This window comes from Sphaeramia orbicularis, chromosome 19, assembly GCF_902148855.1.
Source record: "Sphaeramia orbicularis chromosome 19, fSphaOr1.1, whole genome shotgun sequence".
In the NCBI taxonomy this organism is placed as follows: Eukaryota; Metazoa; Chordata; class Actinopteri; order Kurtiformes; family Apogonidae; genus Sphaeramia; species Sphaeramia orbicularis.
In genome coordinates, this window is record NC_043975.1 from 37710792 (window position 1) to 37764307 (window position 53516).

At 37.3% G+C, this 53516-nt stretch overlaps 1 protein-coding gene across 1 annotated transcript; it reads left to right on the plus strand.

Moving 5' to 3' along the window:
- The first annotated feature begins 6351 nt into the window (after positions 1-6351).
- Positions 6352-36286, plus strand: LOC115410793 (heparan sulfate glucosamine 3-O-sulfotransferase 6-like). Its single transcript, XM_030122584.1, is given in 3 exon segments — positions 6352-7201; positions 34562-34698; positions 34701-36286. Coding segments are annotated over 3 exon segments (1098 nt in total). The 5' UTR covers positions 6352-6719; the 3' UTR covers positions 35180-36286.
- The last annotated feature ends 17230 nt before the right edge of the window (positions 36287-53516 follow it).

Sequence of the window (53516 nt, forward strand, 5' to 3'; positions counted from 1 at the left end):
TCATGTGGAGTTGAACCGTGGTTTCCTGGTGATTTACTAAGAGTGACTGCGTAAATGACAACAGGCGCAAATGTGTTGGAGACACGCCTATTTAAATGTGGGTTTTGTGTGTTTTTTGTTAGTTTGCAGCATGGCGAGTTTAAAGAGACAAAAGTGTCAAGATAAATTCAACGCAATAGAATTAGAGGTGTTGGTAGATGAAGCAAATAAACACTTAAATGAGCTACAGCAAAGAAGCCTTGTTTGGTCTCATTCAAGGTGTCCCAAGTGTGTGGAAACCTAATAAACCTGGCCATCCGGCGCAACATGGCATTTAGGACTTCAGACAGCACATGTGAAAACGGGACTGGGATATCCCAGCTGGAATAGCTACTGTGCGCTGGAGTGACCCAGATGCAAAAAATGTAAACCTGCCGGGAGTTTTGTCATTGCAGGTACTGCGTGACTCCCTCGCATGACTGGCTCCAAATCTGCTGTGACTTCCTCCAACAGCTCCAAAATGGCAAGGCTGGATAGGCTGTATGTTTTAATCAGTGTTTCCTCATTCATTTCAAAAATGTTCACACAAGGGTAAAAAATTAGTTCTCTGCATTTTATTTCATCATTTCGATGTGTCCTTCTTACGACAATAACCGCAGCCATGTGTGCACAATTATGCATACAAACCATTTGCACCTCCCTTTGAGACATGTTAAATATAGAAGCAGTTTCTATGAGCAAAACTGACAAATCACTTTGTGCGTGCTAAATTAATATACTTACATATTTATCAGTTTGTACATTTTTTTGCATGTACAGTGAGTTTGCACATGTTTTATATACGCAAACCTTTAGTAGATCCGTCCTGAAGTGTTTTTGCTGTTAAACAGAAAAGAGCTGCTAAACAGATTTTCATTGTTCCTGTAACAGTGACAATAAAGATCTATTCTATTCTATTCTATTCTATTCTATTCTAATATTCCACATTTGAACATAGACAAACAATATCATTTTCATTAGTTTTAACCCATAAAGACCCAAACATCCACTGTCGACCAAAAGCATCTACTGATCTAAACTGTTGATCCACTAATCCTATCAATACAAATAAATAATTGGTATAAAATGCAGTTTGTCACCTTTTCATGATCATCAGATATGACCCATATGGATGTTCAGAAGCTCCGTAGTGAATATGGAAATACCATCATCTTGTATAACATTGATTCTCCGGTAAAACCCATGGAGCTGGATCAATGACAGTGGATGGAGACACTGGGTTTATGTACAGTTAATGCTATATTTTGCTGAAAAAGTCACATTTTCTTCAGTTTTTTTCTGTTTTGATTCAATAACCTTTGACTTTACTCTGAGCTTTTATGAACATCTTCATAATCAGTCAATTAAACATAGGAAAATAGATGAATTTCACTGGAAAAAAAGGGTGGGTGAAGCAGCTGGAAGTGGAAGTCGGAGCTACAGTGGGCAATACCAGTGAGTTCAGCGGGGAGCTGGTGGGAATACTCCCCACCCGTCTGTGCAAGTCTGCTTTTCTACCATGGGACAGCCTTCCCCATGCAGTCAAGTCAAATTATGCGGCCGTGAAAGAGAAGATGGGATCGGCTTTTGAACAGAGATAGTTCATGGACCATTTTAGAGCTAACATGTCGGCTCGTTCACGAGTTCCAGGGCAGAGCCTGGAGGTGTACGCTGATGTGAGCCGGCTGGAGCTGGTACTGGTGTTTATGCCTCCGAGTTGCCCGCGCATCACTGTGGTTAGTAAACACTGAAACTCATCTATTGCCGCTTTTCTACCACGTGGAACTGGCTCGACTCGACTCGGGTAGCAGATACTATTCTTGGAGACCGTTTCCATTACAGGATACTACAGACTTTACAGTACCTGGACGTCATAGCGATGCGGTGCGTTACTTCTGTGTCGTCTGCTCAGAGTTGCCGATAAACTCAAGCTCATGCTGAATTTTTACGTCGGCCATCAAAGACTCAGTCTCCTGACTGAATGGTGTAGTTTTGCGGGCTGTCGTCATGTAGCTTAACCTACCGCTATATTTACTGTAAACCTCTGCATCTGTTTTTTGTAAAGCGGTGGGTCACAGAGACGACTCTCTGACCAATCAGTGGTCTGCAGTGTTTACATATCGCGTTTTAGTATCTGTTCCCCAGTCTTGGAACCTCGATGGAGGTGATACCAAAAAAATAGTACCGGGTACCAGATTCCAGGTCCTTTTTCGTAATGGAAACGCAAAAAGGCCGAGTCGAGTCGAACCTAGCCGGTATCACGTCGTGGAAACGCGGCCTTTATCACAAGCAGACATATCCGCAAATAACAAAACACGCAAACACGAGTCCAAAGAAATATACGATATAAAGCAACAGTTCTGACTTTCTGGATCCAGATAGCATGCCTACCAATATGGCGGTGTAAACAACAGTCACATGACCAGTGATGTCAGCTGCAAGTCCTCAATAGAAGGAGTGCGAGGTTAGGTCCAAGTATCAGGTCTGAGCTCTAATGTTCTTTCATCATTCCTCACAATGATGGAAGAGGTTAGTGACATGTTCGGGGAGTTTGGTTATTTTTAGCTTCAGTTTTGATGGTATGTAGAGGAAAAGAGATAAGAGAAAGTGTTGTGAGTTTGGTTCATGATTTAACTACATGACAGACTGTAGAGCTGCCTGGACACTGTCACAACACATCAAACTATGGATAGACTTTTGATAAGATGCTAAAAACCATAGCACTCCATTCAGACAGAACAGACACTGCCCCCCCCCCCCCCCCCCCCCCCCACACACACACACACACACACACACACACACACACACTTTGAGGATTCCAAAGCTCCAACATGTCTCCACTTAAAGACACAAAACTAACCTTTTGTCAGAATAACTTAGACAGTGCTGGATTCTGCTAACTAGTTCTAACAATGGTTTATATCTCAAAGCTGCAGATGTTAGCATTATCATGAAAGCAGTGGCTGTGAAAACAGTAACATCTTACTGTTTACTGACATATACACACAATGAACAAAGACAGACTAAAAGGTAGACTTGTTCTGTCAGTGTTCTTACTGTCACCACTGATGTTGTATGGTGTATTTTACATTTGACAAAACCCTTCAATTCCACAAAATGTCAAATAAATCTGAAGCAATTTTTTAAAAAGTGCTGAAAACCATAATTCATATGTTTTTCCATTTAACTGGTTTGGAGGAAATAATCTCTACATGATGCTTTAACTATTATGTAATGTCAGATTGACAAAGGTTTGCTTGTTTGTTCACACATATGAAAAACACTCTATTAACCCATAAAGACCCACTGTTAACTTTGTGGCAGTTCAAAAATAATATTTTTTTATATTTAACTATTCTTAAGTGATTTATCACCATGAAAATATGACAAACTGCATTTTACACCAATTATTTACATGTATTGATAGGTTTAGTGGTTCAGAAGTTATTGAACATTTTAGATCGGTACATGGTTTTGGTCATCGGTGACTGTTTGGGTCTTTATGGGTTAAGACACAAAATTGCTCTTCTAATTTTGTGTCTTAATAGAGTGTTTTCATTTGTATATTTGGTGTATATATATGGTTGCTTCTATGAAACCGGACCCTAAAAAACAGCACATGGTGGTTAAAAATTCAAACCAGATGTAGACTAATGTTATGAAGCAAGTTTGGAAACACTTTGGGTCTATTTTAAAAATAAATACTTACTGAGATAAAAGAGAAGCTATTTTTCAGATAAAACACATTTTAATATTATTTTACAATATATTTTATACAAAAATCTGAATGTAACACAGTCAAAAGGACCCGAAAATTACACACTACTATTTTTTTTTTTTAATATCTCTTTATTCTCTCACAGGTACATTTTGGGAATTGAACTAATGCAAGGCAGAGGGTTTCACAAAAATGGCCACTGTTGCAAAATCACTCGCAATTTATATATGTTTAAATGAGCAGGTTCTGCATGTAACACCAATGGACACGATGAGTTACATACAAAACCTGGAATGAGACTGCCGATTCATGAAAAACCTGCATGTCTGGATAAGAAAAATGACTAAGATCGTCAAATTTAACAGTGTCTTTATATTTATTTATTAGCGCTATATAAGACCATTTCAAGCCATGTTTTCAAAATAAAACACTTATACACCCAGGTAGCTTTTCATCTCCCAATTTTGGTCATATCTTTGGCCCCAATATTTTATTAAAAAATCATTAATTTTGGGATGGCTCAGAGCAAGAGTATAACTTTTTTTGCATTTATCTGAGAACATAGGTACATCCTGGCAAGAAAAATGTCTACATTTGTCTTTTATTATTGGGTCTAAAAAGCTGGTAAAGTACCAGGTACATCCCCAGTTTCATAGAAGCACCCATATATATGTACTCTTTATTATACTTCAATGGAACGACCGTAACGCCCAATAATTTCCCCCAGAGATTAATAAAGTATTCTGATTCTGATTGTTTGTTTGTTAAACTATTTTTGTTTCTATAAAAATTTTCCAGTTCAAAATTTCAATAGTCACATTAAATCTATATAAAAGGCTCTGCCACAACTTCACCTACTTCCAAAGTGCATGGAAAAGGAGAAAAACTAACCAAAAAAAATTAAATAAATAAAGTTTTCATTTTCACAAGGTACAAGACGGTTATAGAATAAAGTTCTCAAGTGCTCCTCTAATTAGGCTCCTTTGGCCATTAAATACTTCATTGGGAAAGGCCTAAAATGTTGTTGTTGTTTTTGTTGTTGTTGCTGCTTTTGTTAAACTATATTGTCAAAGTGACAGGAAAAAATAAGCTGAGTACCTGTTACGAGATTTAAGCACAGCAGCCTAGTCAAAAGTGAAAAAAGTGATTGAAAAGAGAGAATTTTTTTTTTTCTTTTAACCTTTTATTTTTCAGTGGAGCATTACAGCAGGAAAGAATTGACCCATTACATCTGCACTGTATGCTGACCTTTTTCTAAACAAGATTCAGACAAAAATATGTAAAATTACTGAAGGAATATAAAATATTTGGTACCATGAATTCTTTCTCTATCACTAGCCCAGTGGTTCCTAACTTTTTTTGGCTCATGACCCCAACATCACAAATTTCTGGCAACCCCAGACATTCAAAATGGAGATTTTTTTTTTTTTTTTTTTTGCTAAAATTAATTTGTTTTTGATCATGAAACAGCTTGCTATACTATGTATAAATAAACCTTGATTTTAGATGACATTTAGGCTATATAATGTATATTATTATGATCGGAGGCAGAAAAGCCAGGTGTAGATTACTGCAGAAAGTGAGAATTTTATTTTCCTTGGTCAGGATATGTACAGTCAGTCCAGCTTGAATTTACAAGGCTGACAATTAATACTGAACAAACAAGAACTCGAACTATGAATTATGAAAGAGCTGCAGCATCTGAAACTGACCACAATGAACATTTGACAGATAAACAGTACCACAGTGCTTCAGTTCCAGCTTCAGAGTTTGTCATGTCTTCTATGTATTGTGGCTGTCTCTATCAACTCACCATATATTTTTTTAGTAGAAAGTTGTTTTCTGTTTGTTTGTTTTTACTCTTTTTATTTACTTTTTTATTTCTAGAAATTTCAGGTGACCCCATTTGAATTCCAGGTGACCCCAATGTAGGGTCCCAACCCCAAGGTTAAAAAACACTGCACTAAGCACTTACTATCTTTCAAAACCATTTTTAGAGCTGAATGATGTCTGTGTTATTGTGAGTGACATGAAAAAGACATGGGAAAAGAAAAGTGATGGCGGTCTAAACTGCTGCAGACAGACTCACACAGAGAGGGAAGAATTAGAGAGAGAAGGAGAGCTGATGGCACCTGTCTGTCCCTGCTGGTCAGGAGGGTAAAGGTTAAATGTGTGTGTCTGTGGCTCCGTGGGGTGTGTGGTCAGGAGGACTATCAGAGAGCAGGTGGCCTCCATCCAGACATCACAGCCCACAGCCTGACCCACAGACAGCAACCTGGAGCTCGGATCCGTCAAAAATGCACACAGTTGCACAGTGGATGTGGTGATTTACAGGGGAAATGAAGGGAAATTACATCCTGAGTCGGCAATCAAATATTAATATCCCCTCTTCATTATGTTCAGAACATTTCCTGAATGCGGGAATAAAATTAAACTAACTACTATGTTTCTAAGCAATTACTTTCATAATGTTCTCCCAGTAATCTTGGGGTGGGTGCAAGGGCCTGTTAATTATTTTTGGTGTTATCTTACTGTCGCACGGGCTGAGGATGGAAGGGGCGTGTGTTTGATAAACAGGGCGTGGATTTGTCAGTCAGAAGGGAAGGGAAGGGGTGTTGAGGGTTTCCTACAGAGCCGCTGCCAAGAAGAAGCAACGGGTGCGCACAGAGGGAGAGGACCGCTGTGACACAAATCCACATATTTCAGCTATAGAGTGAAGCCTGTCTTCTGCTTCATCTACCACTGCTTCTGAAGCCTTGAACGAACTGACAAATCTCTTCTCAGGCGAAGAGCAAAGAGACAAGCGCAGGAACATGTGGAGCTTTTTGACGCGTAATGGCCAAGTTGCTGCGCCACTTGACGCTGTGGCAAAACGCAGCGGCGACTTTTTCGGCGTCATCGGATTGAATTAGTCTTTAAAACCAGCAGTGTGAAGTCTCTGATATGGCATGTTTCCTGCGTTGTGTCCTCAGGATTGCGACTCATGGGATGTAGTAAATGGAGATCTGGGTTCAACTTTGGACACCTGAAGGTGCAGTCCAAACTGTCCGTCTTCTTTACCATGATCATTCTCTTCACTTACCTCTTCTATTGCCTCAACGGATACTGTGACTCTCTACCCAGGCCTGTTTATGACCAACAAAGCAATTTCCAAAACAAAATTATCTTACATGATGGACAAGATGCGTCACAGGACCAGCTCGGTGCGTATAACGCGTCTCCGGTGTCGATCGTCCGGGGACAGCTGTCGGACTTGGGAAACAGCGCAAACGTTCAGTCAAATAACATATCTATAGCCAATAATTTCGGCAGCAAAAAGTTCCCTCAGGCCATCATCATCGGGGTGAAGAAAGGTGGCACTCGGGCTCTGCTGGAGTTCCTGCGCATCCATCCCGATGTGAGAGCCGTGGGCGCAGAGCCGCACTTCTTCGACCGCTTCTACGACAAGGGACTGGAGTGGTACAGGTAGGCTTGGATCTCACACACGACTCAATTCAAAGCTTTAAAAGTGAATGTACAACAGGGAACTGACCGGAATAGAAAGGGCCACAAGTTCAGGTCAAGAGTCATGGCCCCTGAGATTAGAAGTTGGTTGCGCCTGATCTCATTGGACAGACGGAAATGTTTCAACTCTAAGAATATAAGAGAGGTATAGAAAGGAACCAAAGCTTTTACAAAATATTTAACGTGTTACCCTTATTAAGTTGGATAATATTTTAAAGGGTTAATTCAAGAGAGGTAGGGTTATTGCCGTGTGCGTAATATAAACTGTATATACTGCCTGTTCCTCTAATTGAATCTACTCTGTATATAAGAACACTACAGAGGCCCCTGGACCACAGGAGCCCAATAGGATTTCTTCTATCATCTAGTTCAGTCTGTCATCTAGTTTACTGACGACTTTTTATGATGGGAGCCTAGTTCACAGTATCTCTGTAAAATATCCTCCTGAGACCCAGCAATGCATTTTTTTTTCCTTTGTAGGGGACAAAAGTTTGACAGTTTTACTTAACAAATGCTGTCCATTGCAAAGAACATTCCATTAAAAAAATAAATAAATAAATAATCATTTTTAAAATGTATCTGAAAATACTGTTGTGTTATGCAGTTTCCAATCAAGACATCTGTTTAATGTAAAAAAAGCTCAAATTTTCACTTTCCTGGGTCTGAGGAGGATATGGCAAAAGTAAACTTGGGCAAAAATGGGCTTTTTTTTTTTGTTTTGTTTTTTTGTTTACCCTGTCCTGTTCAGCAGGTAATATTAGGTAATATCCGTGCAGTAATAAAATATTTAAATCCAACCAATAGGGGGAATTGATCTAAGGTTCAAAACCCTCTTAGATCAAAACTGTTAAGCAACTCATGGCCCCAGTACACTACTATTGGAGGCCAAATTACTGAAATGGGTATATTTTACTCCCATTTCAGCAAAAGCTATAAATTATTTTTAACTTTTCCAGAAAACTTAGATTTTTGTATTGAACAGATGAAAATGAGGGGAAAATATATAGGCAGTTTGCAGTCTCTTGTTCTTTTTCTCTAATCGGTAAAACAGAATACCCTTTAACTCCAGATTAAATATTATAGATTTCAATAGTTTATAATTATTAGAACATTATACACCTCTGTAAGGTTTATAAAACTTGATATTCATTCAGCAGCTTGTCTGACAGGTCTGATGGGATGACATTTTAGACACCTGTTAGCACCGCTGACACCTTTTTCTAGTGTCCGTTGGGACTTTTTATCCTCCCTTTCTTATTCTCTCATTCAGTATAAATTATATTCCAGACTTACAACAGAGTGACTAAAGCACATCAAACCTGTTTTTCAACCCCCATCATAAAGTGTTCAGTCAGTTCCACACTGTTTTTTTTTCCCTCTCCTCCCCTTTGTCTTTGTTAATATCTCTCAGCACCAATAAGATGTTCTGCTGATAGCTTCCAAGGCTGGCAGCATATTCAGTCCCCTGCCAATAAATTGCTGTTTATTGAGCTGACACGCTGCTTCCCTAAGTGTCCATGCCGGTCCCCAGAGGGCCCTCGTCTCTAGCACGCTGATCACAGTGGGAGGATGGGTTGTTGTGGGCGGTGGTAGTGGTAGTGTCTGAGATTATTCCTCAGACGATCAGGCCTTTTGAAGGTTAACAGCTATAATTCTGTTCTCATTTTGCATACAGCGACACGCCTAAATCTTAAACAGAATTTGCCAAATGTTACGGAGGCTGAAAAAAGTGTGAATGGCAGTTTGATATAGAAATGTGTGGAAAAGAGAGGAGGGCTGTGGAGGTGTGGCAGAAAGACTGTGATAAGAGAGCAAGACACAGAGACACAGTGAGAGATCAATACAACCGGGTAATGATCACTTCACCGTGAGGCTCAGGTGTAACAGCAGAAAGAAGACACAACAGGACAAAGCAGGAGTGTTCAGAAGTGTGACCATCTATTCTTATTCTTAATTATGCTTTTCAGAACAATGTTACAGGAAAAGGAAGAGGTTCAGGGTTTTCCTGTCACCAAAAACATTCAACATGTGACCATCAGCTTTTTGAGTGTAGTCTTACTATACAAGTATGTAAGAAAGTGAGATGAGTTCAGTGTTCAATTTAAAGTAAATCCTCTGGATAGAGTGGGAGTGGATCGTTGGTTTTATTTCAGTGGGCACATTGCAGTCTAAAATCAACGTTTTGTTATCTGTTTTGTAGATGAGTAATTTGTTAAAAAGCATTCTGAAAGTATCTTGAGCTCTGAACGTAAAGGAGAACCTAAAAAAAACTCAACATTCATACAGTTCTTCTCGTCATAGTATGTTATGAACCTTAAAAATGAAGGTTAAGACTATAAATGTTAAAAGTTTAAGGTTAAAGATAACTCACTTTATTATATTCCTGTAAGCAAACTCCATCTCTGCATTTTACCCAAACTAATACACAGTGTCTAGCGTTAGCCATAGCGTTAGCAATTAGCATTAGCGCTGCCATTGAAGGCACTCAATGTCCAACGTGACTCTTTTGAGGATAAAGCACTTAACAAGATGAATAAATGCATGAATTTCCAATGTCGGAGTTTTACTGGAGTTGAGGCTCCTATCATCTTAATTTTTTTGTGTAAGGTGGTTAAAATAATTCATTCTTAAATTGTCTTTACTTGCTTTTGTCTATTTATGACGGTCCAATAAAGTCAAAACTATTTAATATTAGGCTATCAAGTTGTTAGCCTTTGTTCACAAATGGTCACATGCACATTGTCAGCATCCCATAGATGTGCTCTTTTTCCAGCACAGGACCAGTAGTTAGTAAACCATTAAATATCGTATCTTCCAAAAAAAATTACAATAGGACTTTCTGCAATGGTAACTTTAAAAATAGTGAATCAATCAAAATGCACGTTCAGGGCATGAAACTCTAACTTATTACCTACATCTTGCAGAAAACCCCATTCGATTTGCTTCAGTGGTCACGGAGAAATGGGGATCTTTGTAAAGCATGTCAGAAGTCCCTTCCTGCCAAGTTTTGAGAGGAGACGCGTTGTCCATTGTGTTCACACCTTATACGAAGTTGTTCATTGTGTCCTCGCACAAAAATATCTCTTTTGAAAAAGTGACTGCTTGTTTCTTTTCATTTTCTACTAACGAATGAATAATAAATTACATCAAAAAGGAAGCAGATTTCGGAGTTTTGCAAAAGTTGGTAAGGTGCGAAATGAATGATTAAAGAAAGATAAGAAATTATTATTAACACAATGAATGCTCTCTGAGCAGGAGTTAGTTGCTGACCAACTATAACAAATTTGCAGTTTGAGAATTGGATAGGTAAGAACCAAAGTGAAATGCTTGTCAACAGATGTTAGCTTCTTAGGGAACAAATGCTAATAGTAATTGAGAGATCAATACATCTTTGAACAACAAAACCTCACACGAGTACACACCATTAATTTAATGTTATGCACAGAATTTGAATTCATTTGTTAGTTGCCCTGTCAGTTGTGAGTGAAATATTTTCATTCATATGGATGCCAAGAGCATCCAAGTGCCAAACTTGGAAGAAACAAACCCATGACGTGCTTTACAAAGTTCTACATTTCCCCTAGGACCACTGAATCAAATTAAATGGGGTTTTCTTCAAGATGTAGGTAACAAGTTATAGTTTCGTACCCTGAAATAGCATTTAGATTGTTTAATTATTTTGAAAGTTATCAATGCAGAAAGTCTGATTGTAGTTGGGGTTTTTTTTGGGACATAGGGTACAACAATTAAATATCTGAGGTTCGATGCTGGTATTGCAAAATTTGCATTGGCTTTTTCAGTATATTGTAATTTAAGTGGTCTGAGAGGACATGTGACTTCTGCATCTACTCCTTCCCTCTGTTTTCAGGCTAGAGAAATTATACCTCATGACATCCCAGGTGTTTTCAGACAGGTATGAGGGCAAAATATGTGGTTAACTGTTGGCATTAAGAATCCCTGATCAGATTCAATCAGACGCACCCTGTACTTGTGCTTTACTCTGTGTCTCAACATGGAAATTTCCATACTGGTGTGGAATGACATCAGGTTTGTCTCTATTTAGATTCAGTTGTTTGATTTGGACTGAGAGGAGAGAGCTACAGTAGGAATGGCGTATTATGAAATACCTCTGCCCCCCCCCCCCCCCCCCCCCCCCCCCCGATTTCAGCTCCTTTGCCTTTAAGTAAAAATAAGAGTTTGATACGAGTTTTGTGATGGTGGTAGTTCACACTGATGATGAATAAATGTTACTCCACTCTGTCTGGGCTCTGGATTAGTCTATTTTTGTTTTTCTTCTAGGGTTAAATTATTTTAGTAGTTTTAGCACCCTCTCTTGGTACAACTGTTCGTCATTTAAATATTAATGACATATCCAATATTACTTTTCTTTTTTGGGTGTTGAGCCCAAATCTTAAATTAATATGGAACAAATTTCTCAAATCTCTCAATTTAACCTGATTCTTTGTGCTCTGTTTAAATGAAGCTTAACCCATAAAGACCCAAACAGCCACTGCCGACCAAAACCATCTACTGATCTAAAATGCTTAATACCTGTTGATCTACTATACCTATCAATGCATAAAAATAATTGGTGTAAAATGCAGTTTGTCGTCTTTTCATGGTCATCAGATATGACCCATTTGGACGTTCAGAGGCTCCGTAGTGAACGTGGAAATAATGTCATCTTCTACAATATTTATTCATCAGTAAAACCCATGGAGTTTGATAAATGACAGTGGATGGAGACACTTGTTTTTATGTTGAGTTATTTATATCTTTGCTGAAAAAGACACTTTTTCTTCAGTTTTCTGTGTCTCTGGTTTAACCTGGTTTTCTACATGATCAGTGAATTAAATATTGGAAAATGCATTATTTTCACTGAAAAATGCAAAATACAGGGGATAATATTATAGTAAATGGTGATAAATAATTTAAGAAAGGTTAAATCTACGAAAACTTTTCATTTGGGAACTGACATAAAAGTAGTATTGAGTGTTAATGGGTTAAACTCACATAAAACCAAAAACTACAAAACTAAAGAAACAACAAATTGAATACAATTTAAAATAAATCTAGTAGCAGTCTTGCTGTTAGCAACCTTGAAAAATCTTCTTTTCTGTGACTAACAACTCTGTAACTTATGACACTATGAGGGTGGTCAGGTATGAGGCTTCGAAAAGGTCTCCAGTGTGTGGTAGGTGTTACATGTACCTGGCCTTTTGTGAACACTTTTCATGCATTGTCATTGATTTTTATTTCATTTTCCTTCTCAACTGTATATACTGTTTATTGGTTTTCAGTAGGCACACATGTAAGTGTTGCTGTCGATACTTAGGTCCTTATTGTCTACCTGTAATGGAACATGATGGAAACTATTGTGTAGTTTCCAGATTAATATAGAAAAGGTTAAAGGTAAGAAGACCCACGAGCTTTTCATGACCCTTCTACTGCGTTCTCACCACAGGAAACTGACCATACCTCGTACTCTTTTAACACAGACATGAAGTCTTTTTCTTTCTCCTTTTCTTCTTTTTTGAAGGCATAATGAAACGTGTGTTTTCGCTGCGTCCTAATCCGCCGACAGCTCGTGTCAACAGTGTGTGAATTGGACCGGTGTAATGACAGGTCAGGTTTTAATACGGACAGCTCAGGGACGTGTAGAGGGGCTGGGGGGGGATTAGCCCCCTCCCGTTTGTAGTTAAACAAGGCCTTATGAAGCATTAGTCAACACTACCCCCACCCCCCAACCCCATCACCTCATAGCGCTAGTGCTTGATGAGCGCAGCACCTCAGCCTTCATGTCTGTAGGAAAAGCTAACTGTACCCAGGGGGGGTGTAGTTCACAGAGCTAAGGACAAGCAATAAGATTTACAGGGACTTTTTATTTTTATACGAGACAGATGTAAATGTTCTCTTTATTCCTTTCCATCCATATTTCTGTTTTTAATCTCTCCATATATAATAGTATAAACTCACTTGTCCTGAACATGCAGTTTGTATTGGATCATCAGTTGTCGATAGTAAAATACACAACAACAACACCGTATGTGAATTTAGTTTTCTAGCTCAAATAGAAGATTGTTTTCTGAAAGAGTTTAGAAATGTTGGCCTGACCCAAACCCAGTAAAATACAGAGGAAAGGCAAAAAAAAATAATACAGAATATTAGGGATGGTCCATCATATTGGTTAGATATTGAAACTGGCCAATACTTGTATTGACATAAAAGATGTCTTTTATCCAGTAGCAGTGGTAGATATTTATCTGTATATAAATATATATATATATATATATATATATATATATATATATATATATATATATATATATATATATATATATATATATATATATATATATATATATATATATTAGTTTTTTCTTTAACTTGTGTGTTTAATCATCTATGGTGATGGATTCAAAGTCCTTAAAATAGTAGCAATAATTATATCATCTATATAGTGAAGATTTCTTTGTTGAGGGAGATACACAGCAACAAAAATGGAATAAAGAAATGAAAAGTAACATCAGGATTTGCGTTGACTGTTAGCCAAAATGTCATTTTAAAGAATTTTGCAAATTTTTTGTCAAAAATAACATGAAAAACTCAACAAGGTGAACATAAAAACATGAAAGTAAATGAAATAAAAGTAACGTAATAAGAGAAAAACTGAATGGAAGGACAAAACAAAACAAAGTCCACATAAAACCCATGACAAGACAAAAGTGATTTAAAAGAAATGACAAGGTGAAAACAATTTGAAAAGACTTTCAGACACGTTTTGACAGTGGAAAGATGACTCACTCATGTCTGTGTGTGCGTTCACATTCTTGTTGTTTCTCAGTTGTTGGTTTTGTATGTTAGTTTCTATCATCACTTCCATTCATTGTACTTCATTTCTGAGATTCTAGTAAAGTGTGTTTAATTAAACTTTGTTTTGACAGATTTATGTCATATTTGGTCCAGAGGAAACGTATAGATTGGTGTGGTATTTCATGCTGAATAAGTTTGGAAATTACCGGTACAACCAAACACGAAAGTTTTGTTAATTCAGTGTAATTAAGTGTTAAGTATAGACGGACACATCTCATTTGCCTTCGTCTTTTCCTTCCCTCTTTCCTTCTGTACTCCTGCATATTCCATCCTTTCACATATTGTATGTTTAAATTTAGTGTAATTACATGTTAAGTACCCAGTGATATACATAATTTCAATCTGAAACAGAACCTTGCCATGTGAAGCCAATAAAATCATCTGAAAACTGGGGCTGGAAAGTATCACTTAAACATTTATTCTCTGACAGAGCTCCTCATTTCAAAGTGCTGTCTGTGTCTTTGACTCCAAAAGAGCCTTGGCCCCTGTCTTCAGCTGCTAACCAAGTAAAACACATGGACATCCTTAAAGGAAGCATTTGGCAAATTGTTTTAGAAAAAATGCTTATATGTGGAAAAGCCTTGGCTTTGCCATCTACTGGAAACGATTCTGTGGTTTAGTGGTGTAGAATGAGGGTTTAGACAGCAATGGTGGGCAAATGAGTATGTGTGTGAGCTTTTGTGGGTGTGTGTGTGTGTGTTCATTCGCACTGCTGTAGCTCTACCTGAAATCCATGGGCCTTTTTCACTGACACTGTAAATTACCTGCAGATATAAATGTCATTTCCCAATATTGATCACCTAAAATAGGTTCTTTCTATTGATCTCTGGCTCTCTGCCTTTATCATGCTGTTGCAGCAGAAATGAATTAACTTCTGAATATTCAATCTTGTTGACAAGGAGCTGTTACTCCTTGCCACTGCTGACATTTATGCCCCACAGGTCTGAGTGTTGCTGTAGTGGATTTATTGGCTTGTTCTGGTCACTCAAACTGTGTAATGTAAAGCTTCTGAATGACTTCTCTGTCTTGTTAGAGCAGCTTTCAGTCTCCTTTTCTTTCTTTCTTATTGACTAATTTTCTCTTTGTGTATTTCATCCTCATAATCTCTTCTTTCTTTTATGGTCTGTATGTCAGTGAAAGCATGCACTACCTAGACAGGAATGTCCACTTTTTATTTCCTATTGGACTTGTTCCTGCCAATCACAGGGGGATTCTTCACTTGAATTCCTCTCTGCGCAGTCTTGGAAGCTTCACGTGGCGGAAAGGGGTTTTACAGACTGACAAAGGGTTTTGGGGGAAAGACAGGCTTTCAGTGAAGAATTTGGAAAAATAGGAAACAGTTAAATGTATAGATCTGGCTGGAATAAAGAGGGGCTTTGTGCAGAAGACAAGGTCCAGTGCTTTGCCAGTATTTGAAGCTGTAGGAGGACGAAACTAGTCACTTAAGTCGGTGAACATGAGCAGCACTGGCAGCCATGTCTGTCTGAACTAATCAACATACCATGACATGTGTAGCTATTTACATGTAAAGAGACTCTTGTCAAGATTAATAAAATATGTAAATTAAGCAGGAAAACTATAAGGGCATAATCAAATATGACAACGAATTGGTGTGGGGTAGGTATGGATTTTTACTCTAGGGGAAAAAAGAGGCAGATACCCCTCTGTCATCAATATTTTGACAGCTCGTCATTGGTCGACCTTTCCCCTCACAGCATGCACTGTCTCATTCAGTCAAAAATAATGGGATCAGATTGTTGAGAGATGCAAGATGTGAGGATCACAGGGGAAACTATGAATCTCACCACACTTCGTTCACAATTACAGCACAGTGAAAGTTTGTGTCAAAACACACATCTTCTTTACATCACTGTGACTGATTTTTTAATTTCAGCCTGCCCAGTTGATTTCTGGGTTTTAATTTCACACTGCCAGACAAAGAGAGTGGATTTTAAAGAAAAAGACGTAAGCCTGTGTTACTTTTGGCCTGCTGAGTAGCATCATCGAAACCTTGCCTTTTCATTTTGAACGTGCAGAGCGGATGTGAGGCTGCTTCTGTGGGATCTGTATGACTGATGAGCTGCCATCTCTAATGGACCACAGCATAATCCTCTCTCTATTTTCTCCACCTTTGCTTCTCTTTATCATTTCCTTTTGTTTCTTGCAGTTGTGGTTAGTTATAGCAATGTTGCTCCTAAGATTAGTGTGCAAATCGTAAACGAGACAAGATAAAAGAAATGAGGAAGATGAGTCATAATTAAATTTCCTGTGAAGTAAAAAAAAAAAAAAAACAGGAAGTGAAAGATGAATGGTATCACTGGTCTACAAGTAAAATGCTTCCAGAATAAAAGTAGTTAAACTTTACCAAATTTAAGTCACTAATAAAGACAAATTAAGTCAAAAGTGCTAGTTGGTTGTAGTTTCTAAGATACAGTCTTGGGCCAAAATGTGCAATTCTGAGAATTTATGAGAGACAGGGTTTTATTCAAAAGAAATGTTTGTCTCAGAGCTACCAGATCTACCTCAAAACAACATCTGCACATTGCACTACACTGACTTTACAGGTTCTACCTAGTGGAACATTTATAAATCCATTGTCTAAATGTACACAAACTAACATATATGTGTAATAACAGCACTTTTGTAATTGTTTTCTGATTCATCTTATTAAAGTATGTAAGATTTTGTACATTTAATGTCTGAAGCAGATATCTTCTAAGAAACTGTAGAGCATTGTAATGCAACATTCATCAGGTTACTGCATACTCAGCTGAAGCATTTAAGGATACTATATATATCTATTTTATGCTTGGCCTAATGAGAATACGTTTTGTTTTCTTAGGTCATTTAATGTAGGGTTTCCCAAACCTTTTCAGAGTGACACCTAAATGAGCAGTTTGGTACTTAAGTCCCAAACTTAAAAAATATGTCTTACTGTCTAACCAAGCATTCAATTCAAAATGTCAACTGTAGTAAGCTTGAAAGAAAATATTTGACTACTATAGCAACACAGTAGTCACCAACAAAAGACAAACAATTGAAATGCTATTTTGACCGAAAGGAACAAATACAAGTAACTTTCTTTACAGTTAAAATGTTGCTCCTTGAAGGCTACTTCCTTACCCAAGAAAGATGCTCTTACCTTGTGCTTGATACTGAGAATGCATTATTGAGCAATTTGTACATTTTAAGCTTCATATATATATATATATATATATATATATATATATATATATATATATATATATATATATATATATATATATATATATGCAACACAGTAGTGCAGAGTGGATAGCACTCATGCCTCAATGCCTCACAGCAAGAAGGTCCTGGGTTTGATTCCAACACCAGTCGATGGGGGTGGAACCTTTCTGTGTGGAGTTTGCATGTTCTCCCCACATCTGCATGGGTTCTCTCCGGGCACTCTGGCTTCCTCCCACCATCCAAAGACATGCACTAGGTTAATTGGTTAATCTAAATTACCCAAAGGTGTGAATGTAAGAGTGATTGTTTGTCTCTATATGTCAGCCCTGCAATGAACTGGTGAAATGTCCTGGGTGAACCCCACCTTCACCTGTAAGTAGCAGGGATGGGCTCCAAGTGACCCCTGTGACCCATATATATATATATATATATATATATATATATATATATATATATATATATATATATATATATATATATATATATATATATGTATACTCAATTACTTTATATGTAGTGGCCAAATCTTGTTCCTTTTGCCCCATTGGACCTTATTTTGAAAATATGTTATTACAGTCAACGGTGTGACACAAGTAATTTTTTTTTCCTATTTGAATTATCCAATCACATATATTTACATGTACGATGATAGGAAGTTTCTAAGTTGTAAGTTTTTAACATTGGTACTATTCCTTTGAGCTGCTACACAATAAACTAGATGTTACTTACTATCTTTATCATATAGTGCAACTTTCTTATGAAATTATATTCTAAATATGTGTTAATGGATTCAATTTAAATGGATTTTAAAAATTGCACCATTGATGTTCATTCATGTATGCCATATAATAAGGAAAAGGAGCAGGACTTCTCTGTATTTGCAGGTGTTTCCATTTTAGTTTAGGATAATGATATGTGCTGTATGGTGACCCGATAAAAATGGATCTGTGATACCAAGTTGGTTAGCGGTGAACCTGTCATGTTTGTGGAAAATTTGTGGAAAATAAACATATATTAATATAATACATTAAAATGTATTTTTTGATTAGAATAAAACAAATAAATATATTAACAATAAATATATTTAAAAGAACATTTTAAACAAAAACAAAATAAAATCCAAAGGAAAAAGAAGTACACTTTAAAGTAGTCTCTGTATTCCTAGTTAGTGCTGTTTTGTTTTCAGAATAGATACTCTGTCCACACCCAGTTTACTGTCACCGGTCTGTCTGGAGAGGCAGGTAATTATTGACCTAGTATGTGTCTGTGTATATGGTTGTGGACCTCTCACTGGTGTCCATCTCTGTTTAATGTCTGACTGCCTGGCTAAGTGGGGGGTCATGAGAACTTGCAGCCACCCTGAGAATCCTACAGAGAAACACACCTTTCTTTGTCTGCTTGTAAAAACTTCCCATAAAAAAGAAACATCCTGATAGCTTTACTTAACCAGCTTACCAGAATTGGTTAATTGTCGGTGATGTCTGCTCATTTTGAGAGGAAATGAGATTAATTACGCCTGAAACTCTGGCAGGGAGCTGGAGCTGCATTTTGAGGACAAGCAAAACATCAAACACGAACTGGGTGACGGGAGGAAATCTGGAAACCAACACCAGCTCCCACTTCATGTCCATCCAAACTCTACTGTGTCCTGCATGTTTGATGTGTGTAAATGCAGCCAAAGCCTATGAGTCCACTCTGAAGAGCCTGATAGATGGCACTAATAGCAGACCGCAGAATGGCCTGTTTCCAGTTTTAAAAGCCTGACTTCTGCCAGCAGTGATTTCCTTTTTTCAGCTTAAGACACTGCTAACAATGAGCTGAGAAACCACAAGGAGTGGCAGGCTGAAACTGCTCGGAAGTGGGTTTTCGTGATTGGACAGTATCGAGTGTTCTTATTGGCTGGGACCTGGGGAGTTGCCAGACGAGCAAAAGTCCATATTGAGTCAATTACAATGTTTCAGAGGTGTGTGTGCGTGTGTGTGTGTGTGTGTGTGTGTAGGTGTGCGTGTGTGTGTGTGTGTGTATGTGTGTGCCACATGTGAGTGTACTCATTCAGAAAAGCTGTTTAATTAGTTTCCTCTGTCACCTGTGCAGAATCACACAGAAAAAGAGTAAATGTTACAGTATGTGCTTGTTGTGAAATCTCATGTTTAATCTTTAACTCGATTTGTTGAACTCTAGGCCTGAGAAAATTTACAGTCTATCTGTTTATTCAGCAAGCTAACAAGCTATGTAGCATACAGTAAGCAAATAAATAATATATATTTACTAGTATGTGGGGTTCTAGATGTGGTAGTTTTTAACTTTTGGGAAAAGATGTTAGTCTATATTCAATAAGTAGTGACATAAAAATTGTTTGGTAAATCATTTTTTAAAATGTAAGCGACAATTAATCTACAGTATTAATACCCAGGGTGAAACTGTGAGGTACACATGAAGTGCACGGACAGGGGTGGGGGGTGAATAGTTTGTAAGACCGGGGTGGTGGGAGTTCTCTGTAAGTAACAGGACGTACCTTACCTATGTCCCTTTCCTCCAGGATTTCTTGAACCCCCCCCCCCCCCCACACACACACACACACACACAAAAAAAAACAAAAAACAAAAACAAAACAAAAACTTATCACCACTTAAAATTTTCATAAATAAAGTATTCATTTTAGACATACCCTACCACTCAAAAGTTTGGACTCACTGTTTTTTTCTTGATTTTCATGACTATTTACATTGTTGATTCTCACTGAAGGCATCAAAACTATGAATGAACACATATGGAATTATGTTGTTTAAAAAAAAAGTGTGACATAACTCAAAGCATGTTTTATATTTTAGATTCTTCAAAATAGCCACATTTTGCTTTTATTACTGCTTTGCACATTCTTGGTATTCTCTCAGTGAACTTCATGAGGTAGTCACCTGAAATGTTTTCCAAAAGTCTTGAAGGAGTTTCCAGTGACGCTGAGCACTTGTTGGCCATCTGTGGCCCATCTCATGTCATTTAAATGAGAAGGTGAGTCCAAACTTTTGACTGGTAGTGTAAGTAATGTATTCTTATCTAATGGCCCAGTTTGCAGCCAGGCTTGGGTCCCAGCCGGATTCCCTGTGTAGTCAGGCTGAAATACCTCTATTGTAACTAATTTATTTGAGTTAAAAGAAAACCAGGCAATTCATGTTGGGGTAAGTTTATATTAAAAGGATGCATTATTTATTTATTTTTCAGATATTTCAGTTGTTTGTTAATAGTAAAAGAGAGTCATAACAAAGCTGATCATTATTAAGAGAAAACGCTTTAATTTAAGTAATTTTAGGAAGTGCTTTTATTTTGAAGTCTGTCAAAACAGGAAGTACCTTTAGATTGTGTTGACAAAAGAAAATAACTTTATGTTTTGTAGGTGTTGAGTGCTAGTTACCTCTTTGTGTTCTGTAAGCTGTAGCATGTTTTAGAATAAATGCACAGTTTGAGAAGACCCCCACCTGGTCATTAAACTCCGAAACTCCAACTACACTACAATCTCTCAGCAAGCTGCGAGTAAATGTGATGTTCCTGTTTTTAACTTCATTTCTCATCATGCAATGCTGCACTTCCATGATTTTAAGGCAACTGTATTCCAAAATGACTAATATCTCCCAAAATATTGGTCCTATCAATTTGCCGCGATATTTAATGTGTGTTCGAGACTATTCCTCAACTGTAGGTACCAAATTGGCCAATTAAAAACATCTCAATTTGTAAGAATCGTACTGACACACACAGATGCTCTGAGCCCTTCCAGTATAATGATATAGATTATTTATTTATTTATTTATTTATCTTCAATGTAAGTCAACTGTTGCCTAGTGGCCTTCAGTGGTAATACTCTTACACTTATATACCTCATATTTTCATGTTTGCTTCACTTTGCGTCTTGATTAGCAAATAAGCACATTTTTTACAGAATCCAAGCTATGATATGTAACATTTTGTGCATTAAAATGTCTCAAAAATCTAATAATATACAGGTTTTTTGTACCAGCGTACTTATGTTAAAAATTCCCAGAAATCTGACTTTTGTTAAACATAAAAGCCCATTTACTTTGCTCACGTGTCAAACATTGACATTACTGTTGGCTGTTTCATCAGAATGGAAAAGCCACATAGTTACTTGTAATATGAATAAAAGTTACAATTAGACTAACATTACAATAATGCATTACCTCATCTGCAAACATCATTTCTGCCTAGATTTTCATGGGCAGCTGTGGTGAAAACATCTCCCATGATCCCACACTACTTCACAATGCATCCAACATGTATTTTATTAACAGAAATGACATGACACACTGTGCGTTTAAGCCGGGGGGTGGGGGTTATTATTATGTCTTTTATCCACATCTTATGGTCTTTCTGAGAAGATGACGTTTTTTAGTTGTTTTTAATATGGTTCATATTAGAGGGACCTAAATAATGAATTTTGGTTATGTGTGACAGAATGGAATTAACAACAAAAAACTAACTCCATCTACTGAAGAAGGCCACAAGATATGGTTGAAGGTTTGGAAACAAGAAGTCATCTGGACTCCTATTGAAGGTTTTTTGCTAACTTAAAGTATTTCCATTTACACTGTTTTGTTTATATTTGTATGTTTAAAATCCTTACATTTATGTTGTAAAAATTCTGTTAATTAATGTTTTATTTCAGCAGACCTCTCTCTTTAAATCTGAAATTAGCAGGTATAAAAACATTCCTAACTGGCTGACAATAACCATGGCGAGGAGTTACATCACTATGGTCAGGATGCAAAAGACAGGAAGTATCCCTCTGTAATCTGTATGTTTCTCCACCCCATCTGTCTGTCCATCCCTCCATCCTGTGTTCAGGAGATCGGATGAAGGCAGGGTGGAGCCCCGAGGCCCCTGGCAGCTCAAGAGATAAAGCCACACAAGTAGGCCACTGTGGGCCCGGCAGGAACACAAGTGCAGATTTTCCCATTTGATAAGTCAGAAGGGGTGGGAGCGATCACTGGCAACATGCACTCACACACTTAGTGTACATATGGACTCGTACTCATCATTTAACATACACTCTGGTCTCGCCTTAGTCCCATGTTCTGTCATTACAGGCTGTTACGCTATCAGAAAGACATAATCACTGAATAACTTCTTCCTGTCTTCATTTTCTCTTCCTTCTCCTTCTCCTTACAATGCTATTTTTACTACTTTGGTAACATCTTTGGTGGTAGATGCTTGTAATCACTGTTGTGATATTTTTGGACTTCCTGAGACATAAACATAGTGTGTGTAGCCTGACTTTTCTTTTCACTTTCTGTTGTTGTTGTTGTTTACTAGCTCTAAGATCAGTTTTCTAGAGTACTGCATAATGAAATACGTATTCTAAGTATTTGTTGGCATTTAAATACAGACAAGACTAATAACAAAACTGTTACATTCTTCAAACTAGAAAAGCACTCGGAGAGCGCAGACCTCCGCCAAGGCTGATCAGTGCCCCCCCCCGTGGGCCCCCCCACGCCAAGGAGGTTATGTTTTTGCCAGGGTTTGTTTGTTTGTCTGTCTGTTTGTCTGTCCGTTAGTGTGCAACATAACTCAAAAAGTTATGGACAGATTTTGATGAAATTTTCAGGGTTTGTTGGAAATGGGCCCCCCCAGTGGGCCCCCCCACCCCCGATCACCACCAAAATTTAATCATTTCTTCGTTATCCCATTTCCAACAAACCCTGAAAATTTCATCAAAATCTGTCCATAACTTTTTGAGTTATGTTGCACACTAACGGACAGACAAACAGACAGACAAACAAACAAACCCTGGCAAAAACATAACCTCCTTGGCGGAGGTAATAATTAGTACTTTTTTAAAGCCTGCATTGTTTGTTTTGAAAAGTCACATTTGTTCAAAGAGCTAGTTATTGTCATTTTTACTTGAAGAGTTGCAAGCCAACAAAATGCATTTCAGACACTTCATGAAAACAAAGTGTTCCACATAGTTTTATAGTTGTCAAAACTGATAAAAGTAAGAGGTCAAGAAAAACATTTGGTCTTCATCCTTTTTGTCCTCTGTCTTTATATACTTGTAGTGTACATTACTAAAGCAAGTGTTGTTTTTTTCAGTGACTCACGTTGTTACATGTCGAAATAATGTAAGACGATATTGAAGTAAAATGAATTGTTACTCATTTTAAGTGACCTAACAGAATATGTTACAAATTACATCTCAGGTCATGCATCTTGTAGTCTGTAGTAAACCACAGTTTAAGGGTAACCCTCCCAGCTCTGTGTAAGATGAATCATTGTTGTTTCACCAGCAGCAAAACACATCTATTTAGGATGCAAATAACTGTTGAAGGTGGGATCTGTGTAAATTGAGGGGCCTTGTATGTAATCTTCTCATACATTAACACAAAAGCAGGCAAACACACACAGCGTGATCTTCCTCTGTCATTAGGGTTGTCCTGGTTTCTCCGAGGAAACTCTGACTGACCACTTCTCACTCAGTCACTGCTCTCAGGCCCAGTGATGTCTTTATTATTAACTGTTACGCCTCTATTTTTCCTCTCTACTAGACACATTCTTCAGCTCTTTTCCTACCGACCTACCCCAGTGATGCAAACCTCCCTTGGTAAAAATACTCCTCACCACCCTTGAGCGTCGGCCAAACAGTAACCTTCACAGTGTGTAATAGTGTACCACACACACTGAAGGGAGTAACAAAGTGTGAACAATATAGATTTAGGTTTTACAAATAGGGCCAAAGGCTGTTCAGTATCATGTTCTGCTTATTTTATGTACTCTGTCTTTTTATTCCTGAAACATGGAGACACAAGAATAAAGTGAGAACAACATGGATTTCAAGGATAGATAGATAGATAGATAGATAGATAGATAGATAGATAGATAGATAGATAGATAGATAGATAGATAGATAGATAGATAGATAGATAGATAGATAGATAGATAGATAGATAGATAGATAGATAGATAGATAGATAGATAGATAGATAGATAGATAGATAGATAGATAGAAACTGTTAGCCACTAGCATGAAAGTGGTTAGTGAGCTTGAAATTAGCATGCTATCAGTTAGCACAATAGCTAACTAAATGGAGGCTATCTACCCATGGGTAAGATGTAAAATTGCTATTATAGTTTGTGTAATAACTTAACATGAGTAAATGAGTTAACATGCTGACTTATAAAAGAACAAGTTAAAATAAAATATAAACCACTTACAAATACTTAAATGGGTAACGTTATTGTAATATTCACATATTTTAAAGAGTAATCAGTCACGTTTTGTGCTTGTATTTAGTATACTTCAGTCTCTTCTTCCTAAAACTAAAGTTCTTGCCACCAGATTTTCTTTTTTTTTTAAACAAGCATAATAACCCTACCTGGACAGAAAAAGAAATCAGTTGCAATTACTTATTATTAATCACTTTTGGATTGTAATCTCATTTTGGCAGACTAACCAGAAATCTGAGGAACTGTAAAAGTAATTAAAAAAGCCAAAGAGGAAGTGATTTTACATAGCATGAGGTACATTTGTCAAACACCAAATACCACCTTGAAATATCATCCAAGCTATTATATTGGTCCGACTCCAACAGACACAAAGAGAAGCATTACTCAGCCTCCCCTTTTATTGAGTTGCTCCTGACTTCTAATCAGCCCACAGGAGCTCCTCAGTCCTGTATTTGCACTGGGTAATGACAAACCTCTCCTTCCACATACTGTAACATTGAGTTGCAAACAGCTTTTAGGTCTTTGAACACACACACACACACACACACACACATATGCAGGCAGAATGTATCTGTCCTGATACCAGCCCTCTGTAGTGGTTGAAGATGTCAGTGTGTTTTAAAATTCCATCACACATGTCAAATGTATTCATAACAATTGCTCTTTGAAGGATACAGCAGAGGCCAAGTTCACGCTTTGAAGTCGAGAGGGAGAGAGATCGGGAGTCGGTTAGACAAGTGGAAAAAGGAGAGGAGGTAAAGGAAGCTGTAATGGAGGGATAACAGGAGGAAAAGAGGGGGGAAACAAAGCATGTACAAGAGAGAAATCTGCAGATGATGACATGTTGCATTACATGATCCCCTGTGATCCCTGGTGGTCTCGCCCTCTGAATCACAACCATCTGCCTCTGACCTTCAGGGTGCAAGAGTCCATTTCCTAGAGTGGCGTGGATTAAGGTGGTGGTAGTGGGTGGTGGGAGTCCGGGTTCTCTGGCCTGGGGCCCGTGTGGAGCCCCAGTATATGGATCACAGCTTTCAAAGGCTCCTTCACCCTGGGACCAGAGGGGAAACTTCCTAACCCAGAAACACTTCCCTCATCTCCGCCATAGCTCACACACACACATGCACACACACATACTGAGATCATTGCTCCCAGATGTGGATCCATCCTGTGGAAAGCATGTTCAGATAGTTATTATCGTGTGTATTTGTGTGTTGTGTTTATGCGTGTGTGCAATCGTCGTAGTAGAAAACTGAGAAAGAGAAAGATGGGTGGTGTGCAAAGAGTCGAACATGGCTGGTGTGTGTAGGTGCTTCCCAGTGGAAAAGTGATAATAGCCCATGTGTTTGCAATACCTGTCGGTGCCCTTTCTACTTTAAAAACTACACATATTTGCAGAAATTTGAGACCCATGTCTGAGGGTGAAACCCTTCATCTGAAGCTCATTCTGTTCAGTGGGATTTGTTTAAAAAAATGACTAGAATTCTTCAACCTCCTTAAAAAACATTACACAACTTTATGTCTATTTCGTCTCACCTAATAACCTTCTGAATACTACTTTTTTCACTGCTTTATTTGCTCTTTTTATAAAATATTTCATATTTATTTTCTTTAACATTAGCTCTCTTTTTTAGAGCGTGTCCATCTCCCAATTTTATATAATTTTTTTGCACGCAAGAAGCTGAGATTGTAGTTTCTCTCTTTTATGCTATAATTTCTTTGTAGCAACACTACCTGAATATGTTTTTCTCCATCATGAAATTATAAAGCATTATGTTGTGAAATAACAAGCTGTGTAATCCAATTCTATTTAAAGACTTCAATAAATAAAAATTAATATTTAGAAATGAGAGAAAACAGATGTAAAAGATGCAAATGATTAAAAATATTAGCATTAGTAGGTAGCTTCAACTTTATTCAATGGATGATTAAAATTATGGCATTTACTGACTCAGAGTAAAGTAACTGCATCCTAGACAGTAACAGAGGCCACAATGTTAAAGTTTTATTTTAAGCTCTTAACTGATTTCTGTACAGTTTCCCATGAAGACAAGTAAAAGAACACGAACCCTCCAAATGATTCCCTTAAAAGATAATCAGCCAGTCACGACACCACTACCTGAAAACTTTTTATTCTCTGAGGATGTGATGAAAAATAAATAAAGCTGGAATTAGATAAATCATGTTAACCAAACTAGGAGATGGAATATGTATAAAAATGAAATACTTGATGCCTTGAATGCATTTAGCTATAATATATGTAAACATGCCTTATGTGTGTAGTAAATACTGCAAGAGTTAGAAAAAGCTGAATAAAAATGAAATAACATCACATAGATAAACTAGAAAAGCACTCAGAGAGCACAGACCTCCGCCAAGGCAGATCAGTCCCCCCCCCCCCCCAATGATCACTACCAAAATTTAATCATTTGTTCCTTGTGCCAGTATCAACATTTCCTGAAATTTTCATCCAAATCCCGCCATAACTTATTGAGTTATCTTGCACACACACCAACAGACCAAAAACATAACCTCCTTGGCAGAGGTAAAAACTCTCTGCTGCTCTCTTCTGTCTTTCATTGTGAGCCTGTCATAGGTCTTGTGCCCTCATGTCCAAGTCATAAACAGTAGCCTGCTAGCCTGCCGTCCTTTACGCAGACCCCAATAAAACTCAGCCCACCCACACAGACCACAACTAAATGCGTGTGTGTGTGCGTGCACACGCCTGTGTGTGTGTGTGTGTATCTAGAGTGCCTGGACACATTTGTATGCACAGATAAATGCACATCTGTGTACTTTCAAACTCCTTCTCGGCTGCATTCCTGCTCCAGATGCTAACAGTAAAGGTGTGATGAAAACAAACATCAGGTCGCTTGGTTGCCCTGAACCCTTTTTGGAAACAATACAGAGGACAGGCATCTGATAAAAGAAAAATCACCATGTTTTTCATGTTTATTAGAGATTAGCAGCTCCTGATTAGTAGGTCAAGGAGTTAATGACTGGATATCGTGCCTTCTTGAGCCGCTGCTGCCTTTTTCTTCTCTCTTACCTTCCCCTCTCTCTACTCTTGCCCACTCTTCTCCTCTTGTTTTCTCTCCAACTCCCCCACCCTCACCCTACCCCCTCCATGTGCTCCATCGCTGTGTGGCCTCCTCCTCTTGGTCTTTCTACTGCGGCCAGGCTGTTCTGTGATTACAGCCTAGTGGTCCAAAATGTAAACATGATGTCAATGGAAGCCCCACTCAGGCTCACATGGAGCGCCGCCGCTTCCATTAGACTGATTGGATGAAATTAAACATCCATTTAGCACTGCAGACACGCTCACACAACACCAAGCAGCCCAAACACTCGGGCCCCTTCTGGTGTTCCTGCTTTCGAGGCTGGTTGTGGGTAGTGGATGTCGTCACCTACAACTGAACACTAATAATTTAGTTTATTGTCAAATTTATTTATAGAGTTTTCCAACTGATTCCAAAGATTTCCAATTGGAAAGTTCCATAAACTGGGGACCCCTTAATTTAGTATTTTGATAGGCTCAACACCCTCCCGTAGCATCATGTACCCTGTAAGCTAGAAATAATGTATGAAAGCGTCCCTTATTTAATTTACCCATATCATGATTTATATTATTGTGTGCCCACCCCCACCCCTTATTTATTTATTTTTGTTTTGTTTGTTTGTTTGTTTTGTTTTGTTCAATGTTTGGTGATAGTTTGTATGTATGTATGTATGTATGTATGTGGGAAGGGTGGGAGGGGATTTGGTTGGTTAAACTAAGAAAAGCAATTCAAGGCACTGTATTTAAAATGCAACATATATTTTTTTTCCTTTCTTGAATAAATTAAAAACAAAAAAATAGATTTATACAGTACAGTTGTACATTCAAATGCAATAAAATATATTCATTTGTCATATCTCATTCAGCCCTTTAAAACCCTGAAAGCAACAACCATAAAGGCAAAATAACAACAATGAGTTCTTGAAAATGCCTGTTGTCAGTTTTTTGTGTTGATGTTTAACATCTGTACAAAAAATTGAGGAATCATTACTCTCTATGCCTGCATATTTACTGTTGTTTAATAGTCTGGTTCATGGGCTATTTCACTTGGCATTCTCCTCTCTTCTGCTACCTGTACGTAACAACCTCCAAACAGCAGCTGCAGACTGAAAACAGGCAGTTTTGACATATATTTTCTGTATGTTTTTATATAGCATTTCTTTTGTGTTCATTTAGTCATTTTAAGATCACAACAAAAGATGCAACATGGCAAAAAGAATAAAAGACACAAGAAAAAAAATAGCATGAATTATTTAACAAGATAAAAGATTGTATAGCCATTTAAAGAACATAAAAGTGTCACAAACACAAAAACAAGACAAAAACAAGAAGTCAAACAATGAAGCAAAATGCAATACGAAAAGGTGATGAAAGACACAGCAAAGTGAAATGGTAAAAGATGTGACCAGATGAAAACAACAATGAAGCAAGATTAAAATAACAACAAAATAAGACATGATGAACTGAAATTATTGTAAAAGGATGAGCAGGATGAAAATGAACAATGAGCCAAGATGAAGACAATATAAATTATCAAAGAAGATGAAAATGATATGAATGACACAAAAATTTAAACAACAAAATACAACAAGATGGAAAGGTTACAGAAAATATATAATGAAAATGTTGCAAAAGATGCAACAAGATAAAAATTACATCAATGATACAGAAAGATGAAAACAACATAAATGACATTAATGACTAAACAAGAAAAAAATAGATGAAACAAAATCATGCAACAAGACACATATACCATAAATGACATAAATGTGGTACATGATAATGACATGACATGACATAAATGACATCAAATAAGTCACAACAAAACAAAACACGATACAAGAGGAAAAAAAGCATTGAAGGCATAAAATGGAAAGTGAAAAAAAAAAAAAAATTGCAAAAACAACAGAAAAGACAGAAAAACAAAGCAAGACACAAGCAAAAAACAAAAGAGAAGATATCACCAGACAAAAAATGAAAGATGTAACATCATGAAAACACACCTATAGTGTCTGACTTCATTCTTATTATGCATTATGAATATGTATTTAGGGAAGTGGGAACAATCTGAATCCATTTACAAGAAAATGTAAAACACATTGACACTGTGATGAGTATTTTTGTGTGTTTGACTATTGCTTGCAGGTTTTGACAATTGTTATTCTAGACATTTCTAGATCTCTCAACTTTCAGAAGAAAAATGATTTATCAGGTTTTAATCCAGTCCCTTTGGAGAAGAGGTATTAGTTGTGTGGCCACTGTTTTGCACCAGTTTTCAGGACTCATACTTGGAGACATCATCATAAAAGAAACAGACTCCACCAACAGTGTTATTAATGGACCAGAATGCAGTCCCAGCCAAAACTATGTAGATTAGAGGATGCAACTTTGACTTCTTCTCTGCTGGAAATATGGGCCTAATTGCTCAGGCATTTACTCTGTGGGTTTGTTAAGAGTCATTCTGGGAAACGTAGGAAAATACAGGTAGACGGTTGGTTAAGGCGAAGTGGATGCACCGAAAGAATGCAATTAAGCACTAAATAACCTCGCAGACTGATGTGAGGATCTGAGGGGGGAATTTCCTTTCCGAGTTGTTAAAATTTCCTTGAATCCAAATGAGAAATTTAGCCTCTCTTTTCCTGGGACTGAGAATCATAAAAACTGCATTCCCACTCACGTCATGTGGTGACAAAAAAAGCCACAGTTTCAGAAAGTTGGCTTCAGAGCGATAGGTTGTAGCTTATGCATTGACCTCAAATACTCATTGTAATATATCCCGATGTTAATACTAGCTCGAATTATTTTTCTAAACTTTTCCCCCCAGAGAAAAGTTGCCGTATTTCTGTCATTTTTGTGTTTCCCCAGCCATGTAATACATTGTTTTATGAATACCATAAGGTGTGTTTTTGGTGTTACCCTCAGAGCTTCATGCCAGCGGACATGCTGGGCTTTGGAGAGGAGTGTGTGTGTTGGATCCCCCAGCAGCACCACACACCAGGGCTCAGAGTCCTGTAAGCCCTTCACTTACAGACCAACCACGAAGACTCAGACCCAACTATCACCACATGCCTGCTGAGGAGGGAGGGAGAGCCAATGGAAATTAGCTGAGAGAGCTTTCACAGTTGCAACACTGGCATTCCTCAATACTTAGATTTCTATAACGCAAACTGAGCCTGAGATTTTGCCTTTAGATCTGCCCCTATTTTTTTTTTTTCTAAAGAGAGGAAAATTGGCAGGATATGTTTCACAGCGGAGGTTATTAGATTCCATTTTAGCGTTACAGTAGCATTTGAATGAAATAAACGACACGAGAGAAAAATAGGTTTTCCTTTCCCTCCCGTTTCCCACATTTTATATACAATCTGCTCTGGCAAGTTATAGGGACTCTCAGTCAAACGCAGGCTTTGATCAGGGTTTGTTGAACTTTGAAGCACTATGTCTTCTCAGCCTCTGAGTCATCTAAGTAGGGGTAAAGATCATGTGGAAGACGGCTGCCTGCTCTTCTAAAAGTGTGCCTAGAATACCTAAATTACTGATGATAATAACAATCACATGGCCAAAGGCAACAACCAGGATTAGACAAGAACATATGGTGTCTCCACTTGACTAACCTGTGTGTTACAGGATCATTTATCCTCTGTTTTTCATCATTAATGGAACTGTTACAGCCTGTATATTCTGTACAGTAGTGGATAATTCCAGGTTATTATGACTTGCCCATCCTTTTTTTGAGAATAATGCACTCATCCTGAGAATAGGAAACAGCCATATCACAACAACAACAACAATATTAAAGGTCTAGTGTGTGTCCAGGCTTTACAATAAAAAAATGTATTCATAATTAAGTTTTCAAGGGTATATAACAGTTTGTTTGTTTGTTTTTTATTTTGAATTTAAAACCAAAAACAGCCAAGAAAAACTGAGAAAGAAAAAAAAGAAAACAAAAAGAAAACATATTCAAAAAAGGATTGGGATGAAGTTCAACTTAAATACTCCTGCCTCCTTACCCCATCTTTTTCTACTGGCCACAAAGTCCCATGCCAGCTCCACAAAATAACTCCAAAATATTACACATATCAAAAATAAACTCTGTCCAAAGCCAATATACATGATATATATTGTATATCATAATGCAGTAGTCATAATTATATAATACTAGTGCGTTGACCCATGGGGAACCACAGGTTCTAGATGTGGTAGTTTTTATGTTGGGGAGAGCTGACTGCTGGGAAAAGATGTTAGTCTATATTTTATCAGTAATGACATAAACAAAATGTTTAGTTAGTCATTCTTTAAAATTTAAATGACAATTATTATATTAATACCGATATCTAGGGACTGAAGTTAGTAAACGTGTTGTTCCTGTTTTTAACTTCATTTCCCATCATGCAATGTGGTACTGCGCTTCCCATCAACCGTCATTGGCCTTGTAATGTGATCATAAGGCTATTGTATTCCAAAATTACTAATATCGCCCAAAATATTGGTCCTACTAAAGAAAAAAGATATTTAATGTTGAGATGGGACTATTCCTCAACTGTAGGTACCAAATTAAAAACGTCTCAATTTCTCAGAACCGCGCAGATACACAGACAGACACACACACACAGACGCTCTGAGACCGTCCAGTATTGTAATATAGTTATATACTTATTATATACATTGTATAATAATACATTCTACAATGATATAATAACATTTAAAAAAAATAAGTTTACATTATATAATATTACACATTCTAATACTTTACAGTTAGTAACAAATAAGAGTTGGCAAGATAAAGAAGTTATTTTAAAAACAGGAATAAGGTTTGTTATGATATACATTTGTACTGATGTTGGTTTTATGTCATTAGAAAAATCATTCGCATGACTGAATGGACCTGATACTTTGGTTACATCATGTCAAATGGTTAAACCACAAAGGAAAGAGAAGTATAACATCTTATTTTAAATTAAATTTGACTCAACCGACATAAATTAATTCTAAAACTTAGGACATCAGTAGTCCATTAGAATATGTTTTGTTGAGAATTTTATGTTTTTAAGCAGGTTTACTGACTTTAACAGTTTTCAGTGGTTACACTGCATTGACATTTTTGATATAATTCCCTAAATATTCTGTCAACACTGGTCAAAGCCTTTTTTTTCCCCAAAATATGGCCAATTTATTTATAGAAGATAATGCAGGATACATAAAACTAATAGAAAAGAATAAAATTATTTTATAAAATCTATATTAAATGATTAAAAGAATTTACAGTCCTGCAGATTTACACTGCAATAAGGGAGAAGTGTAAATTTTAACTCATTCATAGGCTCAAATGTTTTCAACCTGCATCAACATTTGTGCAAATCTAAGTTTTCCTGTCAGTTTGTTCCAGCTGTTTGCAGCTTCTTAATGTGTTGTATGGACTCTGGGCTCGACTAGACCTGAGTCCATGGATCTAAGACTTTATATTCTTTAAATCCTGTATATCACTAATTTCCTGTGGGTCTAAAACATGCAGTGATTTGTAGACTCGTAGTAGTACTTTAAAGTCTGTTCTGTCACTAACTGGAAGCCAGTGTATAGATTTTAGACATGGTGTCATGTGTTCTTTTCTCTTAGTCCTGTCTTAGTCTTAGTTTAACGTCCGGTTTAAAGTCTCAAACATTACAGTAATTGACTATCCTGGAGATAAAGGAATGAATGAGGTTCTCTCAGTCTTCTTGGGACACAAAACTCTTAGTTGTGTTTATATTTTTCACTTGGTAGAAAACTGTTTTGATGATAGCTGGTGATAAGGTCAGTGAAGGTCAGATCTGAGGCATGTAAAACACAGAGGTCACCGGTGTGATCCTCGATCCTTTCAGAGCCTGTGACACAAGATATCTGCTGATACTAACCCTCTTCTCTTTGATGCCAAATAACATAATCTCAGTTTTGTCCTTATTTAACTGTAGAAAAGTTTGGTGAATCCAGTCATTTATTAGGTCCAAACACTTACACAGTAGTAATACTGCATCAGAGTCAGCTGTTTTATTTTGTCATAAAACCTCATGTTTCTGCTGTAATTTCAAACAGACTTCCTCTCTTCTTTTTCCATTTTTTGTTTCACATCCACTGACTGGACAAAAATGTCATTATCAGTATCAGCTGACACCAGTAGTTAGAGCAGTAAATTATTATTTCTTTCAAGTATAAAAGCTTGATTTTCACATTTTCCATAGTTATTATTTGAAGTTTGCAATAAGATGAAAATATGTAAGACACAACAAGATGAAGATGTCAGAACAGAGAAAACAAACACTGGTTCAAACAATCATCGTAATCCAAACAATAACTCTAAATTCATCAGACAGTTTATTTGTGGAATTGTTAAAAAGAGTTTTGTGGGATTTTCTAAAATCATATCATAAGTTACAGTAGTTTTGATGGTATCTTTTCCAGTCATGTTGTACAACTACTACTAGGTGGTATGACAGTAAGGCGGCTATGATTTCAGTCCTGTGGGACCAAATCTGCCATCACCGAGGAGCACAGTGAGGAACAAGAGGAGAGACAGAGTCCAGGCTGTTATGAGCCTTTTTAGGAGAAGGCAGAGGATGAGAGGAAATTACTTTTCTGAGGTTAATATAGCCTTGTGGTTTTCCTACAGTAGCCGCTCAAAGACTCCCTCTCCAGCCTGTGCTGACATGGTCACTCCATCAATGCCAGAGCTTAATGTCATGTTTATCTGCCTCTAATCACAGATTTAGCCCACTAATTACAAAGTGAAATCAAAAAGGCCTGGAGGCAGCTGAGGTATCATCAAAGGAATGTTTGGAGAGTTATGAGAATATCAGGGAATGGATTATTTTTGTAATATATAGATGTTTTGGTAATATGGAACATATGTTGGCATTTTTTCAAATACACTACAGTTTTATTAATAGTTTTCCTCTGTGTGTGTTTTCTGTTTTATTCAGAAACTTGATGCCTCGTACACTGGAGGGTCAGATCACCATGGAGAAGACCCCCAGTTATTTCATCACCAAAGAAGCCCCTCGTCGCGTCTTCTCCATGAGTCGCCACACTAAGCTCATCGTGGTTGTTCGGGACCCTGTAACCGGGCTGTTTCTGATTACACTCAGACCCTGACCAAATCCCCCGGGCTTCCATCCTTCCAGAACCTGGCTTTCCGTAACGCCACCACAGGCCTCATCGACACGTCTTGGAGCGCCGTGCGCATCGGCATTTACGCCAAGCATCTCGAAAACTGGCTTCGATTCTTCCCGCTGTCACGCTTTCTGTTTGTCAGTGGTGAGCGGCTGGTGACCGACCCAGCTGGCGAGATGGGCCGGGTCCAGGATTTCCTGGGACTCAAACGTGTCGTGACAGACAAGCACTTCTACTTCAACCAGACCAAAGGTTTCCCCTGCCTGAAGAAGCCGGAGGGGAGCAGCAGGCCACGCTGCCTGGGGAAGTCCAAGGGCAGGCCCCATCCCCAGATCCCGTCTGAGGTTCTGCTGAGACTCAGAGACTTCTACAGACCCTTCAATCTCAAGTTCTACCAAATGACTGGCCACGATTTTGGCTGGGACTGAATGCTCTCTCACCAAAGCTCTTAAAAAATGACTGTGATGTTTTTATTAAACCAACAAGCAACACCAGACAGGGAATTTTGTGTTGCTAAAACTCATACTGTGCAAATGAGATCTTTGTTTCTGTTGCTCAGAGAATTGAATCAGGATCTGACGTTTTGCCAACAGATGCTCCTGTTTTGCTCCAGGTTTACATCAGACATGCCAACAAAACTTGTGAGAATGGAAGTTCGCTGAGTCCCTTCAACAAGCATGGCTCCATACAGCTTCTGGATGGGATGCGTTGGTTGTGACTTAAACCTACTGCTGCAGAATAAAACAGCACAATCCAGACAGAAACATGCTTTTTTTTTTTTTCTAAGTTGGAACCTGTGGCCTTCTGTCACCCTGAGTGCCAGAAGTAAGCTCACAGTCCTGTCTGAAACATTTAGCAGCACGAACTCTTCATTCAAATAATACCAAAAAGAGGCCAGCTCTGCAAAAAGACATGTCAAAAGTTAAACCAAAAGGCAGCAGAGTAACAGGCTTTGACAGAAAGTAAAGCCATGATAAACCAAATAACATATTGGAGTTTTAAGGATGGAAGAGCTCTACTACAAAAACAGCACTGAAAGTGAGAAAAGAAGTAAAGAGTTTTGAATTACGCACGATGGAACAATCAAATAAATGTAAATGTGCTGTTGTGATCCAATCATCACTACTGGGTAAATAGTTTTACTTCATACAATACATGCATTAGACATAGGATGTGTTTTTCTGCAGTTCTTTCCATATAAGCTCCTTTTCTGGACTGTCATTTATCATCATACATAAGATTTCGCAAATGGAAAAACGCCTGGTACTGACACATAATGGAATGACAGTGTGTGCACTATGTGCTGTAAATGTGCTGTTATTTATGTCACCACTATAAAACAGTGTGAAATCCTCCTCACACCTGTATCTGTGATTTTTTTGCTCCACTCGATTACCGTCAACAGTACTTCCTGTACATGCAACTGTATATTTCTAAAAGCTTAATTTATAAGATGACAAACTATTGTTGAGATGTTTTCTCTGACACTTTTTGTATATGAAACTCTGCTGAAATTCTAAGTAAAACTTTTATTCTCAAAACATGTGTTTTGTGCTGATTTTTGCTCTGCGTGTCTCAGATCATCTTCTTTGTATTTATTACAAACCAAATGATGTTGGTGCTGCAGGGGATATAAAATACATCTGTGGGGCAGATGATGATTTTGTGTTCATAATAGACCTACCAGACACAACATGAAAAGAAAAGAAAATGTAATCAATCTCTGTTGCGGTGGTTCCCAAAGTTTTTCGGCTCAATACCCAAGAAATCAATTTGATGTCTCCACAGGACCCAAATTTACAAAGCTATTACTTGAATTGCCATAATATCGACATTTTTACCGGCTTCAACGTATTTTGCTAGAATTAATGAACATCACTCAAGAATATCAACATCAACAATCACTTTTTTAGTCTCACAGTAACACAGTCACCAGCTAACACAAATATACAACTGACTTTTCCTCCATTAAAACCCTATGTCTGAAAGTCACATTTTTGCCCTGTTTTGTCCTTTGTTGCATCTTTTCCATCATTTTTGTTTTATCATATGTGGTTGGTTACATAATTTTCCATTGTTGTGTGTTTTATAAAATTTTCTTTTTTTCCCTCTTTTTTCATTTATGCACCTTTTACTTCATTTTCCTTGTGTGGCATTTTTGCTATTTTCATATCGTGTCTTTCAAGTTGTTTTCATCTTATATTGTTTGTATTTTGTTGTATCTTTTACTGCTACATTTTTTTTCATCTTAAGGAAACTTTAATGTCTATGTGACTTTTATGTCTTTTACATCTTGTTTGTTTTGTTAACTCTTACTTTTATTTTCATCTTGTGTTTTTTATGTTGTTTCCTTGTTGCAATGGGGTTTTTTTTTCGGGTTTTTTTTCGTTTTTTTTTTACTTTTTACGTCTATGTCTTGTTCCATCTTCAAAGACATTTTTCACTCTTAGTAGCTTTTACATCTTTTTGATTTTTTTTGTGTTTTTTCCATCTCATTATGTCTTGTGTCTCTTACCTCATTTTCACCTTATTGTGCTTTTATGGAATGAGGCCCCTTCTCTACATTTCACATATCTCCCCAGAAGTCTGCATTTATATTAAAAAAAAAATTAAAAATACGAAAAAATTGAAAAAAAGAAATTACATACAACATTGATATGGCATGTTTTAATCTTAAACAGAAAAGAGCTCCACAAATACCATGAATTGACAGTTATGTGTATGAAGTTTTTTTTGTTTGTTTGTTTTTTATTACCTTCTAGCATCTTCTGCAATGAAATCCGACATTAAACATAAAGAGTAAGCATATTAATAGACGGTTCTGTGATGAAACTCTATCCCAGTATTGTTGCAGTGAGTGGTCAGTCAGAGTTCATCAGCTCAAACAGTTGCAAAGTGTAAAATAAAGTGTGTATGGAGTGAACGGAGCTAATGGGAGGGTGAGGTCATGTGGCTACAGGCATCCGGGGCTAAATTTGAAGTTAACACAGTCCTGCGGCTTTTCTGATGTGTAAGCAATCAATTCACTGAGTTGATTGGAGACCTTTTGGGGCTGGCAATCTTTGACCTTTTGGCTCCCCCTTGACCTGTGAGCCTGGATGCCATAAACTGCTGACCACTACCACTACATTGCTTAATGGAGTCTCCCTGCATGAGGTGAAGACGCATGCTCCCACACACAACCACACACAAATAAACACACACACAGGCATACAACAACTCCCCAGATCCATTAATATTGCATTCTCAACCTCAGGGACCTCGCCTGAAGGGAGATGGTTCGGATCAATAACTGCCTGTTTAGTTTATAGGCGGTGGGGATATGTGCTTATATGTACCATGTCCCACTGTCACTTTGATTTAATTCAGGGGTCGAGTGCAGGTCGCTATCATACATTTGTAAAATATTATTTAACACTTGATATATCTTCCAAACATCTGTAATCGATGCAAGTCCTGAAGACAAATACACAAGGGCATATACAGCGGTGCTCAGCGTATATGGTGTTCAGCCTGGGCTGATTTTAATCTATCCAAGGTTGCACAGTTGCTGTGGGGTTTCTGTTCTGACTGCGGTTCTGTCAAGGTTCTTATTTATGCTGTCGTTTGAGGTTTTACTCTATTTCATTACAAATAAGTGATGGCAGCAGTTTCTAATCTCTGTTTACCATTTTTCACCAGGAATAACCAAGAAACCAGTTTAAAGAAACCAATCAAATAGAGTTGCAGAAAAAATTATTAGACCACCCTTTGTTTTCTTCAATTTCTTGTTCATTTTAATGCCTGGTACAACTAACGGTACATTTGTTTGGACAAATATAATGGAAACAACAAAAATAGCTTGTAAGAGTTTGATTCAAGAGCTGATATCAAGCCATTTTCCATGGTTTTCTTGATAATAACCAAATTCACTTAAGTTCTACATCAATAACTATGGTATTGTACTGCCAAAAACAGTGCTTTCAGGCATTCCACGTTTTTTCCCTGTCTGTTTTAATCACATGATACACACAGGAGTGAGTACTTGATTTTTTTTTTTTTTTTTGGGATGACTTTGGATAGTCTGATCATTTTTTCTGCGACTGTGTTTAAAAGAGCTACAATGCCCCTTATTTCATCAAATATCATTATAATATCTCCACAATATGTAAACTCAAGTAAATGTATTTAGAAGGGGATTAAATCATAACAGCCTAGACAATGCTCTTACGTAAATTGCAATGTTAATGTAACATATAGTGAAATTATTCATGAATACTCTCAGAATGGTTTGCCTCATTAAACGGACGGACCGTCGACATCAGAATTAGAGAGATTTGTTTAAAAATGTATATCATTATGGTTCGTATTCAGATTACTGTCATAAAAACACATCAATATTAAAAAATATATATGCACACATAAAAATACTGTCAACACCGGGGCTATTTTCACAGTTTTCAAATCAATAAAACTATAAAAATGTCATTCTGATAGGAACGGAGAAACAAACAGGCCACAGAAATGCCATTTAAACCAGCCAAACACAAAATTTTAGCTTGTACACAATAAAGTATCATGTTGGTGCACAAACTTTTACCATGATGCACCATCTTAAAAAATTAGCTTTCCAGCACAATTGTGGGGCAAGGGCCTCAGTCATTCATGTCTCTTTTGTATTTTGTTTTGGGTGTTTTTAAGAACTTCTGATAAATAAGTGATATGGTGGTCCATCTTTTACTTATTCCTCCATACATCCTATCTGAAGCCATGATTAATGAACAGTATTTTTAACTATTCATCATTCAGCAATCTCCACAGTAGATAGTGGACTGTCATCAGAAACAGCAAATCAGGTAGCTAAATATAGTGGGATAATATTTCTACCTCAGGGGAGACATTTTTAAGATTAGAAATTAGGCCAATACAAAGCTTTTGCAGCCATCTATGTCTCAGCATCTTTTACCTCTAGATTTTTTTTTTTTTTTTTTACCAAAACTTACTAGGGTTTGACAGTTGGGTGGTATTCACTTTCCACCTTGCATGCTCTGCAGTTATAGAATATCTTCAAGTCACACAACCCCATTCATGGGTGAAGAGTGCGTAAAGGGAAGCAGCCAACTATGTCGTCAAGTTCCCCTCTGCATAAAGTTTCCTTTATGTTTCTCTTTGCACTGGAGAGCTCTGAGACCTGAGATAGTACCAAATCTCTCATTCATCAGCTGACTGAAGTTATTCAACCCTAAAGGTATTGATATGCAAACAAGATGGTTCAGCTGCAGGTCTGCAGAGCAGCCCTTTATCTAGCTGCTTTGGCTCCATCCCTGATATATTTCTCTGTTCTCACACAATGACCATCCTGTCATTGGTCTGGCTATGTGAGCGTCTGGCTCCATTGAAGGCATATAAAAATCCAAACACCAGCATGGATTAGACCGAACCCGGATATCAGGATGGATGGACGAACGTCACCCCTTGAGATCTTTACACACTTAATGAAAGTGACTGGTGACCCTTGTAGAGGAGGTTAAGTATCGTCACAGAAGCATCAGGGGAATGGCTGCCAGTCTACCAGCCTGCTTAAGGAGCAGTGCATGGAGGTCCAGTCAGGCATGGAACAGCAGGAGGACGCCTCCTGAACCTCCACATTATTTCCAACATATACTTATTATCTTTGGTAAAGGAATGGGATTCATGAGCGACTCAACACCAGTTTTGTTCTCTTTTATTTGGAGCTTTGCAATGCATTTGTCTCAAACTTCATTTATGCAAATACATTGTTGCTGTTGTACATTTCTGCAAATCATGGATACATATAATTTTAATGTTACTGAACTAAAATCTTTCATGGTATGCCTCAGTCTCACAAAAATTATGTACATATTTTTGCTGTCGGGTGGAAACGTCTTATGTCCAAAACAGTTATCTTTCAGGAAACTTGAAAAACGATGTATACTCTGAATAAATGAATGGAGTTTAGACATGCAGTCACAAGCCATTTTCAACACTTTTCGTTGGTTAAAAATTTCTAAAGCCATCAGGCCAATGTGAAGACTGACCAATAGAATCATTTTATGACAAAATAAAGAGACCAAAAATGGACTTATGAGGTTTCCGCCTAACAGCAACAATATGTAACTATAAAATTTTTATGTGTAGGTTTAGCAACTGGCAGCACTAGTTTAGAGTTAGGGAATGACATCAGTGCTTGGTTTAACACAGAAAAAAAGTCTTCCAAGATGTGACTAAAAAATCGCTCCCAATGCATTTAGTAACATTCAAACCAAACAACAATCTTTAGTAATGTGTAATATTTAGTCACATCTAGTGTGAAAGTTGAATGATTGCACTGCTCTACTTACATCCTCACCCTATCATATGGCTATTTGTTAGAGAAATACAATACTACACCATTCTCTGTAAATACCAGGTGTGAAGAGCACGAGTCATGGATGGGTCGTGATGACATGTCCTGTAAGAAAACACCCAGGATATGTCTACCATTTCTTCTTTATCCACATGTTTTCTGTTTTGTTGTGCCAGTTCGGGGCCAGAGCAGCTTGTTGCCCTTGGGATATCAGGCCATCGGGTAGGTGACAGAAGAGTGCAAACGAACCCATGCATCATTGTGTTTTGGATACTTAAGCCAATGGTGAACTTGATCGATGTCATTATGTTTGGACACTTGGACCAATGATTGTATTATCCATATTCTTTCATAAGAACTTAGACTTCCTGGTGTTAGTCAGTCAACTGCTGCATCTTGTTGTATGTACTTGACTCCTTGCCACAAGTAAAGTCTTCTAATTCCAGAATCCAGTGACTCTGTCTTGATTCTTAGTTGGTATCTCAGAATTTTTCTATCACTATTAAAACCCAAAAGTCCTTCATTAAAGCCAGTGTTTGTGTATTTTCCCTGTACTGGGCTTTTCAGTTAAGGAGTATTAACTCTGGTGGACATGCACATGTATTAGACAAGGGTAATGCATCTTAACACTGGACATGCCCACTATAAAATGGAGCTACTGCAGGAACATGGCAGACTGATTGAACAGTGACCCATTCCCTCTCAACAGCTCATTGTGAGTTAATAAAAACAACAATGCATATTTTCCAGTAATTACATACTAATAAAAACATACTTAAGGATATTGTATTTCATTTCTGCATATAAGTCCATCTGAACCCCTGTAAATCTTATACACTGGACCCTAAACACAAACCAAAGCAACTTCATTGCCTAAAGCTAAAAAACTTTCAGTGTCTAATCTCCAGCAGCAATGTCCTGGTTTAATACTCCCCACCCCAACCTAAACTGAGGCAAGAAATCCTTCAATAAGAAATCACATTAAGATTATACGTATCATAGGTTTGCAGAAATATACAATGGTAACATTTTATTCTGCTGATTGCATTCGCCAACATTACACAAAAAATGCAGGAGCTGAAAACAAGTGTGTTTTGTTCCCACTGCCCTACACACTACTGTCCACATTCCCTTTTAATGACCCAAACAACATCTCCTCTCACTCCTGAAGTGACTCGAACAACTGTGCACGCTGGCTGTTCTCCCACTCTAAGACCAGCTCTCCTCTAGGAGGTCAGGATCAGCGCTCTGGTCTGCCTTGGGGTCAGAGTTCAAAGTGCCTTCCTCCAGCAGGGTTACCTATAGTCATTTGACCCTGATGTGCAGGGGGTTATTCTCAGAGCAATAAGGGGAACGTGCTGAATATGTTACCATCGATGTGTAATGGACTCATTTTCTGTGAATGATAGACCTAAATTGGTCATTATTGAGGGAGGAGGTCATGAAGAAACCATTCTGTGTGACTGTGTTATGTATGATCCCTTATGTTGTTGTTGTTGTTGTAGCTATACCACGACTGTGAGATTTCAATCAGGAACAACATAAAATATTCATCTAAAATGCAGACCACTCAATGTAAGATAACCTACACCGAGGCATGGATATTGGATGTGACACAACTGCTCTCAGGAGTGATAACACTCATTTTGTGGGTAGGGGTAGCCCTGGTGGTCACTTGATAGAGGAGTCATCTGTTGCCCTTTGACCTCAAACTATGAAAGTGTGAGGATTAGTGAGAGTCTGCTGTCTGCCAGACATACCTGAGTCTGGCACTTCAACCCTATTGTTCTCAGCAAGAAGGCACTTTATTAACATGCACAATGGGTAAAAAAAAAAAAAGTACATTTACCAAAGTATTATGCTACAATTTTGAGATACTCGTACTTCAGTTGAATATTTCTATTTTGTGTTTCTTTATTTGTATTCAACTATAATTCAGCAGTTACTTGACTTTATTTGTTTTTGCCTTACCTTACCTTATTTGTACAATACACAAAATCTAAACCTGTTCCCACACAGAAACACTGCAAAATTAAAATGTACTTAATAATAATAATGCTTTGGATTTATATAGTACTTTTCAGCACTCTAACTAAATGTGTTGCCAAAGCTGTCCTGGAACCAGACTAATGGAACCACCAAACATTCACATACACCAGTGTAAGCAACACTCGAGGTAAGGACGCAATGGGAGAGAATGATTGAGATGGAGCGGGATTTTAACCACCAACATGACAACCCACTCTGCCTTCTGAACTAGTTCCTGAACTGCTCTATGTTTTAGCTTTTCTGACTATTTTCCAGTCACAAACACTAAAGACTAACACAGTCTAAAAAAAACACTGTAGGGTCATCCTGTACAATGAGTACTTTTTCTTTTAAAACTTTTTAATATAATATTATTTTTCTCAATTTACATCTCTACTTTTACATTTTGAACTGACTTCATTTGCTTGTAATTAAATATTTGTGTAGTAGGGCTGCATAACATGATGAAGACATGATACAGTTATTTTGGTATATGTAGTACTTCTTGGTTATTATGAAAAATATATAGAAAACAAAGCAAAAACTGTTTGCATGTTATACAAAATACATTTAAACCTGAAAACTAATATCACCAGACACACTGGAGTTTTAAATTGTTGCTTTTTGTGTGTCATGCAATTGCAAAAGCTGTCATTGTGATTGTACAGGTCTAATTTATGTAATATAGCTAGATTTATTTAATATACAATGAAAATCGTACTTTGCCGTCCACACAGAATTCCAAGAGAATTTAAGATGTATAAAAATAGAAATAGAATAATTTAACTAGGAAATTATAACTAACAAATAAAGTGGCATTTAAGAATGGCATGCAGAAAAGAATTACTATAAATATATTTAAAAATATATAAACTACTAATACTAAGAGAAAAATATATATTTACATAAATGCGCCATATCTTGTGTAAACTCTCAGAGATGAACAGTGTGATACATAGTCATCCCAGGATGACTTACAACCTTGGGGGTGGGACCCCACATGAGGTTACCTGGAATTCAAATGGGGTCGCCTGAAATTTCTAGTAGTTGATAAAAATTAAATAAAAATAAAAAATGTATGGTTAGTTGACAGAGACAATCACAATACATAAAAGACATGACAATCTCTGAAGCTGAAACTGAAGCACTGTGATACTGTTTATCTTTCAAATGTTCATTGTGGTCAGTTTCAGATGCTGCAGCTCTTTCTTAATTCATAGTTTGAGTTATTGTTTGTTCAGTATTAATTGTCAGCCTTGTAAATACAACCTGGACTGACTGTACATATCCTGACCAAGGAAAATAAAATTCTCACTTTGCGCAGTAATCTACACCTGGCTTTTCTGCCCACATCCATAATAATATACATTTTATAGCCTAAATGTCTAAAATCAATGTTTATTTGCAACATAGTATAGCAAACTATTACATGATCAAAAACAAATTAATTTTAGCAAAAAAAAAAACATGTCTCTGTTTTGAATGTCTGGGGCCGCCAGAAATTTGTGATGTTAAAATGGGCTCACAAGCCAAAAAAAGTTGGGAACAACTGTCCTAGAGTATCTAGAAACACTCGAGTATTATTTCTACTTTTGCTTCAGGAAACAATAAATACTTCCTAAAATGTGAACCACATTTTTTCTTACACTCCAAATACTTTTTTTCAAAGAGACCACAGGATGAAGCAGTTATTTTGTTTAACTGTCATTAGTTGAGCAATCCTTGGCTAATACACATCAAAATATGTATCTTTCTTGTGGAAACCACGTCAATTTGTGAGCAAGAGGACCATCAAAAAAGGCAGAGATCAAGCATGTCAACTAATCTGTAACACACAGCGCTCCCCTCTAAACCGCTCAGTAATTGAACTGAAGGTCGACTTCTGCGCTGGATGCTTGTGCCCTGCTACTAATAGCAACTTGATCACCTAAAATGGGAGCGGAATTAAAGCCTTGAACATCAAAAAGGCCCCTTCAAACTTGTTGGTTATTCATAAGTGCCTGTACAGATGCCAGATCATACAGCCTGTGATTGGTTTAATATGAGGCCTCCTCTATTCTGACAGGCAAGCTTCAAATTAGGAGAAACACTTGGTTCTGGCTGCGAGAGCTACATTCCTCCAGCAAAGCAGAGAGAATTTGCACCCGTGTTTCCTCTCTAATTAGCAGATCACGAGAAGGAACGAGACATGTACCATACATTAATTACAAATCACTGGGAATGAATCCAAGTTCCTGTGTTGCATGCTTGTATATGTTATTTTCCATCTGAGTGGCCTCCTGATGACAGTTTGCTTAATGAATGGACCTTCTCATTGATTCCACCATATGTTCAGCAGAGCCAGTTCAATGAGGTTTTGTGTTGTTTCAGATCCAAGATGTTTGGTGGTTCGGTCATTTAACTTTTTTTTTTTTTTCAGGGTAGCGGAAGCACTAGCAGAGAGAAGAAAGAGGATGTAGAGATGTAGTGCAGATGTACTGATCAAAACTGGATCAAAACTGGATTTAATTAGCTTGGTTAAGAAGGTTAGAGAACAGGTTGAGGAGAGGCTGAGTAAAGACAGAAAAGAGGAGGGGGTGAGGGGTAGAGGGAGGACAACTTGCCCTTAGGGAGGGTCATTAGCACTTAATGAAGCTGACCCCACAGTGGATATCTATGGATGACCTCTGACCCTTAAAATGCACGTCAAACTACTTCCAAACCAAAAGAAACAGGTTGGTTGTACTTTACAGTTGATTTCCATCAACTGAAGTTCAAATTATTAAAGATTCTTTTGATAACTACTTACAGTTAAACGTACAATGATTAAGATTCAGTGGGACTTTTTGGTTTATACCGGGGGGTCAGTTTTAAGGTGGACTTCTATTTTTTGACTTCAGATCAGAGTTAATATCTCCTTTACCCACAAAGACCCAAAATCATCTACTGATCTAAAAAGCTGAATAACTTCTGAACTAAAAAGCACATATTAATAAATAAATCAGTAGAAAAGCACTTGGAGAGCGCAGACCTCCGCCAAGGCAGATCAGTAGACACCCCCCCACCCCACCCCCCCAATCACCACCAAAATTTAATCATTTGTTCCTTCTGCCAGTATCAACATTTCCTGAAAATTTCATCAAAATCCATCCATAACTTTTTGAGTTATCTTGCTAACTAACCAACCTACAAATAAACAAAAAAACAACCAAACCCTGGCAAAAACATAACCTCCTTGGCGGAGGTAAATATAAGTAAATAACTGGTGAAAAATACACTTTGTCATCTTTCACAGTCATCAGATATGACTCATTTGGATGTTCAGAGGCTCCATAGTGAACGTGGAAACACCATCATCTTCAACATTGATTCACCAGTAAAACCATAGAGTTTGATCCATGACAGTGGATGGAGACACTCGTTTTATATTCAGTTGATGATGTGTTTTTTGAAAAAGTCATATTTTCTTCAGTTTTCTCTGTCTCTGATATAACAAACCTCAACTGTAATTTGATTCTTAATGAATATCTGCATGATCAGTAAATTAAATGTAGGAAAATATCTTATTTTCACAGAAAAAAAACACAAAACATAGAGGATAATATTATAATAAATGGTGAAATATTACTTAGGAAGGGTTAAATAATATGGAAAAAAGTTAATTAGGAAACTGCCACCAAAATAGCACTAAGTCTTTATGAGTTGAATAAAAAGCACAGAATGGGTTAAACAAACTGCATCTTTACTGTTAGATGCCACTTACTATAACACACTGAACCTGTTAGCTGACAATCTAAAGAAATTGATTAAATAAATAACAATGGGAAAAAAAAAAAATTATATATATATATATATATATATATATATATATATATATATATATATATATATATATATATATATGTATATATAAATATATATATGTGTATACATGTGTTAACTGGATGTTTGTGTTGGAATCTGTCCTGTTACGTTTCTCTATTCCAGTACCACTGGGAGCTAATGTTGTCCATTGTTGCTCCAGTAGAGGAGTAGAAGAGGAGCGTTGAAGGATTGTCTATCATTGTTATAATTTTCACAGAAAATCCAAGTAGAGGGTTCAGTATAGAAATAAAACAACAGGCAGTCATCATGGATGTGGACAACACAGACAGGTGTGGACAGGGCTCATGTTTTAAGTGATAATTATTTACATAACAGAAATCAAAACGAAGCTATAAATATATCAAAGTTTTTTCACATGTGGTTTGTTTAATATTTAACATTTATGAAGACAACAAAAACAGAATGCTGCTGCGTCACTGTGTAACTCTGTGTGAGGGACCTGCCATTACACAGCTGTTTCTGATCCTGTGTCCTTTCGTCTGCACCCAGACCATCTTGAAAGTCACTCTTTAAAATGCACTTCAGACAAGAGAAAGACATTCACATTGCAAAATGTAACTCGTGTGTCTAGCACTTACTTGTGACTGAGTGGATGATTAAAAATGCTAAAATAAAACCATCAGAAATCAAAAATATCCATCCTTACTAAATAAAATGTGCTTAAAATGTGCAGGGCAAAAGCAAAGACAGACCTTAGCAGACTTACAGACATCTTTTTCCTTTTTCCCAACCCTAATTCTACACTTCCCCTTCCACCTACTTCCCTTTGTTTTTTCCCTCTGCACCAAAAGGTAAATTAGATGCCTTTCCACATAACAGATGTCTAGGGAGTCAGGTCTCCTCTTGTCGGCTGCAGTCCTGCTCTGAAGGCTCATTTTGGTCAGATGGAGTTTCGTTCGCTCCCTCTGCGGAGACAGAAAATGTCTTCGGGGACGTGATCGGCTTTCAGCTGCTCAGGGAACGATGCAAAGAGGAAAAGCAAAAAGGATTTTATGAGGCTTCCTCATCAGTGCTTGTGTTGCTGCGCTTCTATTGAGTTTATTAGACGAGGGATCAGTGTATTTTGTAACATATTAAACACTTAGAGCCTATTACACTCTGAAGAAGGATCCGTCCTCTGTGGCTTTCCTACATTTTCTTCACTATTAAGGGTCTTCTCTGGGGGAGTGTTGCCTCACTAGCCCCAAGGGTCAAAGGACAGAGAGTATCATATATTGTACAGATTGCAAATCCTCTTGAGGCAAATTTGTGATAATCTGCTATCTAAATATAAGTGTCTTGACTAATTTCAGGCAGCTCGATGTTTTGATACCGGCAATGTACAGAAACATTAGCTATTGCCACTGTGTCATATGTAATGAGTTGTAAATTATAAAGTCCATTCTCCTATTTCAAATAATTAATTATTTAATTTGTGTTTTTCATCTTAAAGGGTGTGATAACGGGAAAAATATGAATTCTGGTCAATGATGAAAGACAAATAATTTTTTAATCCCGAATGAATAATTTACTCATTTTTACACATATTTTACACTTGTTTGTCCATTTAAAAGATCATTTTACAAGCCATGGTTTGTGGCAAAGACAGTAAAGAAACATCTGGTTTTGGGTTTAACGGCTCAATTGACTGCATTTCTTGTTGCAAGTGATACACATCACCAACACCAAAATGGCAATGGCCTTGGCACGTTTTACCTCAATCTTCCAAAGTGAGGTGAAAACATATTAAAAGAAGTAAAAATCCCTAGAGTCTGGTCATGTTGAAGCTACAGAGACATCTGCGAATCTGAACAGATCATGGAAGAGAGACAGTTAGGACCTCACCGACTACATATTTTCCAACATATTTCTGATATTTCACTACTTTTCTGTATGAAATGATGCATAATGCAAGGGTGATCAATGACTTCAATGCCATTTTTATTTATTTATTTATTTATTTTTCCGTGGGATACAACCAGCTCCCTGTAGGCAACAATGAAACATCTTAACATTGGATGAAGGAGAAGAGGAGAAGGAGAGGAGAGATGGTTTGGAGCTACCATAGAAATGTGGTGGATTCTACAGAGGAGACCTGCTTTGTAGATGAACGGTTAAACCCATCAAGACCCAAACAGCCACAGTCAACCAAAATCATCTACTGATCTAAAATGTTGAATACCTGTTGATTCACTTATCCTATCAATGTCGAACAGGCAGGTTCAGGAAATCTTTCCCGCCACATCCCATAGTACTGTACAATAAACTTACGTCTGTCTGAGGTCTCTGGTCATAAATCCATTTGTACTTAAATGTCACTTTGCACATTCTCGGTTGGAATATTTCAACCTGTTTTTCAACTTGTTTTTCATCTTACAGTTGTATTTTAGCACATGACAGTTATTATCCAGATTATTCCCAGATATTTTTATACTTCTAATTTATAGTGTACAGTGTATAGTGTTTGCTCTTATGCTATATTTCTCTTTACTCATGTTTGCTGTGCTTTTATATTGTTTTTGAATGTGTATTATGCTGCTGCTACACTGTAATTTCCCAGTTTGGGATAAATAAAGTACATCTATCTATCTATCTATCTATCTATCTATCTATCTATCTATCTATCTATCTATCTATCTATCTATCTATCTATCTATCTATCTATCTATCTATCTATCTATCTATCTATCTATCTATCTATCTATCTATCTATCTATCTATCTATCTAATACATGTAAATAATTGATGTAAAATACAGTTTGTCATCTTTTCATGGTCATCAGATATGACCCATTTGGACGTTCAGAAGCTTTGTAGTGAATGTGGAAACACTTTTATCTTCTACAACATTGATTCACCAGTAAAACCCATGGAGTTGGATCAATGACAGTGGATGGACACACTTGTTTTTATGTTCAGTTAATGATATCTTTGCTAAGAAAAAAAAAAAAAAAAAAAAAAAAAAAGGATTTTGTACAGTTTTTATGAACATCTACATCTCTTCTGAGGGTCTTTACCATCTTCTTCGTCCCTTTTCTCCCCTCTTCACTCTCTCCTTCTCTCCTCCCCCTTTCTTCTCCTTCTCCCTGTTCCTTCATGTCAAGGTCCAGGGTCGAAATGTGGTTCAACAAAATTCAAAATAAAGACAGTGGAATATCAAGGGGAGCCTCATACTTTATAAAGTTTCCCTTGGCAAAGCAAATTTGTTCAGCTCAAAGAGGCAGCCAGACTATTATTCTGCTGTTATGATGCTGGACAAGAAAAGCTAAAAATTGTTTTAAATGAACATCTACATGATCAGTAAATTGAATATAGGAAAATACCTGATTTTCACAGAAAAAATGCAAAATACAGAGGATAATATTGTAATAAATGGTGATAAATCACTTAAGTAAGGTTGAATAGAGAGAAAAATCCATTTAGGAACTGACACAAAAGTAGCACTGGGTCTTTATGGGTTAAGAAAATGAAACCACAATGAAACTCAGTGCATAAAAATGAAAAACAGAATTTCTGCAATGAGATTCTCTTAGATCCTTTTGCATCTTCCACACTGTAACAAAGACTCACAGAAAGTTTTTCATTTCAGTGAATAAGTTCCACAATCTTTCACATCATTATTATGGGACTATTAGATCAATTTTTTATTTGTTGATTTAAAAGACTCAAACAGATAAAAGTGCATGCTGACTCATTCTCACTGTGTTTTCATTGAATGCCAGGACTTTGGTCTAAGTAAACGTTAGCCATCAGAATGAAAAGAGATGGTCAAGCTTTATTATCTCTTGTGATTACCCGAGCAGATTGGAGGCAGTGTCCTCTTCCTGTCTACTGCTGGGAGCCAGGCTGCACTTAATTCCCACTTTGGACCCAGAGATGGGAACAATATCACATCTCATCCCTGGGGGGCCCTGACAGAGGACCAGATCACCTCCCCGGGTCTCATTATTTAATATCAGAGTGCTTTACTGAGGGGCCACAAGGAGGTCAGAGATTTATGGTCACTGTTCAATAAGGGGCACGTCAAACAAGAAAATAAGAAGAAACTGTACGATTTACAGAAAGTAGTTTTGCTGAGAGGGTGAAAAGATAGATGGTGAGATGTAGACCTGATTGATCCAGGTTCAGACAGGACTAACTGGGGAAAAGGGGAGTGGGAGAGCAAAAAGATGGGATGAGTGTGATTAGACAGGGCTAGAGAAACAGGGAATGAGTCCAGTGTCCAGGTCAGGCCTTCAACACCACAGAGAGAAATGAGACGAGAGGTCCCAAGAAAAATAGAAATCATTGGCCACACGCATTTTCCATCTCTCTTTTCCCTTCCTGATAGGAAACACACAGGCTCAGACTGAGATAGAAGATCACCGACTTTAACTACAAACAGATGTGGCTATCATTCACGATTTAAATCATCAATAAAAATGATTTGATATGCACGCAATGACAATGCAGTCATAATTACTCTTCATCTTCTGTAGAATATCACATTGTTTTCTAACCATAAAGGCCACACACTGGTGCTTTGCCATTTATATCACTCTGAGGCTCGGACATCAGATTGACACCAAGGTTTAAGGAATAACACAAACCAGAAAGAAGCGAAACAGAAGAATTATATATATGTCATTTTGCCATTAATCCCAATGACATTAAGTAGCACTCAGCGTATGAGAAGTGGTTGGAAAGGCAAACACTACGACTGATATCATTATTTCTTAATTATATGAAATGACTGTTCTGATTTTACTGATGGGTCTCATGGTCATTTCAAGCCAATGCACTGTCTCGAAATCTGACCTTATAATTATTTAGCTTTTAAATAGATTGATGTAAGCACTTCTACAGCTGCACGTGTCCCAAAAATTTAATGTTCCTTGATAGATTACTCATTTAAAAACTGTACTGCTGTCCAGACATGAACCTAGGCTATAGGTTACAGAACTGTGGATTATATCGAAATACCAGATTTGCATGGGCTTTGAAAGAAAAATGCGATATCATCAAGTTTGTGAGCTAGAAATATGATGAAGATAATAAAGTAAGACTAATAAATAACTGCCCTAAAAAGTACAAAAAGGTTGTTGTAGCATAATTCAGAAGTCAGCGTTGGTCTGTCATGCAGCGTCGGTTCACCACTTTGGTCCATACTGGTTTTAGAAAAATTTGGTAGTGGCCCAAGTGGTCACACTAAATTGTGACTTTAACCTTTAGATCCCATTTAGTTCAGTTTTTTTGTGTGTCTTTTAAGCCTGTGGACACATTTCCTGTATTTTCTTATTGTATCGGAGAAACAAATATGGACTCATTTCAGCCCTGCATAAGCAACACAGCTAGAGGTGGACTAAGACTTTGCCAGAGTACTGTATGTATTAAAAATGTTTGTTTGCCTTAGAGGATAATTCCAACAATAATCCAAAAACTGATGGAAAAATCTCAGTGGCTTTTTTCTTTGAGGTAACTACTGTTTCAAACAAAGTCTATGAGTTGCAGGATCTTTGATAGAACATACATGATGTATAATAAGAGCTGCACACCAGACCTGTGTACAGACATGAAGCTCCTTCCACCAGTGCCCACTCACAGTAACATAGCAACAAAAAAATCCCATGTGTTAAAATCCATGACACCATCACACATCGGCACAACAGTTTGAGTATTTATATTAAGCTAATACATGTGCATGGCCCTAGTCCACTATGCAATGTGCTGCATGATGTACAAATAACATGGAAGCCTCAAACTTTTAGTGCCAATGAGCAACTCCCATTTGAAAAGAGCAGGCACTGTTTTTGGCAGCTGTTCAGAGGGAATCCATGGTCAAACCCTATGCTTTAGGCCTATATAAATTACTATTACTTCTATGCAATATAGAATAGAATAGAATAGAATAGAATAGAATAGAATAGAATAGAATAGAATAGAACAGAATAGAATAGAATAGAATAGAATAGAATAGAATAGAATAGAATAGAATAGAATAGAATGGATCTTTATTTTCACTGTCAAAGGAACAATGAAAATTCATGCAAAAACCATAGTGCAAAAAAGGACTGCACAAAAAAATATTACAAAAAGTATCACACAAAGTACTGGAAAAAGTGAGCAATGTATGAAAGCTGCTAGATAAAAATTAAATTTACGTATTAGAAGTAGACCGATATATCGGCCAGCTGACATTGATTTTTTTCAGTATCGGCCATTGGCCTTAATTTTTTTTTTTAAAGTCAATATTTGATCAGTAGTAAAAACGTTACACGATATTTGATCAGGCATCTGTGTGGGCAGCACTTGAAGTTCAATAAATATTACAAGAGTACAATGTGTACATTTATATTGCTGAATTAAAATCATGATTATCTGAGTGTTTAAATTGTATTTTATGGTCAGTGTGCTTTAATAATTATTTTTCTAAAAATCAACATTAACTATCAGCCTCAAAAATCAGCTGTAGATATCGGCCATCGGCTGACCAAATTTAAAAAATTGGCATCAGCTTTAGAAAAACCCATATCAGTTGACCTCTAAAAAAATATACTACTAAAGTACTA